The following is a 72,089-nucleotide window of genomic DNA, read 5'->3' on the forward strand; positions in this document are numbered from 1 at the left end:
CACAAATCTGTATTGTTCATACAACGTATGGACCGTATAGTACTATACATTTACAATGTACATACACTATTATACGGATATAATTGCAGATTCAGAATTATTATGTTCATATATCAATTACGATTATTCTAATCATATCAGCTCTAGATGTATTCAAATTTGGACATGTCAGTGTAAAATTAGAATATTCGATATATAAGCTTTCATGTCAATATTGCAACGACAAACTTCAGATTGTGGTCCTAAATGCGTTAAGATCTAGGGCCTAGAATGTATTAGACTATAATATCAAGATGTTTCAAGATATAGTTTAATATTTAAAGACTTTGGCCTTGATGTTACAGTTAATTACGCAATTACTTAAAATTGCCTACAATATCAAGCCCTCTCAATTGTCAAACAGTTGTAGGTCCGTATGTAATACTGTACACATTATCCCACACACACTTGCTCCCTGCTGATACTCCGTCGAGGCAGACTTGCTGATAGACAGGTGTATAAATAAAGACTAGCCTTAGAGCGTGCTAGGATAGTATACTAGTCTATGACAGGATCAAATGTCAGAGTATATTTGATACCTAACATACCCCATGGCACGTGAATACACATATTGGTGACAACTGTATATTATAATCAGATACGGACGAATGATCAAGATCATAAAAAATAGTTATTCAAAGACTGGCAAGTTTAATACTTAAAATTAAAAAGACCTTCCAGAATTTTCTATTATATTTACAAGCAATATACCTATAAAACATTATAAACTTCCAAATAAATTATTTTGAGTATTTTTTTTCCAATATGAAAGAAAATATTAATATATATATGAATATAGTCCTTATTTAAAAAGCGACCGAAGCTTGCACACGTTAAGTTGTTCTGATCAGTATCGATGAACCGCCATTTAGAGATAGATTTTTTGAAGTAGATTATGTCGTGGGGTACTACGATTGATAGCCGTGGACCCAAAGTCCAATACCATGGCACATGTGTTAATTTCCCAACCCACCATAGTGCCTGTTATATCTAAACGTAATCAAAACTAATGTTTGATTACTCTTAACAGCTCATTGTGTCCCCATAATACGTACGTCAGATAGTCTCAAGATCAAAACATTCGTGTTGTTTTCTGTGACGTCACTCAGTTCTCAGAGGGTGTCAGTAAATACAGGTACATGTAGACGAGCGTATCGAAGCCGCACTATTTTCCAGGGGGCTTATTAAAGAAACATCTCTGACGCAATGAAATCTTATCATCAGATTGTGTCAATTTGTTTCTGACATGTAACAATCAGAATAATGTTATATTCTATTTTAAATTGATAATTTTGATCTATACAATTTTCTTATTTATACATTTTTATCCAGTTTTCAATCTATCAAATATGTCTGATTTGAACTTTGATTGTGTCATTTTTATTTGTCAATATCCTTCTTTTGATGCTCATATTTCAATTGCAAGAGAAATCAATATCAACAAAAAAACATAGGAGCCGTATTGGAAAATAAGTATCATTATCATGATGAAATGTATTACGCGTATCGGCTAACATTGACTAATGTCATAATAAAATACCCGTATCCATGAATACTTGGTGATCGTCCTTTATTTATTGAGATATCTATTTCCCAAAGTTTTGCTAATCATTTGCTTGTTTGTTTACTTGATTGACCGTCCAGTAAGCAATCGGGGTAATTTTGAGGCGGGGTCTCCTTAAAGTAGATGCTGAAAATATCACTGAACAGCATACGGGACGCCGTCGTATGCTTCACAGAGGCCGACCCGTTGGAGGAAAGTGTCTTATCCAAGAACAACACAGGACTGCTTTCGTGTTATCAGTTTTCTACTAAACCCAAAACAGCCCTGTGTAGGAATAAAACCCCACATCTCGGATCATCGCCTAAGGTTGCGTGAGTCCGACCAGGAAACATAACGAGTCTGTGTCAGATTCAGTATAAATGGCAGGAACAGAGAACAAACTGACTGGTCCGTGTTGCAATGATTGTGTCCTTGGGCAAGACATGTTCCCCTTATTGATGTGGATGGCATACGACGGGCATCCTGTATGTTGTTCAGTGAGGTAGTCACCAGCTACTACAAGGAATATCCGCCTTAAAAATAAACCTAGCGGTCCACGGGGCGATAAACGCAAGAAACAAATGCTAAACAATGAAAAGCAATCGGTATGTTTACTCTTTACTCCATATTGTTAATATAAGTGTCTAGATATTTTGTATTACAAAACAATTTTATTCGGATATATTGCAACCCCGTGTGAGACCTTTTTAGCTTGATCTGGACATGTACAGAACCCTTACTTAATTGGTATATTCCCAATAGTAATCTTCTACCACTATATTCGATTATTAATTATCTCTCATGTCGACAAAGTATATCCATAAATTATAAATTATCATAAATTTAGGATAATTAATTAGTAAAGTCAAATATACAATGTATGTATCTAATGCGCGTTATAAATGAGCCGACCTCTCTTGATTTATGGCTTAACCTATTTAATTCGAAGTTGGGCTGTAATATAATACCACCAACGCAAGCCAATTTAATATCAGTTCAAAGAACATCTTGTCCGCATGCTATGTCGACAAACCCCCACAATATTTCAACGCGGTTTAATATGTTTGTTGTAAGTTGTGTGACATTTCGGTGTTTAACCACTGCGATAACATTGTTGATATTGTTTAGTTGACGTACATTGTTATAAATGACTGGTTTACATTAGAGGATGATCCCGATGATACAATGATCCGACGAACTGTCATTGTTTGTTGGAGTTAATTAGAAAACCTCCTACACACAATGCTTTGTCAGATGACAACTCGGGAGGCCTCTACGTCCATGACAGGGGACAGTTCAACAAGGGTAGGGGGCATAGTTGTATATATAGCGATGCAGTCATCATACAGGTTCTAATTATGAAATATTTAACAGCTATTAATAATACTTTTCCTCAGAACCTTGTCTTTCCCTCTGGAATATTTTCATGGTTTATCTATGTCCATAACATTGAAAAGATACTCCAGCACACCGATATAGTCAGTTTAAGCTTAAAGGTTTTGGTTTGGTTTATTTTGTTTAACGTCCTATTAACAGCTAAGGTCATTTAAGGACGGCCTCCCATGCGTGCGACATGCATGCGTGTGGTGAGTGCGTATTTGTGTTTTGGGAGGCTGCGGTATGTTCGTGTTAAGTCTCCTTGTGATAGGCGGAACTTCTGCCGATTTATAGTGCTACCTCACTGAAGCATACTGCCGAAGACACCCAGCAACACACCCCACCCGGTCACATTATACTGACAACGGGCGAACCAGTCGTCCCACTCCTAATATGCTGAGCGCTAAGTAGGAGTAGCAACTACCATTTTTAAAGACTCTGGTATGTCTCGGCCTGGGAACAGAACCCAAAGCCTTCCTCACAGGGGCGAACGCTCAACTAAAGGCCAAAAGTGAGGCATTGTCAAGGGAGACATTAGGAAGAAGAAAGTTGTTAAGAAAGAAGCGAGAAGATAAGATCCCAGGTACAATTCTAACGCCCTACCTGTAGGGCAGAAGCTTAAAGGAATCGACCCAATACGAATGAACAAGTTTGTATGTTTGTGGATTTTTGTTCTTACTGGCTACACCTGCACATAAACGCAGTGATATGTACCCACTTTCCACATGGGCGACTTATTCAAAATATGAAAAGATGAATTTTTAATTACAAAACGTTTATATCAGGATAACTTGAATATATTTTTTATGTTATGGGTCTTTAATACACAAAAAATCGGAGTGTAATTTAAATAAATAGTGATTTAAATGACTATACACAATCCTTGTGGAAGCCCACTCTCATATTTTCAGATTTTTTCTCTTTTTGAAATTATTTCGCCGCTTGACTAAGCAGGCAATTTAAAGCGACGTTAAAAACGGCGACGTCCTTTCTTAACGTTGTGTGTAGATACAATTTTTCTTTAATAAAAATGCTTGTTACAAACAAGATGTAATATCTAAATAATTCAAAGAATAATAACGATACAACAGAAGTTAACAGTTGTTGTTTGCACGTCAAATAAATAAATGCTTTAACAAAGCATGCACTTTAAGTATATTTTTCATCGGCCGAATTTTGAAAATTCTTATATTATCACAATACCTTGTAAGCAAAGAGGAGACATTTTGCGAGGAAATTATGAAAATGACGATAATCCTGTCTATAGATCTTCAATCTGTCAAATTTTCGCGATTTATTATCCTCTCTTCGAAAACATCAGAAACACAACTCATTAACAGCGTGTTAACTAATTGTTACTGTATTTGTGTTACAGTATGTCGTGTGTGGTTGTTTATTCTTTACAACTTAACGAATTTTGAACTTGAACATTCAAACACAAATGAGTAACGACACTTAAAAGCTATTTCTAAAGAGATTATATATACATACAAATTTAAACCATGCATAGGGTTTCTGTTCGCTGTGATATCATGCTGATATCGGCGTAGTATGGACAGGACCAACAGCTAATTGGCACAAAGAAGTAGAATTGTCTCTTCTTATTATACACCCACATGAGTTATCAGCTAGGCTGGAGATACAAGGCCTCGTCTTATATTTCCACGGAAAGAGTTTTTAATAGGAGAACTGACACACATATTTTTGAAATAGCTACATAGCTAAAATGATTGCCATTATATTGCTAGCTTAGACCTTTCCTATGATAACCTTTGCGGTGAACACAAAGGAATTTTTTTAATGTGGTATGCATTAAAAACATAATAAACTGGTTTTTTTACAAACTTCCTGATAATATACAAGTTTACGAGCCTCTAAAAAACACATCACTTACAAATTAGTTTTGAAGAAAAACATCGCATTTGTTTTCTTTTCTCTAAAACGTTTAAGTACAGTGACTGTAACCGATATCGTTCAGATCTATATTCCTTTTCACATAAATCTTGTGCAGGTTCTTAGCTCCATACTATTTTTGAATGAGTGATGTACGAAACTTGCTTAATTTTTTTTTTTTTTAAATTGATAGAGGTCAAATAATTTTATTCAGTGGTGAAATGAATACCACAGTTTTATAAGCGTAGTCTAAAAACTCTAGTGTATATAATCAAATTAGGGGCAGTAACAACAACAACAACAACAACAACAACAACAACAACAACAACACAGAAGAAGAAGAAGAAGAAGAAGAAGAAGAAGAAGAAAAACAACAACAACAACAAGACAAGAAGAAAACTAAGACGAACAAAAAGAAGAACAAAAAAAAGAGAAGAAGCAGCAACAACAAGAACACAGTAGTAGCATCAACAACAACAATGATAACATCAACAACGGTAATAACAACATCATAAACAAAAACAACAGCACATCACTAGCAACAACAACAACAGCAGCTACGGTAACAACAAAAATAGCATTAGCAACAATATTATCAGCAACAACAACAACAACACAGCAACGATAACAACACAGTAGTAGCTTCAACAACGATAACATCAACAACGGTAACAACTATAGCATAAACAACAGTATCAACAAAAACAACAGCACAACACTAGCAACATCAACAACAGCACATCACTAGCAACAACGACAACAGCAGCTACAGTAACAAGAAAAATAACACCAGCAACAACAACGACAATAACACAGTAACAGCATCAACAACGATAACATCGACAACGATAACAACAACAACAACAACAACAGCAGTATAAACAACAGCGCAGCACCGGTAACAACAAAAATAGAACCAGCAACAACTTTGTCAACAACAACAACAACACAGCAACGACAATAATACAGAAGTAGCATCAACAACAACGATACCATAAAAACGGTAATATTGCAACAGCAACAACACAGTAGCAACATAACAGCAGCAACAACAACGGAAGGAAAAAGGCGTTTTATTTAAATAAGTCACGATTATGATTCCATTTCATCCCAAAGATGTCAATCAGAAACACATTACAGATTGATACGGATATAGCCTTGAAAAAAAAGATAAAAGAGAGTAAGACCAGGTATCCCAGCATACTAAACGTCTCCATCCGTTGGTCTTCATCTCAAAATCACGTGGTTTGAGTTTTCACCCTTTCATTGTACACTATTCAATGATTTGTTGACTTATGTATATTACGCTTGAATTTCCTTTATATCTTCCCAAGTTGATATATAAAATATTTCACCATCACTGTGTGACTTGACAGAAATATCTCAACTAGAGGGTTAAAAGTGTTGCCGATACTTTGGGTCAATTAAACCTACATATATTTACTCTGGCTACCAATATCGCCATCATAGTAAAGTGTGTTACAAAATGATGACGTTACGTGATCGTAATACGCATAGAGTGATGACGTGTCTCATTGTGAGTGATGACGATTTCGAATGAAGTTACTAGTAAGAACACATATTTATCTTTACCCTCCCAAAAACGAAAACGTGCCTATTAATCTTGGAAGAAAGTGTTGACGCGTTGGTATTTCTCTATCGCAACACTTAATCTACACTGTATCGACAGCTCTTCTACGCATGCGTAAATCCCTATACAAGCAGGTGTTGTCTCCTAATAACATTGAAGTTGCTACTAATACTTGAATGTTTGACAGTTAGCATTCGACCCAATTATAGATACATAAGCGTAATTACCGGGCTATATAACATCCTGTAACTCTCCGAGAACAAGGTGTTATAACTCATAAAACGGGCAGGGTGCCATTGGATCCAATTAATCACGGTATATAGGTAGGGGCAACTGTGTGATAATCAGACCGCGCGCCTCACATCTGGCCCGGGTCGATGATATACACAGAACAAATGGGAATAAACTACATTACATATTGTATCACTTTACGCTTTAGACTTTAGAATCTATCAAGTGCGTTTTGTTAATCGGTAAATAGGATGCTTATCTTTTCAAATTCTTTTTGATGATTTTAATTTATGGCTTTCGACAAAAACACTCAATATCATCGCTTATCTATTCGGCAATCCGGTACGGTTTTTAGTTAAACGTTGAAATAATTCTTTTGCGCGTGCGACCTCTATGATATTTCCAATATATTTTAGAGATATACACAGTTATATTGCAGTACTTAATCTCCCATAATCAGCTATACCGTTCGCCTTTGTATAACCTGTTTGTGATGTAAGCATTTAATCATCATTTGAATTTCATGTTGGTTGGGTGGGTAGCATTAACGTTGATATGATAACAGGCGCGTTAAAACACAACGGCAGTCATTTCGATTTATTTCCCTGGTAGTTGAAAGACACGTTCTGTCAGATAAACTCTCAAATCGCTGTACGGAAATGTGTCTAGAAGAGAGGATCATACATGGAACTTTATATTAGCCGTGATTTTAGTTTAGATATTACCAAAAAATGATTAATCAAATCATATCATCTGATATAACGCGACAAATGGTATATGAATCCACGTTTTCTATCTCGTGTGATGTAACCTTTTCACCTTCGGTGACCTTCAGCTAGAAAAAAAAACATTACTATATCACATTCGCCCTCCAGGGGTTTGATAATGGCTGTAAGACTAACCCGGATTCGTTTTTGTCTTCACTCATGTTATGCTGTTCAAAAGCACGTTCATAAAATCTGCATACAGGGTCACATGAGGACGGGTGTCGTGGAAACACTCAAAAGAACACAAAGCGCAGGGAGAAGAAGCAAGCAGGAGAGAAGAAAAAAAGAGAGAAGCAGAGCAGTTTTTTTTCTATCCTAAAATTAAATGCAGAGAAAATGGCCCCGGTTCGACAAAGATATGCTTCAGTGACTTCCTTCTATAATAATGTATACTCTTCGTCACCGTCGACCTGGTTTTTGTAATATTGTTGTACTAGTACCGTCGCTTTTTATTAGGCAAGGAGGTTTGGTTTGTTTTTGTTTAACGTCCTATTAACAGCCAGGGTCATTTAAGGACGTGTCAGGTTTTGGAGGTGGAGGAAAGCCGGAGTACCCGGAGAAAAACCACCTGCCTACGGTCAGTACCTGGCAATTGCCCCACGTACGTTTCGAACTCGCAACCCAGAGGTGGAGGGCTAGTGTTAAAGTGTCGGGACACCTTAACCACTCGGCCACCGCGGCCCCTAGGCGTTGAGAGGACGGGGACATAAAAAAGTTACTGTGCTGTAGATTTCAACTTAAATCTTAGACCGGCCCCTTTTCTATAGGATGTCAATATAATCAAACAGAATTAAGTTTAATAATTTTGGCAGCTACGATATCTATAAATAACACTTGGCGGAGATAATCTTGCATTAAAAGATATCTTGACAGTTCTGTAAAAAAACAACAAACAAACAACAACAACAAACAAACAAACAAACAAATAAAAAGACTTAAGGGTCGGTGGCCAGTCTACTCAAAAATGAAAGTAAACACACATATAAAATACCTAAAATTCCTTCCGGGTTCTGTAGTTAATGCTTTATTTTCCCCGGCGTTGTGTGCATTTTATACTTGTTTGAGTAGGATGTTTGCGTTATAAAAAATTAATAATATAACTGTTTTATTGAACAAATGATAAGTAAAGTTGTATTAAGTATTGTTTAACGTCATATTTTTAATTTTTACAGTGTCATCACACTGAAATGTCATACCTGGAAACGACAGCGTGACACCACCATATCTGTTCATTCTACGACACCTTCAGGTCACTGAGGAGGTAAACGACAGCGTTACATCAACAAATCTGGTCATTCTACGACACCTTCAGGTCATTGTGGAGGTAAACGTTAAAGTTCAGTCTAATGTGCATAAGATAAAAACAATAGAGAATGCGACATCAGGATGCACAACAACAGCAGAACACAAAGAGATAAACCATTAATTCCCCACCATAAGACGCGTCTTACCAACCATATGGTGCCGATTAGCAGTACCAGACATCCAACTTGTGTTGATAATGGACACCTGCAGGTGGCTGTTTGTTTCTTAGTTTTTTGTTGATTTGTTGTTGTTGCTTTTATAATATATTTTTATTTTTAACTGTTTTGATCTTGTTACATTCGCATTCCTTGTGAGTCATTGTTCAATTATGATAACTAAGGTTAAACATGGACACATTGAGTATGACATTAAAGTTTTTGGATGACTTTTTAAAAATTTTGTTTAACGTCCTATTCATAGCCAGGGTCATTTAACGACGCGCCAGGTATTGGAAGTGGAGAAAAGCCGGAGTACCCGGAAAAAAACCACCGGCCTACAATCAGTACCAGGCAACTGCCCCACGTAGGTTTCGAACTCGCGACTTAGAGGTGGATACTTGAACCACTCGACCACCGAGGCCCCTATTACAAGTGAACGTCCTTGCATATCGTATAAAGGTCAGTGTTCGGTAAAAACCAATGACAAAGGTGAAGATTAAACAATACAATCTCACTATTCTATTAGATATATTATCTATTATATTTATGCTGATTTCATCAAGTTTATATATCCTTTATATACGTCGTGTTTCAGTATACAGTATTTTGATATAAAACTATAAGACTGATATTTCAATACTATATTGGCTTAGTAACGTTTGATAGCGGACATTGCTCACGCCAGACCCTAGATTTTTACATGGTACAGGGGCGCCAAGAAGGATATGTGGGTGTGAGCACACGATTTTCTGTAAAGTTGTCAAACTATTTTTATAATTTGATATAAGGAATGCGTTTTAAACTATATTTTTTCTCTCTTATCGCATAATTTTAAATGTATAACGTCAACATTTGGCGTCGAGTGCAGCACGAATAAAAAGATCAAAAGAAGCAGATAATTGAAAGATTGACTAAAACTAATCGTGTGTATTTGCCCTTGTACACAACAATGCGTCAGCATTTCAAAGCAAACATGTGTTCCCTGTTCAAATTAATAATATAAATTGCAAAATTTCGTGAAACCTTTTGATGATCACAGACAACCTCTTTCTGCTGATGCAAAGACGAGATAATGTGATCCCTTTTAATTCTGGATCATACTTGCAAAGGGTTATAACGCATGTTTTTAATGTAATATATAATGGGATAAACAACATATTGCGAAGCCGCATTCTTTGAATTAACATAAATCAGACAATCATTACACAATGTATTAAAAGATATTGTTTTGATATACAAACATATACCTCGCGATTTTTTATGATTAAATAAACCATAGTGCCATGTGGTGTTTATTTTTGAGTTGCTGCATCTTGGATTTGTGCTTTTTATTTTATATTACCCATCATGGCTTCAGAACTGTAGTGTAAATCCATAGTTTATATTCGCAATGATTTAAGATTTTTTTTCTAGCTTTTAGCAAAAATTACACACTGTTTAACATCAAATTACCATATACTTTCTGCCCAGTGTGCAATGTAATCGGAAGCACAACTTCAATTTTTAAATTTTGCAGCGAAATATTTCAACAGTATTATAATAATCAGTTCAAAGTACCGCATGCTTTTTGAGTAGTTGTATTTTCTATTAAATCTATGGCGAATTCTTTTGAAGTGTGTAATTTCGCGTGTTGAAATATTCATGAGTTTGCAATTCAAACTGACCGTGAGTAGACAGGTTGGCGTTATCAACAATCGCAAAACTGTTTTATTAAGTTTTATAAATGACTTCACACTTGTTACAAAGTTTTAGTGCTATGGTATAAGAGCAATCGCCGAGTGTCTCCAAAACGCGTTCGCAATTCATGCGCTGATTTACTTCGAAAAAGCGGAAGCCTTTTCGTGGCTATTGAAATGATTTCGTGTTATCTAGCGAGATTGCAGTTAAAATCTATGTAAGAAATGTGAAAAATATTGCAAGTTCATGACATTGAGACGGGGTTCTTTATTTATGATTTATGTATGCATGCATATTATTAACCGTAGAAAACCATGTACTGGAAATGAATAAGCGCAATCGTGTCCTTTTGCAATGCTTTCAGCGTGAAAATTACCAAATTAAGGTTACCGCGAAAATATCACCGTTTCCTATTGACTAAAAGATATTTAAACTGATGACCTTGAGCCAAGAAATGCAATATCATCCCAATTGTCCATAGGACAAAGAGGGGTATGGGCAGGTGCGTTTTCTACGGCAAGCCGACTTTGATCGTAGATATTAACGTTGATATCGTATTGACGAGGGCATTTTTGTAACCTCTTTGTTACAGTATCGCAGGTATCATTACATCAAACCACAGAAAGCATTGTTAGTTCCCTAAAACAAGTTGCTACAAACGGTTCACCTGTTTGTAGCTCCTGGTAATACTTCCGGTTTATACTGGAAATCCATGATGCCGTCCTCTTATGCTGGTTATCTTTTGGTTTGCTATATATTTAATAGAAAGTTTTAGATAAGGAATTTATCTTTCAGAGTCATATTGACATTGTAAAGATATTTTACACCTATCTTATCTGTTAAATACCGTATCTTATTATTAATTACACTTGTTTTTATATATGAATCATTCACAAATACATTTCTTTAAATATATGCAACGAAAAGGTAAATAAACAAATGTATTCATTCATTCATGAAATGTAAAAATAACACACAAATATACGAGTATCAAAAAGGAAAATGGTTTCCTATTTAACATAAATAATAATTAAAAAGATGAACTTATTCCAGCTTTTATTACTTACACATGTTTAATTAATCTAACCAGCAAATTATCTGTGTTTTCCCAAGGCGTCAACTGGTGCAGATACGATCGCCTGACGCCGAGCAATCCGGGTCTGTCCGGGTGTTATAGCCGAGCCAGGCGTGACTAAGGGCGGGGTAGGAGGCGGGCCGGGTCCATGCCGTGTTAGCTTCGTACACACGCGTTTTGCTATGCCCTTGCACCTCGGCCGCCCCGTACATCATACTTGGCATATACAGATCTGTTGTGAAGCTTAATACTTCGCAATTATCATTTTGAGAGTAAAGGCTTATTACACTGTTTTATGTCATTGGCATATTTTCAATATATTTTTTACTGAATTGTTTGATATTCTGAAATTAATTTTACAATAAGGAATTTAAAATGTGAACGAAATTAATTTCAGTTCTGTTACTATATCGAACAACAAAGCTAACAAGTTCCTTGAATTATTTTATATGTAAAATTCTGTCCAGGGCCATTTCCGCAGAGAGCATTAGTCTTAAGGTCAAGTTTGACATTTTAGTTTAACTTAAACCAGAATGCAAAGATTACCGTATATGTGGTAAGCAAATGTAGTTTTAATAAGGCTAAAGATTTCTTGATATCGCATTACATAAGGTTGTTGTCAGCACAAAATCCTGTGTAGTTTGAAACAGACAAGTATTTTAAATACCATGGTACAAAGTCGTATCAGTAAGAACTTCTCCGAGGTCAAATACCATAATTCATTTTGTTAGAAACATTAAAAGTGATGTCTTATATCTGATAGGTAACCATGACGGAAACTTGACGGGGAAACAACATAAACGTGACAAATAGCTTAAATCATGTCAGACATCGAAATGAAACAAAACACTTAATGTATTCAATCATATTTTTTCCACATAATTCTTTTTAATGGTTTAATGTCACCACGAAGCCAAGTGACGCCGGTTCTTCAAATTCTACAGAGGTTTTATTGCATTAGTCACATTTTTTGAAACAATTAAGATGTGTTTTTCCCTGAGATGATTAAAACCTAATATAAGCTTCACTTTAGTTTTATCTTCCAAGACATTTTTTTCTTCTATTTATAACATCGCGGAAAGTACTGAAAATAAAAACAAAAACAGTGGGACAAATGTGAGCCCCATGCGGTATCAGGACATTTGGCAATGTGTCACCTTAAGGGATGACAATTAACATACCGAACTTGATTCATCTAAATTGCATTATATTTGAGATATTTTCCATTACTTCCCTGTCGACTCTATCCTTAAACGTTTTTTTTACGCGGGTGTCTCCTTTGACATTCGTTCTCATATGATCAAACGACAGTATTTACCTAGTGTATTTATGTGCAAAATCAAAATTTTGACAAATGATAGGAATGAAATGCAGAATAAATTTCATAAGTTTGGTTTGGTTTGGTTTATTTTCTTTAACGTCCTATTAACAGCAAGGGTCATAAGACATCACAAGACAACGTACAATAAAAACAGATATTCAGTCAAAGTTAGTGATTTCTAAATATTCTTTATTTTTCAATTTATTGACTGAAACAAGAAAATGATATGAACATGGAAGATATTATATTTTTCGTATTGCTCCCTGCCATTATAAATGCCTGACATTTTCAAGAACATATCAACAGAAATCAAATATATACATACGCACATTAAAAACAAAACAATGGTATCCCTATTGTCACAATATCAGGCGACAAAGGAAGCAGAATTTTACACTTTCGAAATAACAATATTTACACAAGCGATTCTTTCACAGTTGACGTATTAAGAACGAAGTAGTATACCCGATTTAAAACTTTATGTAAATATCTAACTTCACACATTCGTATTAAAATGATATATGTGAAAATGAACATAAAATTTATGTATATTATGAAATATCATCAAGAAAAAACAACTGTTGAACAATATGAAGAATGGGAACTTTCCCTTGCGAGTATGATAAACAATGGACAAATGACGTGTATTTGATGTGTACCTAGAACGTGCCATGCATTAGGTTTTAATAAGTTTTAATTAAGTGTATTTAAAGACACATATTGTGTACATCATTTATGAACCCTGATTTGTAGTAATCCTAATGTAGCAACATTTATCTTACTCTTAGATCTCTAGATCTGTCTTTCTTCCTGTCATTCTTCTTTGCTTTTCTTTCTTTCTAATCATTATAAGTATACAGTGTTGCTATCACACACTCTGTAATATATATTTGTGGAGAGGGCTTTTATAAGTTGTTAAAAACCAACCAATCCAATTATGTCTAAACATATAATATGTTCAAATCAAAATGTAATTTCTAATCTTGTCAGGTGTGTTATATAATAATATCCCCCATGCTTAAATAATATAGTAAGATTTGGGAGAAAACGTAGCAGCATTCAAAGATATGTTAAATCTGTCAGAGATAGCTACCGTTCCGTTACAAAATATCTATTATGGGAGTGTTTCAGGGTTTCTTTGGGCTTAAATGTCAGTCGATTACTTATTTTTATGTGAAGAGGTTTTTATTTATAAGAGCTTTAATCAACAGACACAAATCGCTTGTTATGAAAACATTTGGCTTCAGCATGGGTTATTTAAGGTGTGGCTTTGTCAAATGAAGCTTACCCGATCGGTATCATATTTTGAGTTACATTCCTTTTAATTCGTTGAACAGGCGTCACAATTTCAAAAGATGCAGTCTTTTTAAAATGTCTTTTGATATGTGATAGATACTGAAGTGCCATCAGATGTTTTCTTTGATAACAATTTTACAAAAGAAAAAAAATATGAAGAAAAAAATAAATACATAAATACCAGGTAACTGATAGCTGGAGTCACATACCTAAAGACGGTTGACATGCAACAGGCAGGTGATTGTCAATGCTATATATCATATCAAATTAAATACATTGTTGGACTGTCTCGTCATGTATTCTTACAACAATGTACATCTTATATCTAAATGTAAGTTAATAGCAATTGTCATGATTTACGTTTCATTTTTGATATGATATGAATGATCTCAACCAGAAAAAATACCATCCGTCCTTTGACCATATTTTTTCTCTCTTAATGTTGCAGAGTAAACAATTTTGATATACTTGTTTTTCACAGCCAGGATAAGAGTCGGTGCATGATGCACTGGTATGATCTCAAAAATTATATCTGAGTTATGTACTTACATTATTGATAGGGGCAATCATATAACTGTCACTAATGTATATAGATATAGGATCTTACATACCGGTAGGTCCTTAAATCAAATGTGATTGATGAAAAGCTTTTATTTTTATTTGATCAAGGTAAATCTGGTTTAATACATAAACGAATTGAAGGTAATTTTTATCACATGTTATTTTTTTTCAAATATTGCTAAAATACACTTTTCCGTGTCATTCTCGAGGTCTTTAATATTTGCAAGAATGTGTCGTTTTATCAATTTCTGACGCCACAATAGTTAATATTACATGACATTGTAAACAACAACTATTTCAAAACAACATACAATTGTACATCGATACTAGGTTTGGTGAAATTTACAATTAACCCCAAACAATTAAACACTTAATAAAGAGACTCGTTAACACATGGTACGTCGTAATGAGGATTGGATTGATTAATGAAATGGACATAATTATATATCAGGTTTAAGGATAAGAGACAATGTACCACGATAAAAAGTAAGTGGTGACATTAACCGTCGTATAAGAAATAGGGGTGAATGAATATATAGCAAAAGCCTTGCCTCGTTAGAATACCGCTTCGACAACCCATGAAATGTTCAATGATTACTATTTAACTGAAACCATGAAATTTAAGTTACGAAAAAAATTAACGAAATAACGACCTGGAAATCACACATGCTATAAGATATCAATTTAGCGGTATTATAAAAATATTCGATATTTTCCGTTTAGTGTTAGATATTCATTTATTTCTTCTTCAATCTTAAAAGGGTGAATATCAACTTAATCTGACCAGGCTTTTATATTAGTTTGGAGATAAAAATACAACTTTCACCTGTTTTTTTGATAGGTATGCAGAATACACCGTTTCGTTTTTAGATTAGATTGATGAAACCGGGTATTTTCGCCCAAAAAGATTTTCAAATCTATAATCATTTTTTCCTTTTGAGTTTAAATTATACACCTTTATACGTATATTTCAAATATTTGATAGTCCGACACGTTACACCCGTCGGAATAAGATGGAAATGAGTTAAAGAAGTGTTATTTAGCATTTGTTAACCGGGACCTGCAACTGTCAATGGGGTCTGTCAATGGGGTCTGTCAATGGGTCTGTCAATGGGGTCTGTCAATGGGGTCTGTCGACCTTTCAATAAACTGGCTGACTATAGAAATGGATTTACAGTACGATATTGAATTGTTTTATATGCAATACTTCCTTTTACTTTCGCGTAAACTTAAGACTAGACGACATGAATTGAAAAGATAATGTTTCAGATTAAATATCAGTTATATCTGAAATAAATGAAATATTCACAGGGGAGTTTATGAACAAATAAGCTTCCTCCATCGCTAACGTGAAAAAAACCCAAACAAACATGAAATGATTGACAATGAATTAAGTATTAATATCATTATACTCTCTGAAATATTTATCAGAACGTTCGTGTGCCATTAAGTTTAAGAGGAACCAGTTGTTGTCTTGTTTTTACATATACATATGCAGAAAGACAAATGTTTGTACATTAAAAGGACACATATTTTAGGAATATTCGTCTCACAGTCAGTTATTATGAATATCTACATAAAGAAACGTTAATAAATATTTTGGCGATCCTTCTAAAATGACATGAAATTATGAGGGATGATTTCACATTAAGTGGAAAATACTTTATACACATACATTAATGAACTAATGACTTTAAATATATCGTTTCCACAAACAAAAAGTGTTTATATCAGTACATTAAATTTGTAATGTCATAGTAATTTAATTAATGACCAACTTTCCATATGTTTGACATATTATGTTAACAACGTCAGTTTTGGTGATATACGCTCGAATTAGGCTTCAAATTTGTAGAACAATATCTTTGCTTTGTTTTGTTTCTACGAGGTTTGAAAAATGATCAACATTTTTGAGGTTAAGGAGGTATGCAGCCTTTGGTAAAATGATTGTCAGTAAGTACATATAAATACAACTGCTTCACCAATCTCAGTTGTCACCGATTGTTCACACATAATGCAGGATCTAGTGTTCATGTAAACAAGATAGTGCCGAATGTTGATTTTCCAATAGGAAATGTCTTGCCCATTTGCTTTGAAGAACAACTTCCTTCTAGGCTAATGTACTGGAAGTAGTCTTAGCGTTTTAACACAGTTGAGCATATGCATTTTTTCTAAAGCAGAATCACATATATTGCTTGGTGTTATGGATATTATCATCAAGGTAGTTTTCAAAATATCGGTTATTAGCAAAAAACATATATGCAGTCGCCGCCTAACTCTTTTACAACGTTCAAAGTTGAGTCTTATTTCCGCTACATAATATCAACGTGATAATTCTACTTAACTCGTGTATTCTGCGCAGATCACAATAAGATGAAGAGTTCAAATGATAAATGAAAACGTATTGCTTGTTAAATCATGCATTCGATAGTAATTTCTGGCACAGTTACGCCACAACCACACACATAACAAAGATGAAAACAGTCCAGAATGACATTCCACATTTTAAAGCTCCGTTTCCTTTAGGTGCGGCCTCAAATTTGGCAAACACTGGAAATTGTTTGTTGTCTGACAGCAAAACCTCTATTCTGTTTGAGGTAACCTTAGAAACCGAGTCTGAACATCGCACAAGAGGTTGCTGGAATGAGGTAGGCCGCGAGTCTTTATTCCGAAGCGCAATATTATTCATAGTCCATTGCCCCACGTAGAGAAGGCTTTGCCGTTCCGAAACAACCATTCGTAATATCTCGAATTCTACGTTTGGTAATATGATTCCAAGTACGTCACATCCGCCTGTGCTAGTTACGTCCTGTTGTTCGTTTATTTTCCAAGCATTGCGCACACCACAATGTCCGTCATACAACCGTAATGTATTCACCATCTGCTTGTTTTGGGGTGTGATTTTCAATCTGATAAGTCTAAAATTGTACTCTTTTGCCCCTTGTATGACTTTGGAAACCTTCCCTCCCGCAAATGTTCCCTTCACAGACAAAGAGAAGCTCCCCTTTCGACATAACGGGTCCTCGAAGAAATCGTACTGCCCCTGCCAAGATTTCCTGTCGTGAAGAAATGTCAACTTTCTGGTTAAAAATTGTCCATATTGCCTCGTTTCACACCCGGTGCTGACCCAGTCTCCTTGTAAGTGGAACCTTGATGATGTTGGTCGATCTATTTTTGGTGGGTAATAGTCGTGGGAGTTGGCGATCCCATTGCAAATTTTGCAAGTCTTTGTCTGTGAAATAAAACAAGAAACAGTTTAGACATTAGGCGTACCGCACATATAAATATAATGTTAAAGACCTTTCTTTAAACAAAGGAAAAGTACTAATAGAACTATTAGTCATCTAAAAACCAATCAAAACTCTTAACATATAAATGTTTTTGCAAACAAAGACAAAACCATAATGTGCACTTTGACAACATCAACATACATGTGAATTGAGTGGCCGTATAGGTTAGTTTGAATTAAGTTTCTGTCTGTAAAATAATCAGTTTGCTTTCAAAACTATTTAATTGAATTCTGAAAAATGTTAATTGCTAAAACAAATTGTAATGCAAAATGAATTTCAGAATTTATGTCAATCTTACTATGTTTAATAATCTATGATAGATAACGATTGCCGCTAGAGGTCGTTGAAGTGTACAGTCTACAGTATTCGATCATTGTGCGTTCCACATGTGGCACGCCAAATACAATTAGGATATATTGCTCGAGTCGTCGGTGACTAATTGTTACCGATAGGAGGCGCCTCAAGCAAATAATTGTTACCGACAGGTGTCGCTTCAAGCAACTCGCGATCTTTTCAGTAGACAGTCTAATCTTACGGCCTTAAGATTGGACGCATCCCGTACGATACGGATGTACATTTCCACTAATTAATTTTCTCACATTAATAGACTCAGGTGTTATGTGGTCAAGAAACGTCTAGGTTTAATAATATTATTGGTCATAAGTCAATACAAATACGGTAAGGCTAAACCCTGGACATTTATAGGAAGTTTAAGATGACCTCAACTTACGCCTATATATAATATTTGGTTCTGTACTCATATTTGGTTCCGTCCTCGTAAAATAGTTTCTTACCAGACAATTTTAGGCTTGAATCATGCTGGTTATGGTTGATATTTAATTTTGTAGACAATAGAAATTCAAACTGCAGAATTCTATTGTCCTCGTTGTTTGTAAATATTCTGTTTGGTTTTATGTCTTAACGAAACCTCAGTTTGAATGGATAAACATATGGAGGGTTAAGCGGATCAACGGATTATCGAAAACCATGCGAAGACCACTTAACAGTTTCGTTACATTGAAATGTCATAATTTAGACACGGCAGCGCGAGATATCAACTTTTCAGATTATAATGACTAAGAGCTAGCTAGTATTTTACATCTGAATGTAAGGACAGAACAGCAAGTTCTGATTTCATTGTTATTTGAAGAGGATGGCGTGGGAGTTGTGTGTAGTTGTTGTTGTGGGGCATTGCGACAGAATGCATTTTGTGATTTTCTAAACGAGGAAGATTTGTAGTCGTAGGTAGGGGCAAAGAATCTGTTAACTTTCGCCAGTAGATGTTGTGCTTTCTTCCTACAACATGCACTGACTGACCGCTACACTGTCTAAACACACGTGTACTGATGTTGGTGTGTATCTACTGTCCATTGTATCTACATATATCATGCGGTATTTTCACAGGTGGTATTACCCCCAACAAAGTTGTTTACCTTCCCCTGATAGGTGCGGTATGAACAACAACATGCGGGTTAATTAGCCTCTCGGATTCTCCGATGTTCACGCTGCACAATGACAGTTTCCCTATCATACATTTCCGTTATCTTGATGTGGATAACGATGTTATCTTCTTACAATTTCATTTGTGAGGTCTTATACATTGGTTACAATGCGATATGTATCTAGATATATTTCAAAAGATAAATATTAAAGTCGCAACGTTGTCTGGAGATATAATATAAAAGTATGATTTTGCAACGTGATATAAATAAACTACATATGATGTAAAATTCCAACTTTATAAGCGCTTAACCGAATTTACACAGAACAGTCAGCAATGATAAATTAGTTCTTGACTTGAAAAAAAAATGTAAAGAAGGTTTAGATAAGGATAGCGTAATAATAAATTAGCTAGGCGTTTCTCGACGCGAAAACCGTTAAAATGATATCACCACTAAAATGATTACATTGCCAGTATTTGATACAAAATGCGATGTAAAACTGTCAAATTCACTAAACGATGAAAACAATTAATATTTGATAAAAGTACGAAATACTAATGCTGCTGTGATCTAAAATATATCTATAAATAGTAAAAAAAATTACCACAGGATTAAGTTGATATGAAATACGATACTGGGGAGTTATATGAACTTGAGAATATTTCAATTTGCTATACAATGGTTACTGTAAAATGTGTAACAGAGTTGTTTATTTCATATAAAAGTACGCCAAATAGATTTATATAAGATAAAGGATCCGTATTTAATATATAAATATTATATACAGATTATAGATAGATAGGATATATACATGTAACATAAAATTAGGATAGTGTATAAAACTATCGCTGTACAGAGGTCCTTAATCTCCGCTTTAGATTTTAAAGCTAAACCTAAATCTGATAAATATTTTCTATATTTAGATCAACCACGTGTTCTCGAAAACCGTATCTGGATTTGATACTTATGTAACACATAAATTCATTCAATTATCGCCTGATAGAATCGTACGCATGTATCTCTAGCGAGTGTGTGGGTTATGTACATGTATATAGGGAAGCATTTTCGCGTGCTTGTCTTTGAACGAACATGAAACGGCTGTGATAACCTCACCCAGTTATTTGTTCAGAAATAAATATATCGCGGAGTAACATAAGAAAACTATTTCAGTTTATCGTTACAAAAAATAGCTCCCAAGAACGAAATCTACAATTGTAGGAGAACTGACACTGGTCTTGATAAGTTGTACAAAAAAATCCCCTTAATATCTTATGGATTTCGTTTTGCAAGTAACGATGGAAGTAAGAGAACGACTTATATTAAGGATTTTTTTCAGTAATGAAGACCATAGTAAAGACTGAAGTTTCTAAAGATACACAATGTTCGTTGAACTTTAGTCTGACAGTATGTTGAGAGTATATCGTTCTATTGAGAGGAAATGGGTAACAACACTTTCTATTATGTGACATCTTAATTGAAGGAATTGTATAGGGTTATTGTGTAATCATTGGAGATGACAACCCTGGTCAAATCAAGATTGAAATTTGTAATAATCTTTTCTCTTTTTTTAATTTCAGGTATGAAATATATTTTACATATTGAAACGCATCAAGTATCGGTCAATGGATATGACTTTTCTTTAAGTTTCGGTGGTTTATTTTATACATTTAAGATTTGTTTATGTATCGGTCCAAACATTGGTAGAAATAATAAATGTTTTAGCATTTAGCACCTATATATTTGATAAAATACCATTTATGTATCAGCACAAATTATTTATCCTGAAGCCATTTATTTTACTCTCAATAAGGGACTTTTTCTTCCAGGAACTTCTAGTCAACCAAAAGCAACGTTGAAAACAGCTATGCAATGCTTACATATATGTTATGCAATGGTCTTATTTAGCCAATGAAAAGGTTTGTTTTATGTAGGATTGAATGACTTTGACAACATTTCAGAGATGATTTACACTTTAAATGGTCGGGGTACAGTTTATCAGTAAGTATAAAATGCTACCTTAGCGTTCCGGAGTGCTGTCTGGTAACTTGAAGGCCTGTATGTTTGGCGCTGTTTTCTGTCCGTATGGATATCTCCCAGGAATAAACTCACCTCCTCAAAACTTTTGGAATAACGAGAATGGTAGGAACTCATTTTATACTTATCCACTCTTCCACTCTGACGGTGGATTTCCACTCTAAGAAGTTGGAGTTCGTGAAATGTAAGATTAAACAGATGTGTACAATCGTAATCCACATTTCTATGTTTATAAAGTCTGAATTTCTTGTATGGCGGGAAATTCATTATTTGATAACTTCGGTATGGTTTCCACGTGTGACTTTTTACCTCGGGACATTGTTCCCGTACTTTCCAACGAAATTCCTTTGCAATACGTTCCTGGAACGGAATTATGGACACATTGTGTAATCTATATTTAGCTTCCATACCGCCAGGTACGATCCAAGATGGCCGAAGTAGTTTGATTGTACCCTGAGCTTTGACACCGTAGAGAGGTTCCGAACAGTCTGGACCGGAATAGTAGTATTGATGAAGTTGGAATTTTCCGCGTTTAAAGCGATATTTTCTTAATAAAAACTCGGGACCTGGACGTATTTCACATCTGAAAGAACAAAAGAACAAAATACACATTTAAAATAAGATGCGAAATAACTTTAGGACCTCACGTATATTTATGCAAATATTTAAGCATTGAACTAGTTAACAACATTTTATACATTGTCTGCAAAACCAGTCATTTATAACGATTGAAAAAAAAAGTAGAAAAACGGCACAATGCTTTTCTCTTTTGCTGTCTTTTGAAGAATCGAAATCGGTTAAAATTAGAATAAGTTATTTAATAATGACACCATGATATTTTGGATATAACATTTTTTTGAAGAGAAACTATCACTGTCTCCATGGCAACCATAATGGTGACGTCATAATAGCTTATAACGTGACATTGACAAGTAATAACAAGATATCAACATATAGTGTTTGGCGATTCTTCATCTAACATCAATGAAAAGAAATTAAAAAATATGTTTATATGAAGTCAGACGTCACTTATTCTTGTTATGCCAATTGGCACTATTGTAACTCTTAGTTGCACCATTGAATGTCTTAGTGGCACCATTGTGTAACTCTTAGTGCCACAATTCTAACTCTTAGTGGCACCATTGTGTAACTCTTAGTGCCACAATTCTAACTCTTAGTGGCACCATTGTGTAACTCTTAGTGCCACAATTCTAACTCTTAGTGGCACCATTGTAACTCTTAGTGCCACAATTCTAACTCTTAGTGGCATCATTGTAACTCTAAGTGGCACCACTCTTAACTCTCATTTGAAAGTGTTTCCTACATTTGTATGGCGGGTGTTGTCGATGAAGCAGAAGACGCTTATTCTCACGGAACACCTGGTCTTAGTCTCCCCGTACTTTTCCATGAGTCTCCATGCAAATCTATATTTTGTTTATATTTTGCCCTCGTTTAATCGATTTTGAATTTAAATGATTCTTTCGTTATGATCGATGTCGTACTATTTGCTGTTGTGCGCGCTGCTGTTTCTAAGCATTCTAACCATTACGTCTGTAAATTGTGGGAGCTATAAGCTATATACTATTCTGTATATAGTTTGGGTATTGGCCGTGTCATTCATTCTTTTATCTGTAATACTCCGAAGTGCACAGTTAACCACGCGACTGAGGAGTATTTTGGGATTGAGCAATTGTCTCATTAAAAGTTGACGAAGGAAAATAAAATTAAACGTAAAAGCGCGGACAAAAACATAAAACATAAAATAACATGTAGACTGGAAGCAAAAGCAAAAGCGGACAAGTCAAATCTTGGTCTTTTCAATATCTCCTTAGTTGGATATTAAGAAACGAAACCCCAGTTTTCCTAGGGCCTCGCGGACAGAAAGTCTTATTCTCAAACATTTCATGTATCACAGAATCACTTGAACTCAAAACGTCAGCGAAACCACCATTAACCTGCAGACTAGATAAGTGAGACTGCCCTTTGTAGACAGGACAGCGTCATTCTTCTAAATGGTGCCAAACTGGTGACCCTACGTATTAGCCTGATAAGCAATCCCTTGAGAGTCATTATTCCATGGTCTTATTAATATTGTCGTACGTATCGTTTCCTGTGCCGCATATCTTAAATATATTTTGCTCATTTGTTTTCTTAGCAATACAATAAACACTTTAACTTTTCTTAACTAGCTGTAATTTGAATACTTACCCTATAGATATGTCACGTCATTCGCTCATTTTATCTAGGAGGAATAGTTACACAGCCGGCCGACTGGGGCTAAACGGTTGATTTAACTTTTTCAACTAAACCGTTAAAATATTGAAATTCGTAATAGGATACCACATAAGTAAAAGCAAACATTTATATTACAATGTTTTACAAATAAAGATTCAACATAATTAAATGTTTATCAGATCTAATGAACGCTCCAGGACTTCTCAGAGTTTTTATTTTACCTAACTCATGATGAGTTTTCTAAAAATCTTTATATGAATAGTCGGATGATACATATCATATGAATGCAAAAACTTGGAAATCAAGTAATTTGAACAAATAACTTGCAACAGAGGCAATTCTTAATGATTAAAACCCAAATAAACGTCGCAGAAAATGCAAAACTGAAGAGATGAATACTTTTCGAAAGGTTGATTGAGTAATTGAAGGGTTGCTTGGATACATTTCTCTTCGGATCGGTAAAATATCGTATGAAATATCAAAATGAAGCAAAAAGTAGTTATAACATCAAACGTGCTTGCAATACAGTAGTCATGCCATTTTGGGTTTTATTTTGAGCCATCACATCCTCACCACATTTACCGTAAAGTTTCCGCAATAGTCAACAGTGAGATATGCATGTATCTCTCGGCGCAGCGGCTGTCGTTTTAACGAATCACGAGTACCATGCTGTGATACTAACTACTGGTAGCATTGTGACCACACACGACGAAGCACCCTTAATTGGGAGCTCCCCAAGATATACCTGTGTGGTGGAATGGAGTGCTTTCTATATCTCACCTGACGGACTGACCTTTCGGGACAAGATATAAGAATAGATGCATCACCTAAAATACCTCCACTATTCTCTGTAACACGTTCAGGTTTTCTTCCCGTGGATATGTATCTTAATCTCACGTATCACACCAAACTTACATTCATCTCAAATAAAGCTGAATAAACAGATATTTGTCAATAAATAAGAAAAATTTATTATTAAATGTCTGCATTGAATAACATGTATCAAATGAATTTGAAGTTTAGTGTTGCAATGAAATGTCGTTTTTGTCACATAAACCGATTTGTATTAATTATTCAAAGAGTTACCAGACAGTAAGTGGCCATTCTATTCCATTTTAAGAACACCCTGTTGGAAAAAAGACGAATGCTTTTGTTTCTTGATAAAAGAATGAAAAATGGTTGTCTATTTCATGCCGAGTTTTCAGTTACACAGACGACCCCCGTGGCTAAGTTCACGCATGGTACATACGAGATTTCACGTTGATTTACGAGATTGTACAAGTATACTAATGACGGATATTCTTACTGATTTATATAAAGGAGGTATTTTAATTGAAAACTAATATTGCATACAAACGTTTTATGTACATACACGTCCTTGTACCTTTAGTGGTATAAACGAAGAACGGTCACAATGCCATACACATTCAATGAAAAAATAAAACAAATTTTGTTTAAATGTAATTCAAAACACATTTGTCTGTAAAACGATTTATACAATATATTATAGTTCAAGACGTATGGTCTACAATTTATACACATATCATTAAAGTGTACGGAGTATATCCCAAACATTAAAATCAAAATTTGAATAATAATTGTTGTGCCCAAACACTACATCATGACCCAGTAATTCGCTCCAACACCATCTTTCTTAATTCTTCAACATTATTGATGATGGACGACAAACTTGTGAGGTAGAACAAACTGTCATGATATTAAAACATTCGAAAATGATAACGAGGTCTTCATTGGATAACAGTTGTATATAACATCATGCCCCCACTCATCAACATTACGAAAACTGTACGTGGATGGAATGCGATGGCCAGGATTGGATATATCTAGTCGTCCTGAGGTCAGCTTAAACAAACACAACCCGGGGTTGTCCTCAAAACAATCTAGCTCTCCGTTTCACAGTCATCCTATTTAAACATATCAAATGATTACCAACTTAGTATATCATTGTAGAAGATCTGAAGTAAATTTGCCCTTTTTTGCTATTGTAACCTAGGCTATCACGGAGTTTGTTTATAATGGTAGCGCATCATGGCCATCATTCCACATACCGTGCCGGTGAATGATACAGGAAGAAAATTACACATCTCGAATTACCTTCAAATATCTTACTTCAAACACATGTCTTAAAGACTGTCGAAAACGATACCTTTTCCACTATTGTTCGTTAAGTATTCAATCTAGTAGACGACTAAACTTAAATTTGTCTTCCGTCGGATGAAGATTAAAAAAATTAAAATCACAATGGCTTGAGTGTTTTTGGCCATTAAGGGGTCTGATTTGTTGTCGCGGCCTGTTGGGATATGCCTCGGTATTCCCCGGGCTGAGTTACCTATAATTAATGCTTCTTAGCACAGCAAAGGGGTACAGACTCACAACAGGTCTTCGAAGCGTTAGTGTGGATGATTTTATTAGTTTAATGATTAGATTTGCCACGGTTTTCCCCGAGATATTTTACTGACAATTCTTCTTTTCAATACTCCAACAACACAACCGTAATATCCACCTACGAAATATGATAAGGTCAATGTCATATTTTGTCTGCTTTCGGCCAACATACAGACACTTTAGCTTTCTCTATCAAGAAACCCACTGTTGCAAAGGAATGCTTGCTTATGGGGTCACATTAATCACACTATGTCAATTTTGAAAGTAAACCGACGGATATATATGAATGTATGGCTTTTGTGTAATGATAAATAGGTCCAAGTTTTTTAACTAAGAATTTTTCATTGGAAGGTATTACATCACCAAAGGCTTTTTTTTAACATTTCCTTTGACCCAACAATGCTTTCCACAACGTTAGGTTAAAGAATTAACCAGTTTCTGTTATTAGGCTATCTTCTTTGATACTAGACAATTGTTTAATTTCCTAACACAGAAAAAAGGTCATATACAACAGTGTCATACTGACAAAAGCCACGGCTAGGAGCCACTTTGAGTTGTTTTACTAAAAATCATGTCGCAGACACATCGGCATATATTTCGGATCCATTATATTGACACCGGTAGGGTTCAGTGTGCATCCCTTACAGTACAGAGTGTCAACCAGTTGATCTAAATGCCCTTGAATAACCCCGGAATGTCAGAACTTGGAGCGAAAACCCAAAGCCTGACTTAAAAAGGGGAATGATTTACTTAATTCAAAAGTGACAGGTGACGTCAGCAAGGAAAATGTTGTTCAAAAAAAGTGATGAGGCAAGGATCCAAAACTTAATCGTCTCTTTCAAATCACGGATCAGGAGAAGGTTTAATTCTTTCCCCCATTCTAAGAAAAAAAATATTAACGGGATTACAATTATACAAGTATAACAAGTAGGCCTCTATTTTTGGCAAAATATTTTATCTCAAGTTTCTTTCTGAGATTCCAGACATCATTACGAGAAAAATCTTAATTAAAGAACTTGTTATGGTTAAACTAGGTCTGATTGGAATGCGCCAGTAAAAACAATACATTTAAATGTATGTACTTCTAAATAACTTTAAAGAGCTTCATAGTCTCCATATCTTCCATGGATATTCTTATGTACAAGAGGCTTAATACCGATCAAATATTTTAAACTGTAGTACAAAATATTGATGAAAACATCCAAATACCTTGTTAATATGAAAAAAGTTATCTATCCGAGATGTAAAAGATTATATCTACTGTTGAGGATGTTTCGTCTTTATCATGATCCTATTGACACCAGATTCGCCAAGTGAGACGAAATGGTAAAAATAAAATAGAATCATACAATTGTACGTGGTGTCAATAAGATCATGACAAAGAGGAAATATCCTTCATAGTAGATCGAATCTTTACCATCTCGGACAATACATAACACAGTGCTAGTACGCTTCACATTGGTCATTAGTCTGATGAAGGTGACAGTGTAGTCATCGAAATGTCACACTCTTAAATATCGTATATCATAACACTTCTATCATATTTACATTACCAACCTGAACAACCTGAAGATAATGTTCCAGAATACTTTGTTAATGTTTTCATTCTGTAAAACCAATCGTTCATTCTAAATACACTATTTTCCATTGTATCTCTGTTGTATTTTTGCTCTTTTACAGTGATGGGCCAATGGCCAGTGGCGCAAAATTGTATATGCTATTTTATCAGACTGTGATTATTATGTGTCTTATCATGTGCGGTATATAATACGACTCTGGTATCGTGTTGAATGTAGGATATTATCATCTGAATGAAAATAGTATTTGTAATTATACGCTCGAATCACGAATTTTTAACGGAGGAATATTATTAAGATTAAAGTTAAAATTATTCATGAAACTATGCTTTTAAATACACATTCAAAACGAACTAATCAAAGAGGCGATATAATAACACGTTGCCAAGGCAATGTTAGATATATCACCATTGACAGATGACAGAATTGTCAAAACATCAATCAATTTGATAGAAGTACAAGCAGGAAACACGGTACGCTTCGACTCCAATACAAGTCGAGATATCCCCGGATACAATCAGTTTCTAATCGCGAATCAACGCCCCGAGCTAGAGTATGAATAACCTTCCCAACTGCTTTCCGTTTTAAGAAACATGAAGTATACTATGAAAAGAAGAAGAATGATCTACGATGGAATGTCAGACGTATGTGTAATTATAAATGAACGTGACAAATTGCAACAGATACTTGAACTGAAAAGGAAGGTGTTTTAATTGGCATTGGGGAGAGGATGTAAGCGTTCAAAGGACGTATAAAATATTGAAAGTGAGGCATAACCAGGCTGGTGAGATATTCGAGTTTTTATTGTAATTTATCGCAAAAGTTAAATTTAGCTTAGACATTTTTTTCTTTTAAGAAGACCTTTCCATATCGTCGAATATATCCTGTTTAATGCCGTATTCACCTTTCCTAAGCACAGGCATGGGCTGATCAGCAAAAACCTTAGAAACGATAGGGCTAACATTGGATAAACATTCATTTAATTTTATCAAAGACGTCTTTTAGGTGTGTTTTTTCTATGTATGTTGAAAAATATAATGACAACCCCTAACACTAATAATCTGCATTTCATCTCTGTTTTATGACCATGAAAAATCAGCAAATATTTAGCGGGTTCTAAACTTGACAGGTTCTTTTTCATCAACGATTTTTTATCTGCTCTGTGCAGTAAATGTTCACCCAGGGTTAAGCAGGAAAGACGAGTAGGGCTTGCATTTGGTGCAAGCCACACGGTTAGCGTCCAAATTGATTATCTAAATCTGTCCTTGTACTTTTACAGGGCACGTCTGGTTTGTACAAACTAGCAATGCAGATGGTCGTCTGCTATATAACATTCACACATATCAAAGGTACCACACCAAACACGATCGTGTTTAAAACAGAGCGAGGATTGTTGTTAGCACGTCTGAGGTACTGCATACGTCTCATCAATGGATCATTCACCGTCCATATGTAACAGTAGGCTGTGTGCCACAAGTTAAATGTATATAACTATCGTTACATTTGAAAAAAAGAAAAAGGTTGTTTATCCAGGGTAACAAAGCCAGCATTCTTTATTGTTGATAATATCAAATGAACGCTAGATGTGTGTTGATATCATCCAATGAACGCATCATGTGTCTGTTGATATTTAAGTATTGAACTGCTTTCATTTGGAAGTTATGGGCTGATGAATGCCAACTGGACAAAGGCAAATTTAATGAAGCGCGCTAGCCGAGGAACGCATCATGCCTGTCGATATTATCCAATAAACGCATCATGTGTCTGTTGATATTATCCTATGAACGCATCATGTGTCTGTTGATATTATCCGATGAACGCATCATGCCTGTCGATATTATCCATAAACGCATCATGTGTCTGTTGATATTATCCTATGAACGCATCATGTGTCTGTTGATATTATCCGATGAACGCATCATGCCTGTCGATATTATCCAATTAACGCATCCTGTGTCTGTTGATATCCAATTAATGTATTGTGTGTTATTTTATAATATCCAATATCCAATGAACACATTTTTTGTTTGTTGATATTATCACATAAATGCATCGTGCTTATATAGATATTATCACATAAATGCAGTATGTGTCTTTTTATATTGTTCAATTAACACAGTATTTGTCTGTCGATAGCATCCAATGAACGCATCCTGTGTCTGTTGATATTATCCAATAAACGCATCGTGTATCTATTTATATTATCAAATAAAGGCACCATGCGTCTGTTAATATTATCAAATGAATGCATTATCAACTGAAATTCATCCATTAAAGCAATCATGTCTTTATTTCATTAATTAAACTGTATCAGGCTTTGAAAGTACTACGTTTTTATATTATCAAATGAAGATGATATTATGAAAATGCCCCCTCCTTTTCTATTAAACATATATAGGAACTTTTTTTCTGATTCTATAGAATGTTTTGATAATTCATTTCCTTATTAACTTTTAAACGGTGGGATAGTTTTTTTTGTCGATATTGCTACACGGTGAAATTCATTATTTAAAATCGCATATTATATGGACATTTGTCAAATTTGTCTCTGCTGCAGTTACTCATAAAACGAATACACGTTGGTTTCAAGAGATACAATTGAATGGGTACCTTTGTCATTGCTTCAATCCACTAAGTTTCGCGCTACCTAATCCGTGAGGATTCCGTATTAATAAATTGCATTCTTTTAATCCAACGAAGAATCTTTGACACATAGTACGTTGAAAAGATCACTCTCAAATCAGGAACACGTTGAGAGAAAGCATTTCTAAGATGTGATAACCCTTGTCCTTATCATATATTTTACATTGAAGAAATAAAATATTCTTAGATAAAAAATACCACTTTTCCTTTTACATTCAGAATAATATTTCTTCGATACTTGCATCGATAATACAATTTATTAACCAATTTATGTTATGAATTGCATAAATACTATATAACATCAGAAATTGAACGAAAGAGTAATTACTCGTCCACTCACTGGGACAGTTTTTAATGTACATTACATATCTTTTACCATCACCAGAATCTCGCCACCATGCGTTATACTTACTGGTCGGATACCCAGACGCCGTTTATGGAAGGAGGTGATGGAGCGGTGACGGGAACGTCCCGTGCGTGACGGGCCAACGCCTTACAGGACGGTGTCCGGGGGCCATAGCTCACTGCTCCTCGCGCTAACATCACAGCCGAAACTGCAAAACAAAACCACCGCTTATAATGAAACGGTTATTTGGACTCCTTGTATTTTTAAGGGTTTCCAGACAAGGTTATATTAATTGATTTCGAGTTAGAAAACGGCTTCATTTGCATATCAGTATTCTTTGTTGTTTTCTTATACATCACACTATTAATGACATAAATAAAATCTTGTTTGAAATATGTTTATTTTCAATGATTATTAAATAAACACCCTGAATTTTAAACAAAATGTTCTTTGTATAAGTCATTAGCGAAAAGTAAATTTCTCTAAAAACAAATCTAGTAAAGCATAGATAGAACACTGTAGTCACAACTCAGAAAATATCATATTATAAGATGCATTGTTTTCTGTGACGTAATAACGGTAGTACTGAATTAAATGTACTACTCTGTAGTGGAAAGCACTATATCATAAACAAAAGAAATGTAATCGAGATCAATTGCGTTGTCTTGAACTCTGAGTATTCGAAAAGCCTGCTTAACTCGAAATTAAAAATTCAGTTCCAATAGTAAAAAAAATATATATATAATATATTTGTTTTACTCGAATACTCGGCATATCTCAATTTGTTTTCATGACTCAACACCGATGTTTAGCTGTATTCGAATCGTATAATGGTATATACCATCTTCCCTCTAACGTTTGATCGCGCATTGTGAAATGTTACGCCTCGACAAAAATACGAATTTGAAATCAAATTTTTACAACTTGCAATTGCGACAACAAAGTTTTTCTTAAATAAGAATATGCACATTTTTTCTCATTGCGTCTCCAAATATGTACCAAGAGTCTGAACACAACGGACGAGTGATATTTTAGTGATAAGTACCCGATTATAAGAGAGGTAATGTTTATATATAAAGATTTATTTATATCATTTGTTTATCAATAGACATATCAAATAATGTTCAAATCGAACATATTTTCGACCAATCAAATGCCAGGAAATATCCATCATAAAGAATGACACAATTTCATCAGTACCCATCTAGTAGTTTTTGAGGAAAAACATTGACACGCTCATAAGCAAATGATATTTCGGCAGCCAGTTTGTAATAAGTCTTCTGTTCAAAGGAAATAATGAACTGCCCCGGCCAACGTTAAGTTTTGCTGATCAAACTCGATATTACAGGAATCTTATCAGTTATCACAGAACTATTCAACAAAACAATGGCGCTGACGTCATAGCAGGTTATTACCGGCATGCAACGCGAGTAAACGAAGAACGTTTTAATCATGATTCTTGATGAGTTAATGGTGTACGAAGATTTTAAACTACTTGACAGGTGACAAATATGTAACATCTTGTAGAAAACAGATCATTATGTTGCTTTCTGACATCAACATTTCATAATCAAAACTGAAAAAAAAATCACCCGATGCGAATAGTAGTATCATATTTTCAGTTGAATTCAAATTAGTGTCACTCAATTCAATTTTTTTTAACGTTTTGATGTGAAATCTGCTAAAACATAACATTTCACAACATGATGAACTATAATACTTAATTTGTATCTTATTTATTTTACGACAATTACAAACCCAGCTTTTTCGACAAAACATAGATATCACGAAATAAATTATTTTTCATATGTAACTCTATCATGAAACGAAACATTTTAAACAAGGAAAGCTCGTCTCATCAATGTTTGTCAATGAATAATTAAGATTTATCAATTGGAATCGTTTTGCTTATTACGAATTAGATAAATAAGATATGAAATGTGTACTTGACGGAATTTTTGTCAGTCCAAAATATGTCCAAAAGCTGCCCCCCCCCCCCCCCCCCCCCCCCCCTAAAAAACAAAAAAACAACCCAACAACCCAACAAACAACCCTACAACAACAACAAAAAGAAACTTTTAGTTCGACTCCAGGAGCGGAAAGCTAGTATAACCTTGAAGGGACCCGATTACCAAATATCAATATGCCTTTCAACACATATGTTAATATTAAAAAACCAACGCCAACGCCAACGCTGGAGTGACATTAGCTATCCCTTTTCTTCGAAGAGACGAGCTAAAAAGGGTCAGCTGTTGCGTATTCGTGAACCATGGATATGGGAATTGGTGAATCTTAAGTCAATGTCTTTATACAGTATAAACATTAAAAACAATTATAAGGTAGTTTTAATGTCAATATATTAATATACAGGTTTTCGTACATATTTTCGTATAACATATCAGCATGATGAACGCAATGCCTTATATATATGTTAGACATCAGTAGACTACCAGTGAACTTCGTGATGAATATAAAATACTGTTTCTTCTAAAATATACCGTCAATGATCAAAGTTACATAATAAAACTACACGTTCCTATTCAGTTAGCAACTTTGAAATTCAATTCAAAAGTAAAAATTAAGACTTATGAATATTCATGTTCTTATTATTGTTAGGACTAGTAGACGGTAGACGGAGAAACCAGAATAAATAAGCAGTGTAGTCCATTAACATGAATCAGTCAGTGATTTGAGGTGGCCAGAGGAAGAGGACAGATCGCTTATGTCAAGAAATGGCAACATACAGTAAACAAAGAGAAATAATTTATGTCAGAGTAAACCACAAAGTCCATTACGTTTGATAAATACTTCTCTGCTCATACAACAAGCACGGAAATAGTACAAAGTAGCCTAGCGTCTGCTTCGAGGGTAAACAATTGATACACCGGTCCAAGAAATGTCCGCCATTGTTGATAATAGTAGCCATGTTGTTTGTCTATCGATGTTCGCTATCACCATTCACATATAAATCTAGCTTCAATGAGACAGTCTCACTCAAGTTCGAGTACCGTTGAGTGGTTCTTCCATAATGGTGTTTACAATATTGTAAGCGACCTTACATAGTGTTTACCGTGTTGTATGCGACCTTACAAGGTGTTCCCTTGACAGTTTAAATCTCAAGCTCGCTAAGTTAAATATTTGTCTCAAACAACTGTTTTAAGTTTAGTGCCTATGTATCTTTGTTTCCGATATCATTTCACCATACACGTTTTATAAAGTATGTGGACGTCCTTACAATAACATGTTTTGAAATATAATTTGTATACAAAATCTTTTTTTTTAATCCCTATTTAAGTCATATTTAATTAACCGAAATTTTGATTGATTAAAAGGCATTCAGCTCAGTGATAAAGATATACATAAAAGGGATTGAACTGTCAAATAAAATAAGCTATTGTCTAAATAGAGATGTCATTATTTGAATTGTAGTATTTTAACAAAATCATAATCACATAAAAGTTGAAATTCCTAACTAAAAATTAATAATGAAAGTAAATAATTCTCACAGAAAGTTGAAATAAACGTGTGTAAAAATAATACGTCTCCTTAACCAAATTCACCGAACCCATGAAACAATGCCTCTATAAATATTGACATACATATCTACGAACTTTTTCGAATGAAATGCTTCGAGTACAGCCTGTTAAAGATGGTATTCAGCTTTAGCCGAATATAAGCGAGGTGATGTATGCGAACACACGTGCGTTTGTAAACCAGACTTCCTCTGGGTGGTAATAGACATGTTGTAAATGTCGACAACTAAATGTTGACACGATCCGTACAGGATTATACCTTTTTCATATACAGTTCTGTATACTGTTACACCAAGACCTGGCTGACTTTGATAGGTTTGTATCCTAAGATTATATGCCTACGGCACTCCAATATTTGTAGTCGGTATACGACTGGTATCATTTCTTCTCTTACATAATTCAGCGGTAGATTTATTTCAGCACTTTGCCCCTTTATATTATAAGCGCGCCAATTCTTACTGTTAATATACATGTTTCAGTGGTGGATTTATTGTTGATATTTTTGAGTCTAAAATTAGAAGGGAAAATATGTTTATACTATAACTGAGTTTTTATAGCACTTAAATTCATAATCACGAAAATGTATACACTTAAAATATCATTTATCATGTTTAACGACAAAATCTAGAATAAAACATTATGATACTTATCTGTATATATATATATCTGTATTTGAATCGTGTAAAGGAAGGAAATCATTTTTTTTCGGTTATCACGCGCTTAGCTTACAAATTTACGGTACAAAATTCAATATTTCAAATAGTTATTCCGTAGCATTTAACATCCACCCGTTGCTGACCACAACTGTTTGGTTCCTACAATGTTGCGGTAGTGATTGTTCCCCCTTATTGGTAGTGTTAAATACTGAGCCTGTCGGCGTTAGCTATTGTCTTGTTTGTCTGAAATAACATTATAACAACTGAAGTGACGAAGCGGACGGGACATGACAAGTGCAGACGACAGGTAAGCTCTGTAAATTAGTTATCTTAATTGGTGGAATGCGACCTACATACATTTGTATCAAGCTCCTTCAGCTTAATTGTAATTGCATTAAACTTCATTTCGAAACCCAATTATCAAAATACTAATACAAAAATAAGAATATGGTAATTTTAATCTGAAAATAAATAACATTTTTTAGGTTTGAAAAATGATAATTGCTTAGATTTTACTAAAAATTCGAATATTCTTAATTTTGGTATATTAAGCATACTAGGCATAGATCTTTCTCTCTCTCTCTGCAAAGTCATCCCCTCATTAATCCACAATAGCCTAAGTTCCCGAAACCTCGTAAAGCATATTGTATTGCTGGTGTACTTTTAAGCTCTTTCAGCTAGAACCACTAAATATCTTCAGATAAACATCAAAGGGAAATTACTATTGAATCAACTATTGTTTTTGACTTCTAGAGTTGCACAAATTTCATGTAGTTAACGACTCTCGTTCCGATACGTTATGTCAAGCAGTGCAGGGTGGTGCGTACTTTACCATTAAACAACCAGTTCAGGTCGGACTCAACACTGTTTATCATTTCACTACATAAAAAGACCGGCGACTCTACATCATTTAGACTCTATTAGTTCTGATTTATTGCATGACTTGATATATTGTAGAACATACTGTTCGCGGGTCATAACATACTCGCATACCGCTGTTTACCACTGGGAGGAAGCTGTACGAGTAGTGCAAACACTCTTATTTAGAAGGAAACTCAAATCACTCATAAAATCAGATAATGAGTTTTTTTTTCTCTTTTATTTGATAAAACTAAACTATAACATGAATGTAATTTCATTACCTCCGAGATGTTTGTGGGTGTTTTTGTGAATTAACTTTGTAATTAAGTTTATTTTGAGCTACATTCATTATGAAATAGTTCCAGACGTTCGAAACTAGGTCTGTTTCGCCTTAGACGTACATCGAGGTTAAATGAGTTGGCGATCATGGGAAGATCAAGATCACTTGATTAGTGAGTACTTTTCTACACACATATTCATCTATTTATAGGGGAATGAAACTAAAATATCTCTCGTTGCATTAATTTGAAAGTACAATTATAATAATCTAATCTAAATACTTGGCATGGACCGTAATACCATGTTACTTGTGACATTGAACGTCCTTCGTTTCAAACACAGAAAATTTTAAGATAACAAACTTTTAAAGTGAAATGGACTGTAAAATATCTCAAACATTTATGCAGAATCTCTTAAAACAAGCATTGATTGATCTATATATTCGACAAGGTGTTTTAAAAGTTACGTTTCTAAAATATTTGAATTATAACATTCATTTTTTTTTCTATTTTCAGCGTTTTAAAAGCAAAGATGTTCCATTGTAAACATTAATTGATAGTAACATTTCTGTTTCAGCCACCTACGGTCACTATATAATTGCATGTGGAAGAGGATTCGATCTTATCGGGCTTGCCACAATACTACTACTTCAACAATGAGATAGATAAACCTACAGCAGATATTCGAAGATTTTACAAACGACAAATACGATATTAACACATTCCTAAGCATTTCGAGTTATATACAGTTGTAACAAAACGGAATTAGAGTGAAACACTTAACCACACAGTGATTAACTTAAAGTGGTGGTACCAAGGAGGCCACAGAGGCGATTGGGTGACGTCATGGACACCATCATGATGCCATTGTAAAACACTTTATTTCTTTGAGTGATATGGATTTCTTTGATACATGTGGTACTCTTAAGTATAATTTCTGGTTTTGTTGTCTATGACCCGGCGAATGTCATAAATGAGCAAAGAAGAAGAAAACGCTTACTTTCCTGCATGGTTTCATTAGGTGCTCGAATTTATCAATTGACTGCTCGAATGAGAGAATATACGCATACGTTCATTTCTACATTGTATTGGTAAAACATGGAATTTTCATAATCACAATAGAGAATTAAATAAACGTGATTGGTGACTAAAATTAAGCAATTCATTCGATACTGATAACAGTTTGTGTACTGATGTCCTTAAAATTGCCGCACAGATAAAGTGTAATAATTTTATAGTTTCATGGTTCACAATATATTTGACATTTCTTTTCTTTTTTCTCAACCCCTTATATTGCGTTACTTTTGACCTTAAGTTGAGCATTCGCCTCTATGAGGACGAGTCTGACTCATGGCCAACATACAAAAGTCTATGAAATTGATTCTTGCTGTTGTCTGATCAACGTTCACCTGAAATGTTATCGACTGAAACTAGTTCGCCCGATGACAAGTTAATGGGTGAGGTATCGGGGAAAATTTGTCTAGGTGTGGTATATTATCATAATGGCACTATAAAGGCGTTAAAGGAGGTCCAATCATTTGTCCTTAGATGACCGTTTTGTGTTAATAAGATGTAATCTAACCAAATCAAACTAGTTACAAAACAACCGTTGAGATAAGATATTTCCATTACACGATAATCTACATGGAATCTGCTATGCAAATGTTTGGCCAAATAAAAAAAAGAAAAGAGGTATGCAATTTGTAAATGCACACATCATATTATGTTACGTCATTTTCGTCTTAAACGAAGAACGGGACATTAAAAAGCACTCAATACATTTCAGGTGACAACGTCAAACAAGTCTACATGTTGTTCAAATTGATATCTTCACCCGACACACATGAAATGTATAGGTATCCAATTGCTAATGACGTTCATCTCAGCATGTGCGTGTTGTATAAAGGTAGGAATCCCGAACACTATGTGTGTCTTTATACTGTCCCTATATCACTTGACTAAATTGCGTGAAGGCCCATTTATAATGAATATACGATTCCATTCTAAGAAGGTTTTTTTCCTCGTGGTATTTGGTGCACAGTTACTCATCTCCTACGTTTATGTATATCTTTATATATATACTGGTTATATCTGTATACGTTAAGACATGGTAGTAGGTATATCAAAGAAACTTTAGATAATATCTTATACGAGTTAGCCTTGAACCCTACGTTGTCAATTTTTGCATCGTTTTGGAAAGTTGCATGGATACTGTCTATTCGTATTTTGCAGCGGCAATAAAAGTCTGGATGTTTAAAAACATAACGCAAAAAGAAAGAAAGAATAATATATGATTGTATAACAGGAATCTAGGGCGTACGATATAAACAAAGCGAATTCTTCCGGACCACCAGGTCGGTGAAGCATATTTTTGCTGTTTTGTTTGTACGAGGCAAACATCGTCAACATCCAGGGGCATGAACGGAAGAAAATAAAGCATAGAACGCTAATTATGAATGCTACATTCATTTAATTTTGTTCACGTTGAATTTTCCTCTGCGTTTCTTATGTTAGGTTTGGTTTGGTTTATTTTGTTTAACGTCCTATTGATAGTCAGGGTCATTTAAGGACGTGTCTGGTCTTAGAGGTGGAGGAAAACCGGGGTACCCAGAGAAAAACCACAAGCCTACGGTCAGTACCAGGCAACTGCCCGACATGGGTTTCGAACTCGCAACCCAGAGGTGGAGGGCTAGTGATAACGTGTCGATACACCTTAATTACTCGGCCAACGCGGCCCCTGTGAATTAAACAAGGACCCCAAACATAGGGAAATTGATAAGTGCGCATTAGTTTTCTTACGCTGTTGTTTTAAAAGTAAGTATGTTTATATAATTGACACAAGCAGATTAGATGGTTCATATAGATTTCAAGATATATTAGCTTTCTTTTGTCTTAATCTCGAATATAAAAGATACGTTTCTTTTCTAAATCGTAAATCACAGATGTGATATTTATTGTCTACGTTCGAAACGCTTTTAGTATTTATTTGAACAACATCTTTTCGAAATGGATAAACTACCATTGAAAATAGCACTCAACGAAGGAAATACATTTTGGTAAATCTTTACAGGGCATTGCAAACACCTTGTAATGTATACATCAAACGACATGCCGTAATATAATATAAGTTTTTCTTTAACAAGATAGATATTTAACTTTCTGTGTATAAAGATAAACATGTAGGAGGTTTCTTCATTGAAATGAAGAGAGAAAGCAGATGTGAATTTAATCAATGGCACGTGTTTAAAATCATCTCTCGTGCTTTAATAAGATTTTCAAATGTGCTTTCGTGATGTGTCTAATCAAACTTCTTTATACTAAACAAAGCATCAGTTATGGCCCTGTTATGCAGCAATTAAGGACAAAAGAGGCGGAAATATACTCTGTAAACGAAATCATCACGTGTTTCAATTTACTCACGTGGAGACAGTTAAACAGATCATGAAGTTAAATTTTCAACTTGCATACAATTATATCTGTGTGTGGGACCCATGTTACTTTAAGTATCGTACACGCTGAAGATGTCAACACCCCTTTAGGTACGTTTTACTTTATAGCGTTCTTTTGTAGCAAAATATTTTACGTCAAACTTTTTCCCGCATATTTTTGTCATACTCTTCCAACTGACTTAGACGTGCGATAGCCATACAAGTATAGTATTAAATCAATGGGTCATATAGTACTAAAACAAAAAGGGGGGGGGGGGGGGGGATTTTTTTAACGTTTGGGTAAAAGGCACACCATATTATGTGCGATTCCTAAGGTGACGCGAGTCTCGCACACTGTGAATTATCTATATGCAGAATAAAATACAGATTTGTTATCCTGAAGAATAATTGAATTAAAAAAACGTCTTCGTCAATATTTCTAACATTTCCAATTAATAATCACATGGGTAATTCTCATTAAAATATATATGATTGATGGACTGATTCAGTTTATGTCAGGTCACTAGGTTACGATTTAAGCGTGCGTCTGTACAAACGTTTTTATGCTCAGGTGATTTTGTTCATTAAGGGCAAAATATAAGGTCAATGCTGCGTTTAAGCAATACAGGTACGCCATTCATATCTCTGGTGTTAACACGAATGCCGACAGAGTATGAATTATGTCGATACGTTTAATACTATAAACTAATTCATGTCAGCACGGAACTAGAAGTCATGAATGGGATATATTTTAAAGTGTTTCAACAGTGCAAATAGCATTCAAGTATATATATGTATATATTATTGCTTGTATTTATGGTTAGTTCTACAGTACAACATAACGTAAAACTCATTCATTATTAGTTTCATAATTACATAACATGGATGGTATTGAACAGATTTTCATTAAGATTTCATCAAGCAATGTCTGTCTTCGATCGTATTTTAATTGAATATGTTTCTTGACCTCTTGTTTTATTTTAGTATATTTTCTACCATACATTCCTTAGTGTCAGAAATCGTAACAAATAATTTGGTGTTGTTACTCAATTTTCTTTTTCCTTTAGCTGATTTGTTGTTGTTGTTGTTGTTGTTGTTGTTGTTGTTGTTGTTGTTGTTGTTGTTGTTGTTTTGTTTTTCAAACACTTCAGATACATATCTATCTCTCTTACAGATGTTTGCACTAAAATAAATTCTTTGAACTCTTGCTCGTTCTGGTAGCCAGACAGACAACAGATACAGCTAATGATATATACTACACAAGTACATTTTAACAGATGAAAGTACCGCACATCAATAGCAATGGTATGGCCAATTGAACGATATGATTTTATGTATAGCCAAGCACAAAAGTTCTAAAAATATTGATGCTCAGTTATTTAGTAGCCTGCTGAGTTGCCACTTAGGGTATTTGCAATACGACAGATACATCAAAACCAGGCCTGACAATGAACTTAAGAAAACATTAAGGTTCCTTTATTTCCATCTCACCACTAGGATAACAGGAGCATTTATTTCGATATACTGTTTGAATATACGTTTGCATTGCGCCAGGAAATCAAGCACTGACCTCAAAGTCACACATACGAGATAGTTCTTTATTTCAATATGACTGATTAATTTTGTGAAATGATAAGTCGTGTCGACATATATTGAATTTAATATTGACAAATTATGGATGATTCTTGTGATGATGAGTGGAAACTAACACTAAATGATATGGACATGTCAGTTCCAGTAACCATGACGAAAATTCGCTGTCGTTAACGGTGATTGACAGAATCTTTATTTCAGTCGAAGTTGTGTATCTGTCTATTACCTTCCATGATAGAGAACTTTCATCACGATCACTGGTATTGGTATGTTCATATCACTTCAGTTTACAAAGGATTCTAGATTCCCTGTCAGTGCGAAGTCCAGTTTCACTTGAAAAGGTCGAGCTCATTCACATACAGTTCTGACAATAATGCGTCTTGATGATTAAATAGGTTATGAATACATCCTTTTTGAATTGTTTTATTTTCCTCAGTCATACGTTATTGCTATACTGACTTTACCGACACACTGTCATATCCGACACATTGATCTGGTTCCACATTGTATCGGTAACGACCGGTTTTACTGTATTTCGTTATAGCTGTTCTGAATCTAGGCATAACATTCGAACTATGAATTATTATTTTATAGTAATATGCAAAACGATATGAAAACTCGATTTTATCATAACTGATCATGACTGGAAATACAGTTCAACGGATTATGTTTTTTTTAATATGGCGTAACAATGGTATGGATAATACTTACACAGTATGTAGAATTTTAACACGTTTTAACACGGATGCTTTATACTGTATACGAGCATGTTTCGCGAAATGTACTTAACGATATAAAAAGACATGTACGTGAAATTCTCCAGTTTAGTAAATAAAAACATGTTTTCGTTTCTTTGTTAAGAGTGTTGATAATAATTTGATAGTCAATGTATCAAATATGACTCTTAAAACTTCTGGTACATAGATATTGCAACGAACGCCAAAGACACGCCATATAAAACCATAGCATTTATTTCTTTATTTCAATTTTTTTAATAATATTAGTGAAAATAAAAGTAAACAAATGATAATCATCGCTATAATTCAGGTAAATAAAGCATATAATCAATATGCTTCGTGTACATAATACATTGAAAAAGTCTGTGGAACACCAACTTGGTTATTATGAATAATCTATAGTTTGTTACAATACAAGATATGATCTTAAGTGTTTAACATTAAATATTTGAAATTTGTAAATGTGATTTTAAAGACAGAAGTCAATTCAGTGCCATAGATTAAAATCTTAATTGATGATTTATGTTGTTGGATTTGATAAAAATCTCAAATTTTCTTTTACAAGAAATAACCCGTTTATAACCAAGTCTAATTTAGAATCTCTCAGATAGAGTCCCTTTAAAACTAATTGATAAGTGTTGGTGTAGTTAGAACATACGATTCCCAAGTTAGAAATCATGTGACGGGTTATCGCTGTAGTTTGGCAGGCCAGATCTAAGATAGTGAAACGTCCGCACGACTAAACATGAAATCTACAATATGATTGACAGTAGACTAATACCTGGCTTTCCTGCTTGTCAGGTAATAGATTAGACTAATTGTTTCAATAGGTGGGTATCTGAAATTAAATGTTTCAGTGACGAATACTTTCAAACTGTTCTGTAGTAGGCACTGCCCTGTTCTGTGTTGAGGTGGTTGATAAGTTTGAATGAGATAACGTCGAGGAGGTATTTCGTCAATAATAACATGAGAAAACTCTCAAACCATCACATATATAGCTTATCAAGAATTACTTTGATAGGTACCAGAACACATATCATTTTCGAGTACTTCGAGTGTGTAGAATTTACCATTGTTTATAAAATAACTTAGCATTCCCAGATAGTAGTGTTTACAGTAAGCATAACTATTTTATGTGCTGTCATTAGTTTTTGTGGTACTTTTACAGGAAATACTTCGAAGTAATATCATGAATAAATTTAAATTGTTGATTTATTTAACTGCTTTACAGAGAGAGAGAGAGAGAGAGAGAGAGAGAGAGACAGAGAGACAGAGACAGAGAGAGAAAGACAGAGAGACAGAGACAGACAGACAGACAGAGAGAGACAGAGAGACAGAGAGACAGAGACAGAGACAGAGAGAAATAAGATATAGCCATATATTCTGTAATCTCTTATCACGATTCCGATCTGAATCAAACACAACACAGGAATATGATAACCTACGAACTCAGATATTCTAGGTAAATGTACTTACCTAGGATGTAAGCCAACGTTAGATATCCCATACGAACAACCATCATGCTGCTAAGAAACATCCTTCCCTGCGCGTGGTAATGTGCAATAAAATCGGAATGTGTAAATATGAAAAGATGACAACCTCAAATTTCAGTCTTCTATTCACGTGCTTTCAGATGAGCTCGTCATTTCATGTCTTCTCGCAGTTATCGAATTTCATGTCTATTAACGAAGACGAACTTTCAATTGTCCGTCGTGTCCACTAGTTAACTACGACCATTGTTAATGGTCAACCTATCGGTCCTTGCCATGGTTGGCTTTGTTGTCCAGACGGTCAGATTTTTCAACCTCCTGAATGGCGTAGACTACGCCGTATTTTTATGTATCAAACGTGCGAAAAATAACTGCGTTGACAAAGGAAATCCTTTCAGCTCTCTAAACACCACTTAACATAATTTAACTAAGATCCCCTAGTTTAGAAATAGCTTGACAAGAAAAATACAAAGATAGATAACATTTTCACTTCGTAAATAGCACGAAACATCGGTAATCTTAATCCCGAGTACTCCACACACATCAACAGGTTGTTAAAATCCTCTAGCTATCGTTTAAGGAATTTGGCTTCAGAACATCTGCTCTCTCTCCACCGAGATGACCACTTCTGAACAATTAGCAGCCCTACGGGTGGTCTGTTGTACGGTCACTATACATTTCCGACTGGTCAGTGAGGTTTATATACTCCCCACTGGCTGGCTGAGAAAGGGTACAACACTCAAGTGGGAGGACCGATTGACAAAAGCACACTACACGTTTTCGTTGAAGACCAATTACAACGCTGTGTGTTATTGGCAGGAACTCATTAGACGAAATCTTATTGGTGCTCAGCAGATCTTCTGTTCAGGATTTGTGTGCGAGTCTATGTGTTTACATCAACACCCCTGTAGTCGCCTTAGTTGTACGCCGGGGTAGTCCCCCAATTACACCTATTACGTGGCTCTTGTGGTCCATTCAAACTGAAGTAGTAGTGTTACGTTGTCTGCTATCGACAGGTGTGTGTGTGTGTGAATATAATGTGTGTATCAGTAGAGAGTCATACACTGGAGTAGTATTGGAGCACACATCCTTCAAACTCTATGAAATACAAAAGGAAGTTTTTCTTTATATATTATATATATATACTAAATACGTTAATATAAACCTCTGCTTACAAAAATATCTTTGAATGGTTTTCTTGTTTTCCTTGGTAAGGTTCGTTGATAACACTTATGTGTATAGGAATACTACGCCAGAGTTAGGCATTCATATCAATTATACACGTCTTCATTCATACACAAGCCTACATATGGCTGGGGCAATGTCTATGAGAAGGAACATTAGCAGATGTAGCAAACACAGGTAGTGTTAAAGTTTATCAAGTATCATCAGAGACATTACACGTGTTTTCATTAAGATATTTCGTTTTAACAGCAATCCACTAGAATATAAACGTGTATTCGTTTACGTTTGATGTTTATTTTTGTGTTGTTTATATCCTATACTGTATATATAAAGTTATATTACTAGAAAAATGCTTAAGTTTCTACATTTGTTATATGTTATATATGTTTTTCATATTTGTTATATATTATTTTCATTATACATTTTAACATTTGTCATATGTTATATAATATATATATAATTTCATTTCTTATGTGTTATATAATATATATATTCGAAAACAGTAAAAACCGACAAGGACGCAAATTAGCGCTTTCGCTCACTCTTCAGACATTTGTAATATATTTTATACATCGATAGTACATTTGTTAAATGTTATATACATTATACATTTTGTATTTGTTATGTTATATAAATATAACTTCGTCAATTGTGTTACTATGTTATATATCAAATAATTAGCACAATTTATCATACTCACTATGTGTTTGTGATCCGAAGATAAAGATTTGAATTTCCTGTCGTAGTTGTACTGTGATGAATATATATATATATATATGTTACATTTGTAATATGTAATATATTTTGTCTATTAACATTTATTTTTTATTTTTGTATATATGTTTTATAGTCATTAGTATGATATACCCCCGGCGTTTCCCTTTGGCTGTGCCAGTCAGAAACTGATTATGACGTCATAATATGGAGAGTGACGTTATGAGTACGTCATGAATTAAAAATGACGCAATATTATAGCCGGTCCAATAATTTTCCCCCTCCAAATGTATGCTTCCATCCCTGCCAAAATGTATGTTTTCTGAATCATGTAACAAAAAGTATTTTATAAAAATCCGAATATCAGCAGATATGAAATGAAAACTCGTTAAGGTCCAATACGATTTTCCATACTTGATGAGATCTATATAAAAGAATTTAATGTAACACACGAATTTTATTGTATTAAACGTATGTATTTGTATGAATTTATGCAAACAACTTTTTGCCGTACTGATATTAAATCTACAATGATGACACCCGATTCTTTTTCTTTTGTGACGTAACAATACATGTGACAGAATGAGGGTTTGATGTCACAACAGAAAGAGTGGGATCCTACAGTCAAACACGTCACCAGTTGCTAGGTCTTCAGACTCGAGTTCATATCAAAGTTTATGTAACGGATATTTTAGACTGATAAAACGAAATCTACCTGATCAATACATGTTACAATGTACATATCTGTTATATATACACAAGACAGGCGAATCTATGTCTCTTTACAGGGAAAATCGTGCATCGTCAATTATCAAGAATGACGTCATGAATTACTGATGACGTCACAATAGTGTAACATATCACACAAACAAACACGCACCTTAAGATGTGTATGAAATAGCTGTATTACATACATGTACAATATTAATTTTATGAATATATTTGCTACATTGTTGCATTTGTTTAAAGTTTATAAGTAATATTTGTTATAATATGGGATGGAGAAAATTGCACTTGTTGTTACCAACGCGAGTGTTAAAGATACAGCTATGATTCCCTGTATTTTGGGATTTGCTTTCATACCGCTTCAGATCGGGGAATGAGTAAACTTTCTGTCAGAGGCGACTAAAGTGATGCCTTCCTCTCTTCTGCTTCATGACAAGAAAGTGACCCCCCAAAAAATCAACGTTTTCATTTTGGTATAAATACATTTACGTTCATTGCAATTTTAAGTTGCAATATTAAATTTCAATTTCTTATAAATCTTCTTCATGGTTAAGTACTTCACTTTTTGTTTCACATTGAATTACTAAATACCTGGCATTCGTGCAAAACTCCGTTAAAATCATAATACAACGTGTTATATAATATCATTGCGTCTTTTTTGAAAAAAAATATATAACGTCAAACGCAACTGATTTACATTTGCTATTTAAGGGGCATTCCTACGTTTGAATTATGTTTAAGTCGTCAAAATTTAACTTAATGGAAAATATGTATTATTTCCAAGTAGTAAAAGTTATAATCTTTACATTAATACAGCAGTTTTAGTTCAAGATAAATCAAAGGTCTTCTAGCATTAAGTCCAGAAACTTCTTAATTCGACCCGAAGTATCTCTAATTACCGTATTTGTATACAATGCAATTTCCTGTAAATTTCATTAAATGTAGGCACAATTACTCATATAATCATCGTTCGGACATAGATTTCATCAATAGAAACTGTGCATGTTTCTGATGTCCGAACGAAGGAATGCCTCTTTAAACAAAACATTCATCTATCTGCCACAGCCAAATCGTACTTTCAACCATTACAATGTCAAGTCGTGCAGGTGATATCGACAGTGTATTTTAATAGCTTAAGTTCTCGATGGTAGGAACTGAAAGATTTAGCGAAAGAACCATTTGGTACGGACAGAAAATTACGGAACGCACTCCAAGTTGCCAGAATTGCCGCAATTTATCAATTTCGTTTTTATCGTATCAAAGACACCCACTTGTGGTTTTGCAGTGTTAGTTCTTTCTGAATTTTGCAGATTAGGCACACACCGTAGATATATCGGTAATATTAGTACGCTTTGTCCACAAATTACTCGTTCTCTGCCGCCTTTACACCTTCCTCAGACATGATTTGTGGTTGTTGCAGGTTACAATTAGAAAGAGGTGATATATTTCAAGTTTTTTTTTGTTTTGATTTGTTTTTCAGTTTTTTTTTAAAGTCATTATTAATTAGTCTACAGCTTTGCTACCTATTTCTAAATTGATTCTTAAATAATATTGTAATCTCAAATGTATCAGAATTGTATTTTTAGCATCGAAATAACCATCATGAAATGCACAACCAATACATCGTCGAGTCATTTTTATTATTATTATTATTGAAGAGATTTTGTAGACTGCCTGGGCCCAACATTACGATATTTAAACACTGCATTAGATGTACTATTCCTCAAACATGTACTTTTGGGACAAAACATTTATCATGTCATCAATGACAGTAAATACACTTTCAGGTTCAAACATTGACCGTATTACCTACTCAGTGAGTGCACTATTTAAGGCCTGATATCTCATTATCTACAATGGCAGTACGTAAATATATAAGCATAAACATTCTTAGGTCCTATCAACATATATGGTCATTGAAGGACGACATCTCCGTATGCGGGAGCATGCGTGTGCCGAGCGTGTGCTGAGTGTGTTTTTAGAGGCTGCGGTGTGTTCGTGTTTTATCTTCATTTTAGTCACTGATATAGCTTATGTCGAAATTATATTGCTACTTCACTGAAACATACTGGCATGACATCCAGCAGGACACACCATTTGGCCATGTAAGTTTACTGGCAACGAGCGAACCAGTCCCACCCTCAAAATGCTGAACATTAAGTACAAGTTCATAGACTTTGATGTGTCTCGTCAGGGGACATAACTCAAGGTTTTCCTCACGGAGGCGAACGCTAAACTAAGGGCAAAACATAATGAGACAGTTTGAAGGGAGACATTATGAGGAAGGAAGCTGATTGAGTTGAAAGAAGAAAAAAGATAAGAACCAAATTTACGATTGCAATGGCGGGCAGCAGGTAGAATGCTACGCACTACCTACATTGAAAGTATCATATCAACAACTGCAATAAATGATGTAGCGATTGCAGTAAGAACATGTTAAGACCCGAATAGGTTTGGTACTGATACTGCCCTGCAGGCAGGGCGTAAGAATTGTACCTGCTGCCCCCATTGCATGATCGTAAGAGGCGACTAAATTTGGGATCTTATCTTTTCTGTTCTTTCTTAACAACTTTCTTCTTCCTAATGTCTTCCTTGGCCTCACTTTTGGCCTTTAGTGTTGAGCGTTCGCCCCTGTGAGGAAGGCTTTTGGTTCTGTCCCCTGACCGAGACATACCAGAGTCTTTAAAAATGGTAGTTGCTACTCCTGCTAAGCGTTCAGCATATTAGGAGTGGGTTGATTGGTTTGCCCGTTGTCAGTATAATGTGACCGGGTGGGGTGTGCTGCTGGGTGTCTTCGGCAGTATGCTATAAATTGGCAAAAGTTCCGGCCTGTCACAAGGAGACTTAACACAAACATCCCGCACCCTCCCAACACACACATCGCACGCACGGGAGGCCGTCCTTAAATGACCTTAGCTGTTGATAGGACGTTAAACAAAAGAAACCAAACCAAAACCCCCGCCCGACACTAGTACTAGCCTCCCAAAACACACATACGCACTCACCACACGCACACATCGCACGCACGGGAGGCCGTCCTTAAATGACCTTAACTACTGATAGGACGTTAAAGAAATAAAACTAAACCAAACCAATTGGTACCGATGACCATCCTTTTGGCGTCATATATCACAATTAGGTCTTTTAATGACGGTGTCCACCGACGGACATTGTATAGTGCTAGCAGACTGAATTAAATGTTGCACCTGGACATCATGTTGATGTTTAAACAAATTTCAATACTAATCTTTGAGTTTAGCTTGAGTTATGCTAAAATATTCTTTTTTAGATGTATATAATGATGTATCAAAAGAAAGGAATCTTCGGTAAAATTCGGTCAGAAATCGATCATTGTTCGTGGCGATAACTAAAACTAAAAACTAAAAGTGTATGCTCATCGCCGTTCGGCGCTCCTCGGGCGCTATGTAGATTTAAACAAGGTCCTAAAACCCATATTGACAAATCTGTTTCAACATTAGTCTCAAATTCGTATAGGTGTGAAATGTTGTCAAATCACTCTTCAAACCATTGCCGTTTAATTGGCCTTTTTACGTGTTTAGTTTTATTAACTTACGTGACTGCTGAAAGCCCTATTCAACCTTTAGCGCTTGGGAGTGTTGACTTAGTAGGACTTGTCAAACATCACTTTGTAGTTTGAATAAATACATTCCTCCCTTTAAAGCTGCGTTGTTTTACAACGACACAGGAGACAAACAGACAAATATGACAAGACGGAGTCACAGCATGAAAGAATTTCAAATCTTAATCAAAGGGGTATACAGTGAAAGTAAACAATCTAAGTACGCATGCGTGTTTATTTTGTGGTTATACCCACAGAAATAAACAAATATCGCCACTTTTTATGTCTTCATTCAAATATTAATACAACATTATGAATATAAGGGGGCTTCCTGTCAGTTGCTTCATTATCGAGTAATGTATAAGAAAGTTTCGCAATTAATTATTTTTAGTCATGCGATATATTATACACTTTAGGACAAGTCAAGGTCGTTTAGTAGATAAGTAACCATGAATCTGGAAGCAAGGTTAAATTGAAATAATAAGGCTAACTTTTATTTTTACCACAACAGGTGGTTGTTTTTCAACTCCCAAGGCATGGAATAATAATTACAACTTTCAGTTTATGCGTTTTGATTGATTGACACGGTGAACTTTGACCGGGACTATTTTTTCAATCAAGTGGCTCAATGCAATTTAATTGGCTAAAACTTGAAGACCACTTCACGATGTTCTGGAAATGATAACACACAAGAAGTAGTTCGCAGGTTTTGTTATATTCTTGAAATTATATAAAGATTGTTATCAATGTATTGCTTTGAAAGACTTAACTAACTTATTATTTTGTAATGATTTGCAATGAATTGTAATATTTCCATACATTTCCGAATTTGTCAGTTTTGCATATAAATAAGCGGCATTTTCAATTAGGTCATATCCTTACATTCACTCTCGTTAGTTATTTTTCAAAAGTTACAAAAAAACACTCACTAGAGCTCGTGTTCTTGTAACTTTTGAAAAATATCTAACTCGAGTGAAATAAATACCATATACAACAACCACTCATTTTGTAACCTCTATTTATATTGGGTACCGACGAAATGATTTTTAAAAACGAAAGAAAGTGTACACGAATATGTCATTCTATACAGTATATGAAACATTTGCTGTTGTATAATGCTCTGGTTTTTGACGGATTTTTTTTTCAGTCTCTCACTTCGATGTTGATACTGAGCGAGATTCAAAATGGCACATTTACAGCAAATCTATAAGTTCATTAGGTTAATCGCCCCGTAATCAGCCAGACATATTAAAGTTGAAATCATAATGTAGTAGCTGGTCGCTACATCGTTGACCAACACACGAGAGGACCGTCGCAAGCAATCCAGAACTATTGAGGGAAAGTATCCAAGCTTCATTATAAACGCAGCCCCCACCCCTAAGTAAAGGTTGAAACCAATTTAGTTTTTTCTTGTTTTTTATTTATTATTTAATTTATTCATTACGATTCTATTGTGTGAAATTGATGTTGGTATTCTTTTCCCATTGATTTAATACTTTAATATAAATTCTTTACCAAATGCGATGAACGGACGGACGGCTGACCGGACGGCCAAATGGTAACACCTTTGATATGCCTCCGACCACTTCGTGGAGGTATTATGTAAATATTGAATGATTCACATACTTTTGCACCTGTCTGATGTCCAGATATTGGATTTGACCGCCATCAGGATTGAGTACGTTCAAGCATCTTTAGAATTCACATCGTGTAATTGTCGCTACTAGTAAACTCTTACAGGTATATACACAACCTGAAGTAAAAAAAAAACCCCGGTAGTCATCAGAGTATTGTATAAAATAATGTATATATAACCCTTTACTAAAGTATACAGACCGATTTCTGTCACGTAAGGTCTGGTAAAATGTTTAACAAACGGAAATGATAGGTATTAAAAACAAAACGACAGGGTTTAGTTTGCTTAGATATGACATGAAGACAGCTTGTCGATTTCCATTGAAACATCGTAAATCTTTTGATGTTTATATAAGAAATACTCGTAAATTTCCCGTTTTATTCTCTCGATTGACAAATTAGGAGTGCGTATATCGCCTTTTGATTGCTCAATACTTGTTAAATCCGAGAAGAGAATCTCGTAAATCCAAAATATGTGTGCCGCCTGCCAACACTTCTCCCCATATCATGATCGTCGACTCGACATTTTCTTCTTGTTCAAATATGTCAGCAAATTGGCTGATAACGCCAGTTTACCGGTAAAAAGAAAGTTAAAACAAATTCGGTTTATCAATAGGCCTTTATCTGTAGGGTGGGCAAGCTAATTTATCTTGGTTCAAGCGTAATCACAAAGTTAAAAATTGTTTCAATATATGCCATATATTATACCATCGATCACTGGCCTCTAATGTTTACACGCCCAGGTAACTAACATTGGCAGGTAGAAATTGTTTATATACGTCAAAGTGTCAAGAAATGAAAATAAATAAATACTTCCAATTGATTTCGGGTTCACAGTCGGGCAACTTAATAAATTATTTTAACACAACATACAAGATTTGAGCGTTGACCAAATTAAATATACACAGGGGTTTGACAAATTGATAACATGTGCCCCTTTTCCTTTTAATAAGATATGTAGGAACGATGTTAATATACACAGGGACAAGTTGATAATATATGTACGAACATTTACAAATGTCTCTCCTTTATAAGGCTCGCGAGACGGAAACCAGTACATTAAATTATTGACCTCTTTGCTTTGTCACGATGTTACATTTGTATAATGCAAATCCAGCATGTATATCTCCGGAAATGAATCATCATTGCTTGGTGGAGATTGGTACATTTCCTCCTGATGAAATTTGATACGACTTCGGTTAAACCATGTTAGTGATAGCTCGAATAGATTTAGCACATTTCAAGCGTGTTTGGACATTTTAACTGCAATCGGTTTAGCTCTTCTTTTTTTCACTATTAACTGGCAAATCAGGGAACAAATTAACAACAACGTTAAACATGAGTTTCGTAAACAACGAAATTAGAAAACCAGATATCGCAAAGATATTATAAATGTATCTACATATCGGATATTTGTTTTATTTGACAATTATTAAACTATCCATTTAAGTATCCAAGAAAACAAGGTATAGAGGTCACTAACTACAGTAACCATAGCAACCACCTACAGTAACCACAGCAACTACCTACAGTAACCACAACCACCACCTAGAGTAACCACAACAACTATCTATAGTAACCACAACAACCACCTACAGTAACCACAACCACCACCTACAGTAACCACAACAACCACCTACAGTAACCACAACAACCACCTACAGTAACCACAACCACCACCTAGAGTAACCACAACAACCACTTAGAGTAACCACAACAACCACTTACATTAACCACAACAACACCTAGAGTTACCAAAACAGCCATCTACAGTAACCACAATAACCACATACAGTAACCTTAACAACCACCTACAGTGACCACAACAACCACCTACAGTGACCACAACAACCACCTACAGTCACCACAACAACCACCTACAGTAACCTTAACAACCACCTACAGTGACCACAACAACCACCTACAGTTACCACAACAACCACCTACAGTAACCCCAATAACCACCTACAGTAACCTCAACAACAACTTACAGTTACCAAAACAGCCACATACAGTTACTACAACAACCACTTACAGTAACCACAACAACACCTACAGTAACCACAACAACCACAAACAGTGACCACAACAACCACCTACAGTTACCACAACAACCACCTACAGTAACCCCAATAACCACCTACAGTAACCTCAACAACAACTTACAGTTACCAAAACAGCCACATACAGTTACTACAACAACCACTTACAGTAACCACAACAACACCTACAGTAACCACAACAACCACAAACAGTGACCACAACAACAACCTACAGTTACCACAACAACCACCTACAGTAACCACAATCACTACCTACATTAACCACAATAACCACCTACAGTAACCTCAAAAACAACTTACAGTTACCAAAACAGCCACATACAGTAACAAAATCACCACCTACAGTAACCACAACAACTACCTACAGTAACAACTACAACCACTTACAGTAACAACTACAACCACTTACAGTAACAACTACAACCACTTACAGTAACAACTACAACCACTTACAGTAACAACTACAACCACTTACAGTGACCACTAACACCACTTACAGTAAAAACTACAACCACTTACAGTAACAACTACAACCACTTACAGTAACAACTACAACCACTTACAGTAACAACAACAACCACTTACAGTTATAACTAAAACTACTTGCAGTAACAACTACAACAACTACCTACAGTAACAACTACAACCACTTACAGTAACAACTACAACCACTTACAGTAACAACTACAACCACTTACAGTAACAACTACAACCACTTACAGTAACAACTACAACCACTTACAGTAACAACTACAACCACTTACAGTTACAACTAAAACTACTTGCAGTAACAACTACAACAACTACCTACAGTAACAACTACAACCACTTACAGTAACAACTACAACCACTTACAGTAACAACTAAAACTACTTACAGTTACAACTACAACCACTTACAGTAACAACTACAACCACTTACAGTAACAACTAAAACCACTTACAGTAACAACTACAACCACCTACAGTAACAATTACAACCACTTACAGTAACAACTACAACCACTTACAGTTACACCTACAACTACTTACAGTGACCACTACAACTACTTACAGTAACAACTACAACCACCTACAGTAACAACTACAACCACTTACAGTAACAACTACAACAACTACCTACAGTAACAACTACAACCATTTACAGTTACAACTAAAACTACTTACAGTAACAACTGCAACCACTTACAGTAACAACTACAACTACTTACAGTAACAACTAAAACTACTTACAGTAACAACTACAACTACTTACAGTAACAACTACAACCACTTACAGTTACAACTACAACCATTAACAGTTACAACTAAAACTACTTACAGTAACAACTAAAATCACTTACAGTAACAACTACAACTACTTACAGTAACAACTACAACCACTTACAGTAACAACTACAACCACTTACAGTTACAACTAAAACTACTTACAGTTACAACTAAAACTACTTACAGTAACAACTACAACTACTTACAGTAACAACTACAACCACTTACAGTAACAACTACGACTACCTACAGTAACAACTACAACCACTTACAGTAACAACTACAACAACTTACAGTTACAACTAAAACTACTTACAGTTACAACTAAAACTACTTACAGTAACAACTACAACTACTTACAGTAACAACTACAACCACTTACAGTAACAACTACGACTACCTACAGTAACAACTACAACCACTTACAGTAACAACTACAACAACTTACAGTAACAACTACAACCACTTACAGTAACAACTACAACCACTTACAGTAACAACTACAACTACTTACAGTTACAACTAAAACTACTTACAGTAACAACTACAACCACTTACAGTAACAACTACAACCACTTACAGTAACAACTACAACCACTTACAGTTACAACTACAACCACTTACAGTAACAACTACAACTACTTACAGTGACCACTTCAACTACTTACAGTGACCACTACAACCACTTACAGTTACAACTAAAACTACTTACAGTAACAACCACAACAACCACTTACAGTAACAACTACAATCACTTACAGTAACAACTACAACAACTACCTACAGTAACCACTACAACCACTTACAGTAACAACTACAACCACTTACAGTAACAACTACAACCACTTACAGTAACAACTACAACAACTACCTACAGTAACCACTACAACCACTTACAGTAACAACTACAACCACTTACAGTTACAACTAAAACTACTTACAGTTACAACTAAAACTACTTACAGTAACAACTACAACAACTACCTACACTAACAATTACAACTACTTACAGTTACAACTAAAACTACTAACAGTAACAACTACAACAACCACCTACAGTAACAACTACAACCACTTAGTTACAACTAAAACTACTTACAGTAACAACTACAACCACTTACAGTAACAACTACAACCAATTACAGTAACAACTACAAAAATCACCTACAGCAACAACTACAACCACTTAGAGTAACAACTACAACCACTTACAGTAACAACTACAACAACTACCTACAGTAACAACTACAACCACTTACAGTTACAACTAAAACTACTTACAGTAACAACTGCAACCACTTACAGTAACAACTACAACCACTTACAGTAACAACTACAAAAATCACCTACAGCAGCAACTACAACCACTTACAGTAACAACTACAACAACCACCTACAGTAACAACTACAACCACTTACAGTTACAACTAAAACTACTTACAGTAACAACTACAACCACTTACAGTAACAACTACAACCACTTACAGTAACAACTACAACAACTACCTACAGTAACAACTACAACCACTTACAGTTACAACTAAAACTACTTACAGTAACAACTGCAACCACTTACAGTAACAACTACAACAACTACTTACAGTAACAACTACAGCTACTTACAGTAACAACTACAACCACTTACAGTTACAACTAAAACTACTTACAGTAAGAACTACAACCACTTACAGTGACCACTACAACTAATTACAGTTGCAACTACAACAACTACCTACAGCAACAACTACAACCACTTACAGTTACAACTAAAACTACTTACAGTAACAACTACAACCACTTACAGTAACAACTACAACCACTTACAGTAACAACTACAACCACTTACAGTAACAACTACAACAACTACCCTACAGTAACAACTACAACCCACTTTACAGTTACAACTAAAACTACTACAGTAACAACTGCAACCACTTACAGTAACAACTACAACCACTTACAGTAACAACTACAAAAATCACCTACAGCAACAACTACAACCACTTACAGTAACAACTACAACAACCACCAACAGTAACAACTACAACCACTTACAGTTACAACTAAAACTACTTACAGTAACAACTACAACCACTTACAGTACAACTAACACTACAGTACACTACACTTACAGTACATCAACACACTACAACACACCACTACAGTAACAACTACAACACTACATACAACTAAACCACTTACGTAACAACAACCTACAGTACATACAACATACCACTTACAGTTAAAACAACTACATAACTACAACATTACAGTACAACTGAAACCACTTACAGTAACAACTACAACACTTACAGTAACACTACAACCACTTACAGTTACAACTACAAACCACTTACAGTAACTAACTACAACAACTACCTTACAGTAACAACTACAACCACTTACAGTTACAACTACAACCACTTACAGTAACCAAACTAGCAAACCACTTACAGTACAACTACAAACCACTTACATAACAACTACAACTACTACAGTACAACAAACACTACAACACTACAGTAACAACTACAAACACTACTTACAGTACAACTACAACCACTTACAGTACAACTACAACCACTTACAGTAACAACTACAACAACTACCTACAGCTAAATACAACGTAACAAACCACTATACAGTAACAACTACAACAACTACTTACAGTAACAACTACAACCACTTACAGTAACAACTACACACTTACAGTAACAACTACAACACTACAGTAACAAACACAAAACTCACTACAGTACTACACATTTAATACTACATTCAGTAACTAACACTTACGTACAACAACACTTACAGTAACAACTCACAACCACTACAGTACAAACAATACAACCACTTACAGTAACAACTACAAAACTACATACAATACAACCACTTACAGTAAACAACACTACCAACCACTTACAGTAAAAAACCCTACAACCACTTACAGTAACAACTACAACCACTTACAGTAAAACTACAACCACTTACAGTAACTACAAACTTACATACACAACTCAACCTACAGTAACAACAACACTACAGACAACCAACCACTACAGTAACAACTACAACCACGTACAGTAACAACTACAACCACTTACAGTAACAACTACAACCACTTACAGTGACCACTACAACTAATTACAGTTACAACTACAACCACTTACAGTTACAACTACAACCACTTACAGTTACAACTACAAGTACTTACAGTTACAACTACAACCACTTACAGTTACAACTACAACCACTTACAGTAACAACTACAACCACTTACAGTAACAACTACAACTACTTACAGTTACAACTACAACCACTTACAGTTACAACTACAACCACTTACAGTTGCAACTACAAGTACTTACAGTTACAACTACAACCACTTACAGTAACAACTACAACCACTTACAGTAACAACTACAACCACTTACAGTAACAACTACAACCACTTACAGTAACAACTACAACCACTTACAGTAACAACTACAACCACTTACAGTAACAACTACAACCACTTACAGTAACAACTACAACCACTTACAGTTACAACTACAACCACTTACAGTGACCACTACAACAACTTACAGTGACCACTACAACTACCTACAGTGACCACTACAACCACTTACAGTAACCACTACAACCACTTACAGTAACAACTACAACCACTTACAGTAACAACTACAACCACTTACAGTAACAACTACAACAACTTACAGTAAAAACTACAACCACTTACAGTAACAACTACAACCACTAACAGTGACCACTACAACCACTAACAGTAACAACTACAACTACTTACAGTGACAACTACAACCACCTACAGTAACAACTACAACTACCTACAGTAACAACTACAACCACTTACAGTGACAACTACAACTACTTACAGTGACAACTACAACCACTAACAGTAACAACTACAACCACTTACAGTAACAACTACAACCACTTACAGTAACAACTACAACCACTTACAGTAACAACTACAACCACCTACAGTAACAACTACAACCACTTACAGTTACAACTACAACCACTTACAGTAACAACTACAACTACTTACAGTTACAACTACAACCACTTACAGTAACAACTACAACCACTTACAGTAACAACTACAACCACTTACAGTAACCACTACAACCACTTACAGTAACAACTACAACCACTCACAGTGACCACTACAACCACTTACAGTGACCACTACAACCACTTACAGTGACCACTACAACCACTTACAGTGACCACTACAACTACTTACAGTGGCCACAACAACTGCTTACAGTGACCACTACAACCACTTACAGTGACCACTACAACCACTTACAGTAACCACTACAACCACTTACAGTGACCACTACAACTACTTACAGTGACCACTACAACCACTTACAGTGACTACAACAACCCTCTAGTTATCAAATGAACCACATTTAGTAACCACGGTTACCACAACCATCTATAATAACCACAACAACCATTTACATTAATCGCAACAACCATCTATAGTAACCACAACCACCACCTCCAGTTACCACAACCACCACCTCCAGTAACCACAACCACCACCTCCAGTAACCACAACCACCACCTCCAGTAACCACAACCACCACCTCCAGTTACCACAACCACCACCTCCAGTAACCACAACCACCACCTCCAGTTACCACAACCACCACCTACAGTAACCACAACCACCACCTCCAGTAACCACAACCACCACCTCCAGTAACCACAACCACCACCTACAGTAGCCACAACAACCACCTGCAGTAACCACAACAACCACCTGCAGTAACCACAACCACCACCTCCAGTAACCACAACCACCACCTCCAGTAAGCACAACCACCACCTCCAGTAACCACAACCACCACCTACAGTAGCCACAACCACCACCTGCAGTAACCACAACCACCACCTGCAGTAACCACAACCACCACCTGCAGTAACCACAACCACCACCTCCAGTAACCACAACCACCACCTACAGTAACCACAACAACCACCTGCAGTAACCACAACAACCACAGTTTAAAAAAATATATCTAAGCAAATGCACATAACTGATGTGTCTATCAGCGAGAGGAAACGGAAAGCCGTGTGAAAAGCTGGTAGGACAGACGCATCCCATAGTTTTAATTATCCGGACTTGGAATCGAACCACGACCGCCTAGGTGAAAGGCAAGTATATATAACAGCTATGCCTCCTTTTATCTCATATTTATGCTTTGCTAGGTCACCCTTGTAATCAAACAATTTTTTACAAAATTCGTCTTGCTTTTACTTTTCAATACTCGACTTTGAGACTGAATGAAGAAGAAAATACGATTTGATATTTCATAACATGCAAATATCGATTATGGATTTGAAGAAATACATCTACATGTATGTTCAAATCGTTTGACGTAGCAAACGGTTCAAATTAAGTTTAATTTCCGCTGTTTATAGATATAAGTAATTGGGTATTTCAGTTTGCACTCACAGAGAATGTCTAAGTAATGAAACTAGCGGCTTCACTTACTTATCTAGTTATCGTTAATAAAACTTGATTAAGTAAGTGAAGACGTCAGTCTAAAAGCGATGATTACTATGGTGGCCATTGACATAGTAATGTGTTTAGGTGTACGTACTGGACTAGATAGCACTCGGTCAGAGGCCGGAGTCCACATACAATCAAATACAAAAGAAATACCGACCTTACCCCTGCCTAGAGTCTCAAACTTGCCAAACAACAAATCAAATATCTTAAAGAGATTGAAGATAAACATTCCTACTGATTCCACAGGAAGATAACATGGAAGTGATTTTGAGTATGTATGTTTAATTTGTTGATTGAGGAAGGAACAGATCCTAGTCGCTAGAAAAACATTATCTTGAATAGAATTGAAGGCAAATATATACAATGTAAAATCTGAGTTATTTCAGTAGCAAAGTATTCTGATCGTGACAAAGTAATATGATCATAAAGGTTCGCACGGTCTTTGAATACCCCAGAGTTGTTCCGAACGAAACAGTGAAACAACAAGCTGTAAAAATAAGTTTTTTTTTTAAAAGTAGGTCAAAGGTCACGGTCGAGGGTCAGCAGGTCACGGTCGAGGGTCAGCAGGTCCGTAAATGTAGTACCCATAGTAAGATTCTTGTGATAAAGAACACAAAATGGAAATGAACACATCAAATATGAAAGTCGAATCTCGTACGGTTAATATACTATGGCCAATATTAAAGTCTGTTTAAAAGTGGGTCAAAGGTCATAGTCAGGGTCAGCTTGTCAGCAAATGTAGAACATCTACCAATGGAAAGGTCTTGTCACAAAGAACTACTATGTCAAATACCTCAGCTGAATTAGCTGTTTATAGACGACGCCGACGATGCTGACAACGCAGGAGGTCTAGCAATAGATTGCCTTACCTTTGTCCTGTCGAGCTAAAAATGAAACTTAGAAATATATAATATGAATAAAGGGATGAAATGAGTCCGACATCTGCAATCTTTGATTGCAAATATCATATAACAATTTGAACAAAGAATCGTCTTTCATTTTTCATGATAGAGCATGAAGTTAGTTTAGATCTAAGGCCGAGAAAAAGGAAATAGAAAAATGTTTGAAAAGGTCAAACGTTTGGGAAAAGTCAATAAATGCCGTGTGATTACATTAGATACCGAACTAGGTTGCTCCCAACGTAAATATACGTTTTTTGATAATGGGGACTTTTGTCGATGTCCTATCTCTTGGGGAAGCCGGTAGTAAATATACATACGCCCAAAATAGTACAACATCCGGGGCCTTCAGGTGGGAAAAGAGAAGCACCTGGTCGATCTATCTTAGAGTTTCGCAGTGCACTCTGGGAGATATCAACACCTGGTAAAATATGGACATCTACACACATCGCTCGACGATAGATCTAAAGAGAGTTTTATTTCACATGCATATATTCCATGTCAGTTTTTATTTAAGATATACGTATATATGACATTGTTAATAAATGAAATTAAAAATGATTTGCTTGCGATTAAAATTTAAGGAAAATTCAAATTGGCATTTATTAGCCATCAGCCAAAAAAAGAAATACGTTCTTTGGGAAAAAAACCACTTTGAATTTTTTGTATTTAAACAAAATATGATATCGTTATTGAAAAAAAATATATATAGTTCATACCAATTATTAGACTTGGTTAGTTATCTAATGTTTTATTTCAAAATACGGTAAAGTATTTTTTTCAATAATTATTAAAAAAGACATGATTGACATGGTGTCAAGGCTATAAATACATTGATGTATTGCATAAACAAAAGTTATAAATATATATTCTACTGCACTTAATAACATCAATTTTGCATCACAAATTTACAGAGATCTGACAATCAAATGATTGAACACTTACATTTGTCAGAATAAATTTACATATTTGTGTGTATTTGTGGTATTCTTAAAACACCCTAACGACATCAAAGTGTTTTCATCTCAAGAAAATTCCACATTGTACAAGGCGGATGGTAAGCGTCAAAATGACACAGATTCAGTGGAATGCGTACAAAAATGATTTTCCGATTTCACAGCAGAGTTTTGGATCTCATCGTTCTGATTTAGTTTTAGCTGGACAAAAATAAAACTATCAGATTAAATAGACTCGTTTTCTTAGACATCATGTGAAAAGAAATTAAAATCAATATCTTGCATCAAATAGTGTTTTAGGAATGACATGCCTTTTTAAGTATAGTACTTTCAAACATTTAAATGTCGGCAGCCTCAAACAAACGCGCCAATTCTGAGGAGCCGGAGTACTAAGGTATGTGTAGCCGAAGTACTAAGGTATATGTAGTCAGAGTACTAAGGTATGTGTAGCCGGAGTACTAAAGTATGTGTAGTCGGAGTACTAAGGTATGTGTAGTAGGAGTACTAAGGTATATGTAGCCGGAGTACTAAGGTATGTGTAGTCGGAGTACTAAGGTATATGTAGTCGGAGTACTAAGGTATGTGTAGTCGGAGTACTAAGGTATATGTAGTCGGAGTACTAAGGTGTGTGTAGTCGGAGTACTAAGGTATATGTAGTCGGAGTACTAAGGTATGTATAGTCGGAGTACTAAGGTATATGTAGTCGGAGTACTAAGGTATGTGTAGTCGGAGTATTAAGGTGTGTGTAGTCGGAGTACTAAGGTATGTGTAGTCGGAGTACTAAGGTATGTGTAGTCGGAGTACTAAGGTATGTATAGTCGGGGTACTAAGGTATGTGTAGTCGGAGTATTAAGGTGTGTGTAGTCGGAGTACTAAGGTATGTGTAGTCGGAGTACTAAGGTATATGTCGTCGGAGTACTAAGGTATGTGTAGTCGGAGTACTAAGGTATGTGTAGTCGGAGTACTAAGGTGTGTGTAGTCGGAGTACTAAGGTATGTGTAGTCGGAGTAATAAGGTATGTGTAGTCGGAGTACTAAGGTATCTGTAGTCGGAGTACTAAGGTATGTGTAGTCGGAGTACTAAGGTATATGTAGTCGGAGTACTAAGGTGTGTGTAGTCGGAGTACTAAGGTATGTGTAGTCGGGGTACTAAGGTATGTGTAGTCGGAGTACTAAGGTATGTGTAGTCGGAGTACTAAGGTATGTGTGTAGTCGGAGTACTAAGGTATGTGTAGTCGGAGTACTAAGGTATGTGTAGTCGGAGTACTAAGGTATGTATAGTCGGAGTACTAAGGTATGTGTAGTCGGAGTATTAAGGTATGTATAGTCGGAGTACTAAGGTATGTGTAGTCGGAGTACTAAGGTATGTGTAGTCGGAGTATTAAGGTATGTGTAGTCGGAGTATTAAGGTATGTGTAGTCGGAGTACTAAGGTATGTGTAGTCGGAGTACTAAGGTATGTGTAGTCGGAGTACTAAGGTATATGTAGTCGGAGTACTAAGGTGTGTGTAGTCGGAGTACTAAGGTATATGTAGTCGGAGTACTAAGGTATGTGTAGTCGGAGTACTAAGGTACATGTAGTCGGAGTACTAAGGTATGTGAAGTCGGAGTACTAAGGTGTGTGTAGTCGGAGTACTAAGGTATGTATAGCCGGAGGACTAAGGTATATGTAGTCGGAGTACTAAGGTATATGTAGTCGGAGTACTAAGGTATGTATAGTCGGAGTACTAAGGTTTATATAGTCGGAGTACTAAGGTATGTGTAGTCGGAGTACTAAGGTATGTGTAGTCGGAGTAATAAGGTATGTGTAGTCGGAGTACTAAGGTATGTGTAGTCGGAGTACTAAGGTATGTGTAGTCGGAGTACTAAGGTATGTGTAGTCGATGTGTGTTCGGAGTACTTAGGTATGTGTAGTCGGAGTACTAAGGTATATGTAGTCGGAGTACTAAGGTGTGTGTAGTCGGAGTACTAAGGTATATGTAGTCGGAGTACTAAGGTATGTGTAGTCGGAGTACTAAGGTGTGTGTAGTCGGAGTACTAAGGTGTGTGTAGTCGGAGTACTAAGATACATGTAGTCGGAGTACTAAGGTGTGTGTAGTCGGAGTACTAAGGTATGTGTAGTCGGAGTACTAAGGTATGTGTAGTCGGAGTACTAAGGTACATGTAGTCGGAGTACTAAGGTATGTGTAGTCGGAGTACTAAGGTATGTGTAGTCGGAGTACTAAGGTATGTGTAGTCGGAGTACTAAGGTATGTGTAGTCGGAGTACTAAGGTATGTGTAGTCGGAGTACTGAGGTATGTGTAGTCGGAGTACTGAGGTATGTGTAGTCGGAGTACTAAGGTATGTGTAGTCGGAGTACTAAGGTATGTGTAGTCGGAGTACTAAGGTATGTGTAGTCGGAGTACTAATGTATGTGTAGTCGGAGTACTAAGGTGTGTGTAGTCGGAGTACTAATGTATATGTAGTCGGAGTACTAAGGTATGTGTAGTCGGAGTACTAAGGTATATGTAGTCGGAGTACTAATGTATGTGTAGTCGGAGTACTAAGGTATGTGTAGTCAGAGTACTAAGGTATGTATAGTCGGAGTACTAAGGTATGTATAGTCGGAGTACTAAGGTATATGTAGTCGGAGTACTAAGGTATGTGTAGTCGGAGTACTAAGGTATGTGTAGTCGGAGTACTAAGGTATGTGTAGTCGGAGTACTAAGGTATGTGTAGTCGGAGTACTAAGGTATGTATAGTCGGAGTACTAAGGTATGTGTAGTCGGAGTACTAAGGTGTGTGTAGTCGGAGTACTAAGGTATGTGTAATCGGAGTACTAAGGTATATGTAGTCGGAGTACTAAGGTATGTATAGTCGGAGTACTAAGGTATATGTAGTCGGAGTACTAAGGTAAGTATAGTCGGAGTACTAAGGTGTGTGTAGTCGGAGTACTAAGGTATGTGTAGTCGGAGTACTAAGGTATGTATAGTCGGAGTACTAAGGTGTGTGTAGTCGGAGTACTAAGGTGTGTGTAGTCGGAGTACTAATGTATGTATAGTCGGAGTACTAAGGTGTGTGTAGTCGGAGTACTAAGGTATGTGTAGTCGGAGTACTAAGGTATATGTAGTCGGAGTACTAAGGTATGTGTAGTCGGAGTACTAAGGTGTGTGTAGTCGGAGTACTAAGGTGTGTATAGTCAGAGTACTAAGGTATATGTAGTCGGAGTACTAAGGTATGTGTAGTCGGAGTACTAAGGTGTGTGTAGTCGGAGTACTAAGGTGTGTGTAGTCGGAGTACTAAGGTACATGTAGTCGGAGTACTAAGGTATATGTAGTCGGAGTACTAAGGTGTGTGTAGTCGGAGTACTAAGGTATGTGTAGTCGGAGTACTAAGGTGTGTGTAGTCGGAGTACTAAGGTATATGTAGTCGGAGTACTAAGGTGTCTGTAGTCGGAGTACTAAGGTATGTATAGTCGGAGTACTAAGGTGTGTGTAGTCGGAGTACTAAGGTAGATGTAGTCGGAGTACAAAGGTATATGTAGTCGGAGTACTAAGGTACATGTAGTCGGAGTACTAAGGTATTTGAGCTGGAAGTACTAAGGTATGTGTAGTCGGAGTACTAAGGTGTCGGAGTACTAAGGTGTCGGAGTACTAAGGTATGTGTAGTCGGAGTTGTGCTTGGCTCGTTGAGATAATTGTATTGGGACTCTTCTTCAGTCAGAGTATTAGTCACGTGACTCGCAAAACGTCCGTTTATATTCCAACAGAACATTTCATATTAGGCCTTCAATGAAACTACGCACTAGTTTTATACACTTATCTGCACACAAAACAGGATGTTATTCCAGTTACTGAAATTATCATAGGAACTATCGGTAAGTTCGTAATTTTGAATTATAATTTGTATTTGATTTAATTGGGAAAAGTAACGGAAAATGTTAATATAAGCACTGAACTGGCTTGATAGGGTTTATAAATCGACCATAGTACCATTCAGAACAGCCTGGGTACTCCGGTTCCCCGAGCGACTCCATCCGGGCCACCAAGATTAACAAATGTAAGTTGGTATAACTTGTTTTGCAGTGGTTGTGAAACAAATAAAGGTAAGTGTCGCCATTGCGTATCTGGTCGAATTCGATTGCAAATGAACAATTACAAGATATTGTAGGATCTAATTTTATTATAGATTGAGGAGAAATTGAAATACATTAATTACCACATGAGCATAACTGATGACATTGCATGGAAAACTGAACTTGTTATATACAATATATGTACGAATCATTGGTTAAAGATACACCAAGAACTGTTGTAAAAACATAAAAGAATAGGCTGCATACCATTAACATATGCAACCTGATGGCAGACCCTGTAAATACATAGCACGTGCGTCAGTTATTACATAACCTATTACCCTAATCATTGTGTCGTTCATTTGAAAGCATTCTCCATCTGATAAAGAACGGCATCCTTTGATCATACGACAATAGGAATTTAGTGTTGCTTATGTGTCTTCTCATCTGATGTCAGAGGCCATAACAAGTGAACATGGGCAAATAAGCAGATCACAAAACAACCACAGTCATAAAGGGCAGGTAACCCGGGACTTCGACACTCCAACAGTGCTATGTCAATCTTTACCTAGAGTTGTCGTCCCTTACTCTCACTTACACAAGGGACTACAAAACTTCTTGAAAACAAAATGTTTTATTTAATAAAAATTAAATACTTTACTTTGATAAATATTATTTAGTGGTTGTCAAATTGATGAAATTGGAGGAAAGACTTAGGAAGTATTTTTTTTTTTTTTTCATTATGAATCTTTCAGAAATATCTTAACAGCAAAGATATAAAAAACACTTATGTTAAAGTTGAATATCAGTGTTATCAAGTTTACAAAATGGTTTTTTAAAGGTTACAAGAGTTATCGCTCTTCTTCAAATTTCCGAAATAGCGATTGCGACGTGAATTGGCTCGGGTAAAACACGAGTTGCTTCCCTTCTACCTTCTCGCAAAGGGGTATGAACAGGAACATTTCTACCAAAAAATTGACATTAGGCAACATTGGGTTGAACGTGGATAAATATATGTTATTTTAACTATTTATGATCAATACATTGATAAAACAAAATAAAGGTAATAAAGGTGCACCCACACATACCGCAGCCTCACGAAACACACACAAACCCACCCTCACACCCCCTCCCCCACACCCTCACACACACACCCACCCACACACACTCGGAGAAAAACCACCGGTCTACGGTCAGTACCTGGCAACTGCCCCACGTAGGTTTCGAACTCGCAACCCAGAGGTGGAGGGCTAGTGTTAAAGTGTTGGGACACATTAACCACTCGGCCACCGCGGCCCCTGTATTGATACAATGATAAATACATAAATAAAGGGTTCTAAAACAGCTGTTGAATACTTCAATCTTTCTGTCTTTATCCACATTTATCAAGGTTTTCTTTTATATTCCGAACAAGATGGTTTCCGGTCTCATCACGATACAACTGCGCTTATCTAAATTTTTCTGGTGACACCAAACCGGATGTATTATAGTAATTAGGTTGATGTTTCTACAATTCTGTAATTCTGTAATTGATTTTCCATGTAATCCCAAGCTACTGTGTAAACATATTATAAGATAAGATATTATAAGATAATGCCGAGTTCAAACCTCCAAAATGCCTGTGGTTCTATTTCGCTGTCACTTTTTATGACAGTGTCAACTTCCTAGATAAGATTATTATCAACTTCGTCAACCAGGGTTTAAATGACCGCCATGATGGCAGCCATCGTTGTGAATTTCCTTCTGATCATATGTGTGTGCAATTGCTTTGGTTTTCTAGAAGGGACACAGATTGATCCCAGGTACCCGCCGCAACCACGACAGGACCTTGACCCAGGAAACGAACCAAAACATTGGCAGGACCTTGTGAGTTTCGTTAATCAGAAGATTGAAGGTATGGAACGTCTGCAGGCTGAAAAGGACAAACGCGTTGACAAACTTGAATCGAAAGTCGCGTCCCAGGAAAGGTCAATATTACAGAAGGACGTTATTATAGACAGTTTAGTTAGACGGGTATCGGACCTAGAGATGAGTGTGGGGTTGAAACCTGACACAGGAAATCAGAAAACCCGACAAAATGAAAAATCAGACACGGACTTCTCTACAGCAAATGTTGATAATTCGGACCAAAATCGGTCAGTCTTTAATGACACTGCCAACGTTCACAAAACTGTTGAACTGTTTACTTCCGGGAATAAACCACAAACAGCACCTCGTTCTATACCATATGCGGGGAAATTGTTCAATGCCAATCGTCGTGTCATTCAAAGCTCTCCTCAAACTGAAGCTGCAGTCGTGCCGGTAGACGAGTTTTCGACGTCTCGACAGAATCGTAAGTAAAATCCCAGCCTATAACAAAGTAACACGAATGACGACGGGAAAAAAATATTCATGACACGTGCTCACGATCTATGGCACCATGGGGGCGGGGCGGGGTTGTTGTTGTTGTTATTTTTGTTGTTTTTGTTTGCTTGTTTGTTATTTTTGTCAGAAAGGAGATCTTCGCATTGAGAGAAAATCATGTTAAATGCTACTGCTGCATAACAATTATGTGTTGTAGGTGTAGCTGTTCCAATGAGCGCGAAAGCAGCGTTCCACACAGCCATTTCCGGGAATAAGGGATTTAAAACCGGCGCTGTTGTTGTGTTTGATCACGAGACGCTTGACCACGGCAGCGGGTACAACCCAAGTGATGGTCTCTATACCGTCCCGGAGTCGGGTACCTACGTCCTAACATGGACAATTATCAGTAACACGCACGAAGAATTCAACACACTTCTCATTGTGAACGGAGCTGTGATGGGAGCCTCGTTTTCAGATACATCAGGTGTCGGTGATTATCACACTTCTTCGGCAACAGTCGTCCTTACCTTGAACGAGGATGATCATGTCTTCATCCGTATGGGGATTACAGCACTGGAATCGGGGTACATAATCAGCACGGCAAATCGTTATGGGTTATGTACTTTCTCAGGTTGGAATATAGACTAACGCGAAATAAATGTCATGTTGGTAATAAATATATTTTATGTTCCTATCCGGTTTTTGGTCTGCTACTATACTCAATTATCAATGGATATTACATTGCTATTATATTACAGAAATGTATATGATATGATAACATATTGATTATCAAATACATCGTCATCATCAATAGAATCAAAACATTTGCGGATCAAAGCAATGACATTGTCATACTCCACACTGCGCTGGGTAATTTCTTCGCCCTGTTGACAGACCAACCATTTCTGGACACCTTCTTTATTCCATTGATCCAGGCTGTTGCGAGGTAGAATACTCCCATCGAAGCCTTTCAAAACCTTTATCTGGCGAAGGCTAATTGTCAAGGGCCCACCTAAATGGTACAAGTACGTTTTCGCCGTGCGATGTAATTTCCGTCTTCCATGGTTGAAAAGATTGCTTAGCTAAGAATCACCGCGTACAATATAAAACTTTGTCATCACACATCGTAATGTGGTTGGTTGTTATTGTCAATGTTCTACCACGCAATGTTATCTAAGTATGGTACCTGCTTCAATTGAGAGAATTTAGGAACTCTTCGTGACGGTATTCCAATGGTAAATTATGTCAAAGGCACACTTTCATCCCTTCAATTCCTGAACGTCAGACGGGGTCATCAACTACCATTCTAATAGCTTTGACATGTCAGGGCCTGGTAATAGAACTCGAGTTCTTTCTCATAGTGGCAAACATTTATATTAAAATGCCAAAAGTGAGAAACTGGAGCCATCGGGAGGAAGAAAATGTTGTCGATACAGAAAATAATTATATTGTTATTCTTATTGACGCTGCCGTTTCTAGAAACAAACTTTATGCGGAGGATGCTGTTGAAGTTTATGATCAAGAGACGCTCGACCATGGCAACCTACGTGGGGCAGTTGCCAGGTACTGACCGTAGGCAGGTGGTTTTTCTCCGGGTACTCCGGCTTTCCTCCACCGCCAAAACCTGGCACGTCCTTAAAAGACCCTGGCTGTTATTAGGACGTTAAACAAAAAAAACCCAAACAAACCATGGCAACGAATACAGTCCAGATGACGGGCTCTATACTGCCCCTGGGTCTGGTACATACGTCCCGACATGGATCACCAGTTATGGTGCCCATCAAAAATTCCAAACTGCCCTCGAGATTTTTCCTGATACATCAGATGTCGGCGATTTTCATCAATCTACCGCTGTAGTGATTCTTTCGTTAAACCAGGGAGACTACGTTTTTGTCCTCATTGGACCTTTTGTCATACATTGGACAATTATAAATGCAGGCCATTCATATGGATCTTACGTTTTTTTCTGGCTGAAGGCAGAGGAACGCAGCTACATGTTCAACATTCATTTTAAAATTACCGTTATACTCAAACCGAAAATAGATATTTTGTCTTTCATTTTCTAGTTACTAATCAATGTACTAATATCGTATATGTGTTTCATTTCTTCAGTTAAAATCAAGTTAATAAATGATACGTCTGCCCCCAGGTTATGACAGTACCAGGTTATTTTAAAGGGACTATTACTTTAGATTTCAACCTCAGGAATTGTAGAATTCGGCCTATGAATAATAAGATATATCAATAATTAAGCGATACACGCGCCTACACCGTCAACTTTGTTGTTTTTATACGTATTTTCGGGGTCGGACCATTGTGTATCTTGAGTGTTGTTTGTCAACAAGAGCACGCTCGGTTTATTACGAGGAAAGCCGAATATGTCACATGGTCCATCATGTGACAAAGTCATTAACTTCCGTCGCAAAGAAAAAACGGATCACAATATAAGTGTAAACAAATACACGTCATAGGCATGACACTTACTTTTTGCGTCTTTCTGTTAATTTTTGTTTGCAGTAAATGATTCTATAATGTTATATATATAAGTTTTTACAGTCAAACTTAGTAATTCTTTTGTAGTAATGTTGCTTCTTTCTCAACTTATACGCATGCGCAGTATCAGGTTACGAGTGGTAATTTATGAATTAGATCGAGACTGCAATGTTTACATTCTTTATTTTTTTTTAGATATCTATCATTAATGGTTGCAGTGACTTTTAATGTTTGTTATTAACAGAAAGTGTTAGTTTTGTAATATATTCATAGAAAATATAACGTTTTATATCCTTTTCTCATATTGTTTTCTAACCATATAGTCCCTTTAATGTATTTTATCGAGCATGTATAGAACACTAGTAATGATACTGGCATTACGACCTTAATCCTAAAATTTACTTCCTTGCTTTGTGAAATATAAATCCACCAAAAAATCAAATTGAGTTGTTTTTTTTTCTTTTTTTTTCTTCATTTTCTCTAAATGAAAAAAGGATATTTACAGGTTCTGTACCACTCACCTTGATCTATCTGTGATTATGGCAACTCAAACTTATTAAATTAAATTATAAATATGTTTTCTTTTTTTTGGATCCGAGTTTTAGTACCATGCCTTGAAGTTATCTATACAGAAAAAGAAATACTTATAAATTATTTTTTGTCATATTAAACCCCGCCCTCTGCGCCCTGTGTAGCCTTACTATGCCTCATACAGCATTGAGTATCCTTCTCCTAGTAACGCTCAAGACCAAATCTGATCAAAATCGACAAGGCTACTCGGAAGACTTTTAACAATTAACCTCTAATGTCTGCCCCTGGACCCCGACATTTCGCCCCTTTTGAGTCTAGAGCCTACCGTCATTAAACATTGAGTCTCCTTTACATAATATTGACCCAGACTGATTTTGATTAATATTGGAGCAGCCATTCAGTACAAGTAGCAATTCAAAGGGGGAAATGGCACATTCTCGCCAACTGATATTGTATCTTGACACTACGGCCTTCAGGACAGGGAAGTTTTTAATTTCATCAAAAAGGAGGAATTTTAAGAATTCCAACATTTATGATGTGTAGCTGTGTAATGCCATGAAGGCAAATATGGGAAAATAAGGCCATACGTTCTATGAATACGGTTTATCATAATACATTTATAACACACACAGTAGCTATAAATTGTATTATCTATGTCTGTTCTTTTAATATGCCTATTGCTATTTGTACTTCAAGCATTGACACACAC

General features: G+C 35.7%; 2 protein-coding genes across 2 annotated transcripts; one reads left to right on the forward strand and one right to left on the reverse strand.

The window, feature by feature from the left end:
• Positions 1–13,139: 13,139 nt before the first annotated feature.
• On the reverse strand, positions 13,140–44,233 carry LOC117337376 (protein APCDD1-like). The gene is made up of 4 exons (XM_033898345.1): positions 43,370–44,233; positions 30,874–31,015; positions 21,583–22,183; positions 13,140–18,066 (listed from the first exon to the last, which is right to left on the reverse strand). Exons 1-4 carry the CDS (start codon positions 43,428–43,430, stop codon positions 17,281–17,283), a joined length of 1,590 nt encoding a protein of 529 aa, XP_033754236.1. The 5' UTR covers positions 43,431–44,233; the 3' UTR covers positions 13,140–17,280.
• Positions 44,234–67,587: 23,354 nt separating this feature from the next.
• LOC117337377 lies at positions 67,588–69,050 on the forward strand. Its single transcript, XM_033898346.1, has 2 exons — positions 67,588–68,345; positions 68,574–69,050. Exons 1-2 carry the CDS (start codon positions 67,718–67,720, stop codon positions 69,002–69,004), a joined length of 1,059 nt encoding a protein of 352 aa, XP_033754237.1. The 5' UTR covers positions 67,588–67,717; the 3' UTR covers positions 69,005–69,050.
• Positions 69,051–72,089: the final 3,039 nt, after the last annotated feature.

Source organism: Pecten maximus, chromosome 11 (genome assembly GCF_902652985.1).
Source record: "Pecten maximus chromosome 11, xPecMax1.1, whole genome shotgun sequence".
NCBI classification, from domain to species: domain Eukaryota; kingdom Metazoa; phylum Mollusca; class Bivalvia; order Pectinida; family Pectinidae; genus Pecten; species Pecten maximus.

Excerpts from the sequence above, each read along its gene's own strand:
- LOC117337376 (XM_033898345.1), bottom strand. The coding sequence starts at position 43,430 with ATGTTTCTTAGCAGCATGATGGTTGTTCGTATGGGATATCTAACGTTG. Across the intron at positions 31,016-43,369 it reads AACGTTGGCTTACATCCTAG|TTTCGGCTGTGATGTTAGCG; the intron begins GTAAGTACATTT and ends TTTGTTTTGCAG. Across the intron at positions 22,184-30,873 it reads GGCGTCTGGGTATCCGACCA|ATGTGAAATACGTCCAGGTC; the intron begins GTAAGTATAACG and ends TTGTTCTTTCAG.
- LOC117337377 (XM_033898346.1), top strand. The coding sequence starts at position 67,718 with ATGACCGCCATGATGGCAGCCATCGTTGTGAATTTCCTTCTGATCATA. Across the intron at positions 68,346-68,573 it reads TTCGACGTCTCGACAGAATC|GTGTAGCTGTTCCAATGAGC; the intron begins GTAAGTAAAATC and ends TATGTGTTGTAG.